General features: G+C 41.4%; 1 protein-coding gene across 2 annotated transcripts; it reads right to left on the bottom strand.

Annotated features, from left to right (window-relative positions):
• Positions 1-23,042: 23,042 nt before the first annotated feature.
• MTCL3 (MTCL family member 3) lies at positions 23,043-57,086 on the bottom strand. Of its 2 annotated transcripts, none has more exons than XM_080666425.1 (7): positions 56,956-57,086; positions 53,866-55,094; positions 53,194-53,418; positions 51,395-51,553; positions 27,214-27,285; positions 24,612-25,787; positions 23,043-23,177 (listed from the first exon to the last, which is right to left on the bottom strand). In XM_080666425.1, the coding sequence occupies exons 2-7, from the start codon at positions 55,003-55,005 to the stop codon at positions 23,067-23,069; spliced, it is 2,883 nt and encodes a 960-aa protein (XP_080522551.1). In that variant the 5' UTR covers positions 55,006-55,094; positions 56,956-57,086; the 3' UTR covers positions 23,043-23,066. The 2 variants fall into 2 exon arrangements, with proteins under 2 accessions (XP_080522551.1, XP_080522550.1); XM_080666424.1 differs by having other exon boundaries at positions 56,909-57,046.
• Positions 57,087-72,089: the final 15,003 nt, after the last annotated feature.

Here is a 72,089-nt window from a genome sequence, read left to right on the forward strand (position 1 = left end):
AGCCTCCCCAGAGAAAACTGGACGTTAGCCAAGCAAAGGAAACAGTGGTAGGGAGCCTGACTCCATTGCTCCTTCTCTCTTCTGAGATTTTCGTTCAGAGTACCTGTTTCTTGCTCTCCTAGTTCCTCTTTCTAAACATGTTACTTTTCGTATCGTGGACGATGTTTTCATTTGTAGGAGGTTACAAATTCCAATAGGAATACCACACACAGTAGGTACCATCAATCTCACAATTCCTAGAATCATTTGCCCTGGAGATGCTCTGCTTCCTCTTAGTTTTGAGGGCTTAGAAATTCCCACATCAATACCCATCAGAGTAATGCACACTTACCTTGAAGATTCTCTAGCCCTATCTCCGGGCCATGATAAATCGCTTGCATCATTTCAACTAATTAACAGACCTTGTTCCTCCCCGATTGTTCACTGGCAAATGCATCTTTCCAAAGACAGCCACGATTTGATTTTGTTACAGGGCAAAGGGGAATAATTGTTCTTGCTGTTTCAACATGTTCCTTGTGTTCCAATAAGGTCAAAGAGATACAACCACATGCAATTCTGAAGAAATCAATTTTGCTTTCTCATTTTATGATCTTTTCTCCTTCCTTGTTTTCTCTCCAGTTATATACTCAAACTACAAAACATCCAAGATATAGATGTACTGATTTTACATCTCTCATAAAATAAAGCTTTGAAAGAAACTGTTGGTTTGGGTGTACAAATACCTAAAATTAACCGTCTTAAACAGAACATGTGGTGGTAAAGTTCCTGCCTAACCACAGATTAATCCCTTATGAATGGCACACTCTTCAACTCAAATTACAGAAGCCCTTATCATGCAGTGAGCAAACCATCGTCTTGGATGAAACTACATTTATTTATTATGTTCCATTGCAATTTTCAAATACCAGCAACCTCAAGGGTTGTGAGCTTTACTGGGCAAATGGTAAAAAAATCTTCACCCTACTGAAAATAGCATGCTAGTAAATAAAGTCAGTGAACTCCATGGTAGGCAAGGTGCTATTCGAAGTACTGAGAGGCAGTGTTTGAAAAACAGTGTCTGAGAGCGGATGGCACTGTCAGTCCAGAGTTGGGAAATCTGCTCACAGCAGCTGCAGCCTCTGTTACCCGGGAGTCAGGAAAATCCGTTATGAACCCCGCCCCACTGTCTTTACGGCCAGACCCAGACACTGAAACAGGCAGATGTGGAAATCAGCCTGCAATTAAACAGTATCCATAGTTTCAAACGTGTCAACAGAGCTTCAAACAGATCCTTTACATTTTGCCAGAATTAGTCACTGGCTTTCAAACTGCCAGAAAGACACATACCTTCTTGCTCTGGGGAGAAATCCTATGGATGTTCGGCCACGGGCCACTCTGGCAGTGGAAGGATAGCTAGCTGTTTTAAAGAGGAAAGTCTCCGCCTGGTGAAGCTTGCTTCTTTGCAAGAAATGGAAAGGCAAAGTAAGTCCAACCATTCAACAGAGCGGTACTGACAAGTCCCTCTGAAACCTTCAGCACTCTCACAAATCAAAAAGCTGCTCGGCTCAGTCTCACAGCAGCAGCCTGGGCTCCTGTGACGTCAGTGACTGGCGGGGGGGGCAGGGGGTGGCCTCTGGGCCACCTCTTCCAACCACAGCTCTGTAACTTTAGAGCAGCTCCTTCTCTGGGTAAACAACTCCAGGTCCAGGACATTTTTAGCTTTTATAATGAAGCTCAGTATTGTCAAACTTGCCGAAAGAGCTGGTGGTAATTTCACATGATGACAATGGCCAATTTTAGATTCCTGTTATTTAGAAGATTCAACTCTTTTTTAATAAGCAAGAATTATCTCTTTGCATGCCTCTCTCTTCCCCCTTTTCGGCTAGCATCAGAATATGGGTGTGGCAGAACATGTGTAGCAGTGATACACACACACACACACACACACAATCTCAAAAGATGTTTGAAAATGTATCAAATTTATATCTTTATTTTTTTTTTTTTTTTTTTCAAATTTTTATTAAGGTATTATATGTGTACATATCTTATCATTGCCCCCGACCCCCACCCCACTCCCATATATGCCCTCACCCCCCAATGTTTTGCATCCGTTGGTTACTCTTATATACATGCATATAAGTCCTTCAGTTGATCTCTTATTTCCCCCACCTCTCCCTAACCTTACCACTGTAATTTGACAGTCTGTTTGATGCTTTACTGCCTCTGTAACTATCTTTTTGTTCATCAGTTTATAATGTTTTTCATTATCCCCAAATGAGTGGGATCATGTGGTATTTTTCTTTCATTGACTGGCTTATTTCACTTAGCATAATGTTCTCTAATTCCATCCAAGTGCCTACAAATGGTAGTAATTCCTTCTTTTTTACGGCAGCATAGTATTCCATTGTGTAGATGTACCATAGTTTTCTGATCCAGTCATCTGCTGATGGGCATTTAGGCTGTTTCCAAATCTTAGCTATTGTAAATTGTGCTGCTATGAACATAGGGGTGCATATATCCTTTCTGATTGGTGTTTCTGGTTTCTTAGGATATATTCCTAGGAGTGGGATTACTGGGTCAAATGGGAGTTCCATTTTCAGTTTTTTGAGGAAACTCCATACTGTTCTCCACAGTGGCTGCACCAGTCTGCATTCCCACCAGCAGTGCACGAGGGTTCCTTTTTCTCCGCATCCTCGCCAACACTTGTCGTTTGTTGATTTGTTGATGATAGCCATTCTGACAGGTGTGAGATGGTATCGCATTGTTGTTTTGATTTGCATCTCTCGGATAATTAGTGACTTTGAGCATGTTTTCATGTGTCTCTTGGCCTTCCTTCTGTCTTCTTTCGAAAAGCTTCTATTTAGGTCCGTTGCCCATTTTTTTATTGGATCATTTATCTTCCTTTTATTAAGTTGTATAAGCTGCCTGTAGATGTTGGAAATTAAACCTTTATCAGTGATACCATTTGCAAATATGTTCTCCCATACAGTGGGGTTTCTTGTTGTTTTGTTGATGGTTTCTTTTGCTGTGCAAAAGCTTTTTATTTTGATGTAGTCCCATTTGTTTATTTTCTGTTTGGCTTCCATTACCCTAGGGGCAGTATCACTGAAAAAGTTCTTTTGGCATATGTCTGAGATTTTGCTGCCTGTGGATTCCTCTAGTATTTTTATGGTTTCCCATCTTATATTTAAGTCCTGTACCCATTTTGAGTTTATTTTTGTGTATGGTGTAAGTTGGTGATCTAGTTTCATTTTTTTGCATGTATCTGTCCAATTTTCCCAACACCATTTATTAAAGAGACTGTCTTGACTCCATTGTATGCTCATGCCTCCTTTGTCAAATATTAAATGCGCATATTGGTTTGGGTCGATATCTGGATTCTCTATTCTGTTCCATTGATCTATATGTCTGTTCTTGTGCCAGTACCAGGCTGTTTTGATGACAGTGGCTTTGTAATACAGCTTGAAATCTGGTATTGAGATCCCTCCTACTTTATTCTTCTTTCTCAGGATTGCTGTGGCTATTCGGGGTCTTTTTTTATTCCAGATGAATTTTTGGAGAGTTCTTTCTAGGTCTGTGAAATACGCCGTTGGTATTTTAATGGGGAGTGCATTGAATCTATAGATTGCTTTGGGTAGTATGGACATTTTAATGATGTTGATTCTACCAATCCATGAACATGGTATGTTCTTCCATCTGTTTACGTCTTCCTCTATCTCTTTTTTCAGTGTCCTGTAGTTTTCCGCATATAGGTCTTTTACCTCCTTGGTTAGGTTTATTCCTAAGTATCTTAATTTTTTTGGTGCGATGGAAAATGGGATTGCTTTTTTAGTCTCTCTTTCTGTAAGTTCATTGTTGGTGTATAGAAATGCCATAGATTTCTTGGTGTTAATTTTGTATCCTGCTACATTGCCGAATTCATTTATTAAGTCTGTTAGTTTTTTGATGGAGTCTTTCGGGTTTTTTATGTACAATATCATGTCATCTGCAAATAAGGACAGCTTTACTTCTTCTTTTCCAATTTGGATGCCTTTTATTTCTTCTTCTTGTCTAATTGCAGTGGCTAATACTTCCAGTACTATGTCAAACAGGAGTGGTGAGAGTGGGCATCCCTGTCTTGTTCCTGTTCTTAGGGGAAATGGTTTTAGTTTTTGCCCATTGAGTATGATGTTAGCTGTGGGTTTATCATATATAGCTTTTATGATGTTGAGGTATGATCCTTCTATTCCCACCTTGTTGAGAGTTTTTATCAAGAAAGGGTGTTGGATTTTGTCAAATGCTTTTTCTGCATCAATTGATATGACTATGTGATTTTTATCTCTCAATTTGTTTATGTGATGTATCACATTTATTGATTTGCGGATATTGAACCATCCTTGCATTCCTGGGATAAATCCTACTTGGTCATGGTGTATGATCTTTCTGATGTACTGCTGGATCCTATTTGCTAGAATTTTATTGAGGATTTTGGCATCTACATTCATGAGGGATATTGGCCTGTAATTCTCCTTCATTGTGTTGTCTTTATCTGGTTTTTGTATTAGGGTGATGCTGGCTTCATAGAAGGAGCTGGGAAGTGTTCCTTCCTCTTGAATTTTTTGGAATAGTCTGAGGAGGATAGGTTTTAGTTCTTCCTTGAATGTTTGGTAGAACTCTCCTGTGAAGCCGTCTGGCCCCGGGCTTTTGTTTGCCGGAAGCTCTTTGATGACTGCTTCAATTTCTTCCATAGTTACTGGCATGTTGAGCTGTTTAGATTCTTCCTGATTGAGTTTTGGAAGGTTATATTTTTCTAGGAATGTGTCCATTTCCTCCAGGTTGTCCAGTTTGTTTGAATAGAGTTGTTCGTAGTATTTTTTAACAATCCTTTGTATTTCGGCGGGATCTGTTGTTATTTCACCTCTTTCATTTCTGATCTTGTTTATTTGGGTCCTCTCCCTTTGCTTCTTGGTGAGCCTGGCTAGAGGTTCATCAATCTTGTTTATCCTTTCAAAGAACCAGCTCTTGGTTTTGTTGATCTTTTGTATTGTTTCTTTGGTCTCTATGTCGTTTATCTGTGCTCTGATCTTTATTATTTCCTTCCTTCTGCTTACACTGGGCTTTTCTTGTTGCTCTTTTTCTAACTCTTTGAGTTGTTGGGTTAGGTAATTTATTACCCCTGTTTCTTGTTTTTTGCAGTAGGCTTGTAGAGCTATGAACTTCCCTCTCAAGACTGCTTTCGCTGTGTCCCATAGATTTTGGATTGTAGTGTTTTCATTGTCATTTGTTGTCATGATGTTTTTTATTTCTTCTTTGATCTCTCTGGTAACCCAGTCATGGTTTAATAGCATGCTGTTTAGTCTCCATGTGTTTGATTTCTTTGGGTTGTTTTTATTGTAGTTGATTTCCAGTTTTATGCCACTGTGGTCTGAGAAGATGCTTGATATGATTTCTATCTTCTTGAATTTGAAGAGACTTTGCCTATGTCCCAACATATGGTCTATCTTTGAAAATGACCCATGTGCGCTTGAGAAGAATGTATATTCTGTGGTTTTGGGGTGAAATGTTCTGAAGATGTCAATTAATTCCATCTGGTCTAGTGAGTCATTTAGGATTGATGTTTCTTTGCTGATGTTTTGTTTAGAGGATTTGTCCAATGGTGATAGTGGGGTATTAAAGTCTCCTACTATGATTGTATTGCTGTCAATGTCTCCCTTAATATCCTCCAGGAGTTTTTTTATGTATTTGGGTGCTCCTGTATTGGGTGCATATATGTTTACCAGAGTTATTTCTTCTTGTTGGATTGCTCCCTTTAGTATTATGAAATGGCCTTCCTTATCTCTTGTTATGTCCTTCAGTTTGAGATCTAATTTGTCAGAAATAAGTATTGCTACCCCAGCTTTTTTTTCAGTTCCATTTGCCTGGAAAACCTTTTTCCATCCCTTCACCCTCAGTCTGTGTGCGTCTTTTTTTCTGAGGTGGGTTTCTTGTAGACAGCAGATATATGGGTCGTGTTTTCTTATCCAATCTGTTACCCTATGTCTTTTGATTGGGGCATTTAATCCATTTACATTTAAAGTTATTATTGATAGGTACTTATTTGTCGGCATTCCTATTCTTTACCCCTGTGTTACTTCTTCGCTTCCTGTTTCTTTCTTTCTTTTTTTTTTTTTTTTACAGTAGACCCTTTAGCATTTCTTGCATTGCTGGTTTGGTGGTAATAAATTCCCTTAGTCCTTTTTTGTCTGTGAAGCTCCTGATTTCACCTTCAATTTTGATTGACAGCCTTGCTGGGTACAGTATTCTTGGATTCAGCCCCTTCCTTTGCATGACTTTGTATATTTCATTCCATTCCCTTCTGGCCTGATGAGTTTCTGTTGAGAAATCAGTTGCTAGTCTGATGGGGGTTCCTTTGTATGTAACTTTCTGTCTCTCTCTTGCTGCTTTTAAGATTCTTACTTTGTCGTTGGTGTTTGCCAATTTAATTATAATGTGCCTTGGCGTCGGTCTTTTGGGGTTCATTTTGCTTGGGACTCTGTGAGCTTCTTGGATTTGTGTGGGTTTTTTCTTCCCTATATCTGGGAAATTTTCTGTCATTATTTCTTCAAAGAGGTTTTCTATTCCTTGCTCAGCTTCCTTTCCTTCTGGAACCCCTATTATGCGGATGTTGTTTTGTTTCGTGTTGTCCCAAAGTTCCCTTAGACTCTCCTCCTGCCTTTTAATTTTTTTTTCTAGAAGTTGCTTTTCTTGGGTATTTTTTTCCATCTTGTCTTCTAGCTCACTGATGCGGTCCTCTGCTTCTTCTAGTCTACTCTTGATGCTTTCTATTGAGTTCTTTACAGCAGCGATGTCATTTTTCATTTCTTCTTGGTTCTTCTTCATTTCCTCTTGGTTCTTGCTCATATTGTCGAATTTGTCTTCCATTCTTTTCAGCCACCTTATGACCATTTCTCTGAATTCTTTTTCTGGAAGGTTGCTTGCCTCCATTTCGTTTACTTCCTTTTCTGGTGATGCCTGCTTTTCTTTCATATGCGGGCTGCTTCTTTGTCTCCCCATGGTCTCTCTTCTCTGGGTGTCTGGTTATGTAGTTCTCTCTCTCCTGGGTTGATTTAAAGGCACAAAATACAGCACTACCAGGTACAACTCACAAGGCACTGAACAGGAATGTATTCACAATATTAATAACCTCCAATAAAGGTGACCACCAGAGAAAGGCAAATTAGGTGATAGGAGAGAAAGAAGAAGAGGAAAAAAGAAAGAAAGAAAGAAAAAAAGAAAAAAGGAGTGTGAAAATGAAATTGGGAAAAGGGAAAGTAAAGAGAAAAAAAAAAGTAAGAGAGACAAGAAAGTGACTAAGAGAGAAAGGGGAACAGACTATATATATTGGGGATAAAACTCCACTAGAACAATCACTAATCCCAGCAAATGCCAGCAACAAGTGCCTGGGGATTAATACAAACTACAACACCAACTAATATGGATTGAGGCAAGGGAAAGCTGAAGCACAAAACAAACAAAAAAATAAACAAAAGAAGAATAAGCAAAACAATCTCACAAAAGCAGCATAAAAATTGGATATAATCTACATTCAAGCAAACAACAACAAAAGGACAGAGAGAAGGACAAGTTTATGGATAGCTCAGACAGCGAAGGGAGAGGTGTATGTGGACTTGGAGCAGGGGATTAGAGATTAGATATGTAAGTAGGGTGAAATTTTAACAAGGGGTAAACAGAAAGAATAGGGAAAATCTAAAGCAGTAAAAGGGTAAGACAAACAGGACACTGAAAAGGGGGAGGTTGGGAAGAGAGTGATGGCCTAAAGGTAGAGTTGAGATAGAGTAAAACGATGCTAAAGGAAAGATAAAAAATAGAATGTAGAACCCTAATCCCAAAATAAAATGAAGAGAAAATAAAATGACACTTAAAAAAAAAAAAAAAAAGATAAAATAGCAGTAGTAATAATACGGATTGAAAATAAAAATGTAATCATTAAAAAGGTAAAATCAAGTGATGAAAAAAGAAAAAAAAGTTTCTTGATTAAAAGATGCAAAAAATGAAAATAAAAAAAAATAAAAAAATAAAAAAATAAAAGGTAAAAATAAAATGTGAAGTAGTGAAGGTCATTCACTTCCTCTGTTTTTCTGTTTGGCACGCCTGTTTCTCAGTCCAGACAGTATTGCAGTTCCCTGCGATCCACTGCTCTTCGGTGTTGTAAGCCAGTCCTGATTTTAAGCAGGCGGTGTGTCTTAATTTCTCGTATTCCTTTATTTTTGATTACGCAAGAGTCAATTTGTGATTCAGCCCCTGGGTGGCAGTGTTTCTGGATTGACTTCCGGGTCTATCTATGGCCTCTCTAGGCAGTGTTAGAGCCTTCTTTCCCTGTGGCACTGCCACCGGCCTGTGGGCGTGGTCTGCCTCAGAGCTGACTCTCTGATGGTCACTCCCCGCTCCGATCCCCAGGTTCCAGAAAAACAACTTTCCCCTGCAGTCTCCCAGGGTGTCTCCAACTGGGTGATCCTATGTATTGGGCTTAGTAATCAGAAGCAAGGATTTGAAGAGGAAAAAGCCCAAGTGTGCGAACTCTAGGACTGCGAGTAAACCCAGGCACAAAGGGAGCGCACGGGCTGCGCGTAAGTCTGGACAGCCTGAAATTCTTAGGGTGTCCCTGCACTTCAGATCAAAATGGGTTGCTTTTTAGAGTGCCCTTCTCTTAGCAGCTCTGAGGACCCCTTTCCACAATCACAGATCACGCCAGCCCCTACAGCCACGGACTTTTCTAGGCACAGACTTCCCTGGTCCTCCAGCTCCCGCAAAACGCGCGTTCCTCTCTCCCGCCGGGACCAGAGACCTCACCTTATCCCAGGCGAAATCTGACCTTTCCGTGGTGGAGTGTAGAGCTCCTCTGAACCCGTGTGCTTGCGCCAGTTGGGGAGCGTTGTTCTGGGGCTGGCAGCTGTTCCTGGGGTGCCGCAGTTGTGGATTCTCAGGCTTCAGATAAGCTCCACTTTCCGGATCAAGATGGCGCAGACTCCGCGTCCAAGCCCGCAGCTCCGGGAGGGGACCCAGCCGCAGTTGGTGCTGCCAGGTCAGGGGAACCCCGTTCAGCAGTCCCCCACCTCCTTCTGGAATTCAGCTGTCTCCCAACCAGCCAACAAACACTCCTTGTGCGTCCCTCAGCTGTTCTTTCTTTCTGCTCCGGGACAAGGCTCGGAACACGTCTGTCTATTCCGCCGCCATTATTCCCTCCCCCTCAAATTTATATCTTTAAATGAAGTAGAAATGGGACACGTTTAAAGACCCAGCTCCTTGTGACTAGGAGAGCGTGCTGCCTGTGTCTACAGCGATAGGGATGGCTTTCTGCTAGAGGAAGTCAGAGCCCCTGGGAAAAGATGATACTTATTCCTGGAGGAAAAGAGCCAATGAGATGCCCACGTGCTGTTTTCAACCGCAGTGTGCTGCAGCCCTGGGCTATGGCGAGGCTCCCTAAACCGGGACCAAGTGGATCTGCCCTGGGAATGTTAGGAAACCTTGCTTCTCCAGCAACATTCCCAGATTGTGTGGGAACTTGTATGTCCACGCATCTGCTCGTATTTGGTTTAATTGACTTAAGGAAGTGTCTAGACCAGTGGTTGGCAAACTCATTAGTCAACAGAGCCAAATATCAACAGTACAATGATTGAAATTTATTTTGAGAGCCACATTTTTTAAACTTAAACTTCTTCTAACGCCACTTCTTCAAAATAGACTCACCCAGGCCATGGTATTTTGTGGAAGAGCCACACTCAAGGGGCCAAAGAGCTGCATGCAGCTCGCGAGCCGCAGTTTGCCGACCATTGGTCTAGACCAATCTGGTGTCCAATTTAGCAAATAAGCTAGATAACGGTTTCAATAATAAGGCCTTATCCTCCAGTCTGTGTGGTTGTTCACCTTCTCATGATTTTTGCCTGCTTCCAGGTAAATATTTCCTGGGGAACTAAAAAGCTTAATAATAGAAACCTGCTCATAGTAGGACTTTGGCATATGGAGAGCAATTGAATGAAATCATACTCTGTGTTTTGAAAGCCTGGTATCATAATCTCAAAAGCAATAATAGCAATAATAGTTCTAATAGTGACTACCCATGGAGAGGCCGCTGTTGGCAAGGCTCTGTGCTAAGTACTTTGAATATATCTTTCTTTCAGGCCATCCTCACAGCAATGGTGTCTGTAGAAACCATTAACCCAATCTTCAGATGAAACCACAGCTCAGAGAGGTACGGAGTCTTGCCTAAATTCATAGAAATATGCTTATGCGAAAGAGTGGGGCTTGGAACCAGTTTCTCCAACAGGAGACCCTGGAATTTTGTCACAGAGATCTTGGTTTCACCACTTATCTGCGTGAAATGTGAGTTTCAGCTTCTTCCATGAAGGGATAATGATGTTTCCTTTATGAGTTTGTTGTAAAAGTATGAGAGATACTTACAGTGTGAGACATACAAGAAATGTCATCTCATTTCTGCCTACATGCTTACGAGCACAGGAGGAAGATCTTGGTGTGTGTGTGTGTGTGTGTGTGTGTGTATGTGTGTGTGTGTGTGTGTGTGTGTGTGTGTGTGTGTCATGCCCCAAAGCAGCATCTATACAGAATTATCTAATAACACCATTCCCCCTTTCCCACTCCAAACCTCTTCATTTCCATGTGTCCTTTGTAAATCAAATTAAGAATATTTTCTGAATCCAACCAGAAAACCTGAAACACTAATTCGAAAGGATATATGCACCCTTATGCTCATTGCAGCATTATTTACAATAGCAGAGATTTAGAAGCAGCCCAAGTGCCCATCAGTAGATGAGTGGATAAAAAAGCTGTGGCACAATTACACAATGGAATACTACTTGGCTGTAAAAAAAAAAAAAAGAAGAAAATCTTACCCTTTGCAACAGCATGGATGGACCTGGAGAGTATTATGCTAAGTGAAATAAGACAGTCAGAGGAAGACAAGTACCATAGGATTAAATGTGGAATCTACTAAATAAAATAAACTAACAAGCAAAAGAGATAGAATCATAGATAGAGAGCAGGCTGACAGCTGTCCAGGGGAGGAGGGATAGAACAAAAAAGAAAAAAAAGAGAGAGGAAACTCATGGATACGGACAACAGTGTGGTGATGGCCAGGGGGAGGTGGGGTGGGAGGAGCTGGGGGAGGAGGGGATAGTGGGGATGAATGATGATGGCTGGAGACTTGACTTGGGGTAGTGAGCACACAATATAGTGTACAGGTGATGTGTTGTAGAATTGAGTACCTGAAACCTGTATAATTTTGTTAACTAATTCACCCCAATAAATTCAATAGAAAGAGAACTTCAGATAAATGTGGTTAAGCTATAGAAGAAATTATGTTTCCTATACACTCCATACTATCACTCAATAGTACCTACGTCAATGCCCCTTTCCGTGGATGTACCAGTAATTATTTATTGCAAGTGCTTCATCTGCTTCTCGTCATGGTCAAGCTGAACTTAAATTATATGTAAAATAAAAAACTAAGGGAAGACTTTGACAACAATTTCACGCCAAGTCCATCACTTCTTATAGTATCAACCAACCCTTTGTTATAACTTTTCATGTGTATTAGCTAAAATCTCCATGCTATGTTTCATACTCAAAAGAAACAAATAACACAGTTAGATGATAGCATACGGAGGCGATACATATTCAGCACAGGTTTCTTTTTAACCTTTCCACTAAAAACTTTGTTTGAAGAAAACCTTGCTGTAAGGAAAAGTTTCTGCTGCTATGTACATGAATTAATGGATTTAAAGACTGATGCTGGTGCACTCAGCCCTGCAGTGATATTCAGACATTCTGAAGTGCTGAACACTTTCAAGCCGGTGACCGAATGAATGGCTGAAAACTGTTTGGGAGAAAAATGCAATTTGCTGTATAATCCAGGCTAACTTTAAACCACTTAAATATTTAAACTTTCAAATATAAAATTGATCCAAATTATTGCTCTAGGTATTGCAGAGAATTTGAAAAAGTCATTCATATCAAATACGTTACACCTATTTCGATTCCTTACAAATATTTAAGAAGTGTGTTTAGTACTTAATGTAAAGTAAATGTAGAAACAGCAGCTGCTGTCAAGACACAAACAAGAAAACCCTAGGAAGGATTTGAAAAGTTTTATCTGAGTAGTGATACAAAGCCACAAACTAGAACAGTTTGGACAGAGTGAAAGAGGAGCACTGAGCGCATCCAGACCGACAGAACTTTACAGCCAGAAAGACCTCTGGGATCATCTCGTCAACCTTCTCGTTTTACAGCCGAGGAAAGAGGCCCTGATGTTGAGTCATTTGCTCAAGGTCACAAAGCCATCTACGAACAATGCCAGGAATAGAATCCAGGTCTTCTCATTCCTGGTGGATGCCTTGACGTTTAAAATCCCAAGGTATTCAAGGGAAGGGAGCAGAAGCCAGGGATAAGAGTTTGGGGTGTGAGAGGTTGATTTCTGGCTTTGTAAGATTTTAAATTCAGCTTTCTTATTAGTCCAAACAAGGAAGATGAGACTCCATCTCCCAAGTGTATGTAACACAGGAGTCATAGAGCAGACCAGTTATCTCAATGACTACTTATTGAATGAGGCTTGTGTCCTTGGATCATATAAATCCTAGGTCAAAACACAAGAACAAAAGGATTTTAACATAGTGGTTGGAAAAAACCTGGGAATAAAAACAAAACAAAACAGTTTTGCCTTTAGCATGCCAGTACACACTTACTTTCTAGGTTTTTGTCTGCAGGATGATCGTGAAGCATCACAAAGCAATTACTTATTTAATCTTTTTATGATGACAACCCTAGCTGGGTATGAGACTGGGTGGCTTCTGACTTCTTGCTTGTGTAGTTGTTCAGTCCCCCTTTCCTATACTTTTTAAACATGTTTAGCAGAAAAAGGGCTATCATATTTCTATTTTCACTAGCCAGGAGATAGAAAAAATGGAAAAGTGACGACTTGGAAAAACTGGACTCATTTTTATGCATATTAAAATGTAGAGGCTGCTATACGTGATGCACCTAAACTAATCCTTCCTTCTAGAATCATGTTGCCCCTTTGCAGTTTTCCAGGTACTTTAGGGTACATGATCTCAGTTGTTTAGAACTCTCTAGAATCTTAAATTATCTTCCATTTCTAAGGAGAGGTCTTTGGCACTGCAATGAACACTTCATTTAATAAACACCTGTGAGCCCCAACTCTGTGCCAGGTGTCGTGTTAGATCCCGAGGACTGGAAGAAGACTGGTCCTGGCCCTCAACAAGAAGACCGGTCCGGGCCCTCAACAAGAAGACCGGTCCTGGCCCTCAACAAGAAGACCGGTCCTGGCCCTCAACAAGAAGACCGGTCCGGGCCCTCAACAAGAAGACCGGTCCGGGCCCTCAACAAGAAGACCGGTCCGGGCCCTCAACAAGAAGACCGGTCCGGGCCCTCAACAAGAAGACCGGTCCGGGCCCTCAACAAGAAGACCGGTCCTGGCCCTCAATAAGCTCAGAAGATCCCTGAGTACAACCTGGAGCATGACTGCCCACATCCTGCATAGCTCACTGTCTGGAAATGAGTCCATAAACTCTCAGGGAGCCTCCCCGGTGGTCCCAGAGCATCCCTCCCAGGGGCCTGCCGTTCAGCATGACTCCCAGCCTCTGCCGCACGCCACGGTCCCTCGGGATTATTTTGAAAGTCCCTGAAGCTGTCACTTTCCCCCTGACTTTCTGAATGAGACCATCCAAGGGTGAGGCCTGGGTTTCTTAGTTTTTATCAAGTTCCACACCTGATTCTGTCCAATTTGGTCCTGTGTCATTTTGAGTTCTAGAATGGCAGAGGGTGGACTCTGCTATAAAAAGTAGTAGAATTTTGATCCTTTTGAGAATCCGGTTTGGGTTATGAAATTCTGAGAGTCACACACAGAGCAGTTGTTACCCATGGAAGCTACATATTTAGATGCTGTTTTTCAGCTAATGTGCTATGGTCCCAGTGCGGGTGCGTTCCCCCTGGAATCATGAGATGCTGGCTGAGGGCTGGTGACACGTCAACAGGTTTTCTTAGTCAAGCCGATCTGCCACGGGGCTATGTTCAGGAATTTCCAGATGACAGAAATATTCAAAAGAAACAGTTTCAAACTGTGTTCTTTTTAAGAACTGATGTGTGTTCTGAAGAAATAAAGCATTTTAGAAATGTGGGTTATTTAAAACTAGAGTTTTTATAAAGGGGTTTCAATTGTGTTTTTAGCATCTCATTATATTATTTCCAGATGCTTGACTTGAGAGATGTGGACAATGTTGACAACAAAATGTAAATAATACGGGGACTGTTCTTCGGCTGCATTTTATTCCAGAAAAGAGCCTTGGGAACGCCTATCCACCACAAGGGGGCCACCCTGAGTCACATCTCTCAGGAAGTTCTAGCAGTAAGCAGGAATAAGAGGCCATTTAGTGAGTATAAATGGAAGGACACAGGAATTAATCCCTATTCTCTTTCACTCCCCATTCCTAGGGAGTTGCTAGCCAACTATATCTTCTACCAGAAATGTTCGATTATGCGCATTAGGCATTATATTTTCAGTAATCGTCTAATGAAATGCCATTGACAGAGGAAGCAGTCACACCGTGGCTCAGAAAAGAACAGCTAGCATACAGAAAGGACTGGGAAAAACATGTCAATATAGGTAAGTTTTCATTAGAGCTCAGGAAAAGAATCTGTTTTATTCACGGGGCATGGAGTGGGGGTAGGGTGGGGACATCAGAATGAGGAATCATATGAGTGGGTGCTGGGTTTTGAGGGTTTACTGTGGCATCACAATGTGAGAGGCTCAGGCAGAAGATCTGGAGATGAGGGTACAGGAGGGAGGGAGGCTCAAAGTCACACCTCCATGTAGCCGGGGACCCACTCTGATCCGAGGACTCAGAGCCCGCCAGACCCATCTCCACAACTAGGGCTCTTAGTGCATCCACACCACGAGACTGCAAACAATAACTTAATGGCTGTCCTGGTCCTTACACTATATTCTTGTTGTTGCTGTCATTGAAATATTTTGAACAGTAAGAGTCCTACAACTTCTTTCTTCCTTCTCCAACAAATTATATTCCCTCTAAAATGAGGAGCATAGCCAGGGACATACATTTCTCCTGGAAGCTTTCTCACTCGATATGGGAGGTCCAAAGCTGGGCATGCCCACTTTTTCGTCAATGATCTTTGGCCACTTCACTTGTGGTTTTTTTCCACATAAGGAGTCTAAGTAGTTAGGGTAACGTTAACAGTCTCCAGACAGTGCCCCTCGGACCTCTGCTGATACACATTTCCTTTCAGGCAAAGGAGCTCAGATTCCTAGGAGTCACCTAAAAATCCAGAATAAATTAATTTTGCTGACATGTTAAACTCTCCATCTGAGGTTCTATATGACTGATGTAGGCTGACACGTAGGATGTTCTACTTAAAAAGTCTAACTCTGGTCCTAACCGGTTTGGCTCAGTGGATAGAGCATTGGCCTGCGGACTGAAGGGTCACAGGTTCAATTCTGGTCAAGGGCATATACCTTGGTCGCGGGCACATCCCCAGTAGGGTGTGTGCAGGAGGCAGCTGATCGATGTTTTTCTCTCATTGATGTTTCTAGCTCTCTATCCCTCTCCTTTCCTTTCTGTAAAAAATCAGTAAAATATATTAAAAAAAAAAAAAGTCTAACTCTGGCCCGGCCAGTGTGACTCAATGGTTAAACGCCGTCCCATGCACCAAGAGGTCCCTGGTTAGGTTCCCGGTCAGGGCACATGCCTGGGTTTCAGGCTCGATCCCCAGTAGGAGGCATGCAAGAGGCAGCCGACCAATGTTCTCTCTCATTGATGTTTCTATCTCTCTCTCCCCTTCTCTTTCTCTAAAAAAATCAATTAAAACATATTTAAAAATAATAAAAAGTTTAACTCTGTTTTATCTGTCCAGGAGTCAATGATACAGAAGGAGTGACATGAATTGTGCCAAAATTGCACATGTTCACAAAAAATAAGAAAGGCACTTCTAAACTAGACACCAAGCTGAGCTTCCTGATTTTAAAAAAGACAAGAATCCATAAGGTATTGTTTTAAGCTCTTAAATTCTCTTCCTTTACTAAGTCATTTGAGGCAAGTGGGAAATGGATGAGTTTCCCTCTGACCCTCATACCCTCTAAAGTTTCAAAGGCCTAGGCTAACACAGGTGCTTTCGACAGGAACTTAAAGAGCCAACTTGCTGACTTTGAAGGTACATGATGTTGGACAACCTCCGAAAGATACGAATGTTGCCAGCCAGCCTTCAAAAATCACTTCTACATTTGTTTGTTAACATAGATTCTATAACAGCCCAACTCCTAACACTCAGAAGAGACTACAGAAAAGAAGTTTGAAAGCAACGTGCTCAGCATCGCTAACCCCCAGAGCTTCGGCAAGGAGTGTGCAGCACAGCAGAGCTCCTGCAGTAGCTGCACCTTCCAGAAGGCTTCAGGCTCGCTTTGACATTTTGGGAATTGAGTCCGTGTTCTAAGCTTTTCTGAAAGGTTCTAGTTTTTTTCAAGTGTGCAGTCCTCCAATTCACTGTTTATCTAACAAACATTTTGGTATAAGAGAAAAACTTTTAATTACTTCATCTATCTAAAGATGTGCTGATAATTTAAAAGAAAGGTAATCAAGAGAAAAGCAAAATAATATAAATTGGGATTGAAACACCTTACACAGGAATTCTGGTGTAGCCAACATTCAAAGAAACATTCTAATACACAAGTCAATAAAGTTACATGAGTATTTTTGGAAAAGGCTAAATAACTGCTAGAAACCACTGATATACAGGGTGTCCCAAAAAATGTATACACACAATTTGAATAATTATAAAGGCAGTGTTTATTAAAATACATTTCATTTTCAAAACTGAACTATCAGCTCTTAAAGTATATGTACATTTTTGGGGATACCCAGTATATTCTTATGCCATAAATTTTATAAATTTATAAAATCATGCAATTTTATTTTCAAATGTTGGATTTTGATGGTACCCTATTGTGATAAATAGCTAATTGTGATTTAAAAAAAAAAACAACAAAAAAAAAAAACAAGGAGAGAGAAACCAAGATGGCGGCATAGGTAAACACCTAAACTGCTGCCTTGCACAACAATTTCAAAACTACAACTAAAAGACAAAACGGACATCATCCAGAACCACAGGAAGGCTGGCTGAGTGGAAATTCTACAACTAGAAGGAAAGAGAAAAGCACACTGAGACTCAGAGGAGCTGCAGGAGGCAGAGGTACTGAGACGCACACATGGAGAGGACTGGCACCTGAGTGCACGGCTGGCTTTCTTAAGTGGGAGGGAGACAAAAGCTCCCGACTGCGCTGAACTCCAGTTCCGGCCGAGACTCTGGGACCCAGACTCATATGGGGTGAAACTGGACTGTCAGGAAAGAGAAAAGCACATTGAGACTCAGAGGAACTGCGGAAGGCAGAGGTACCGAGGCGTGCGCACAGAGAGGGTGGGCAACTGAGTATGCGGCTGGCTTTCTCAAGCGGGAGGGAGACAAAAGCTCCTGACTGCACTGAAGTCCAGTTCCGGGCGAGACTCTGGGGACCCAGACTAATTTGGGGAGAAACTGGACTGTCTGGCTGTGGGTGGAACTCGAGGGCGGCTTTCTCTCAGAGGTGCTTGCAGCGATTACCACGGGACACTGAGACACAGGGGCCTATTAGAGCAGGACTGACAGGAAACCAATGCTGTCTGCTCTGCCCTGAGACTCTGCCCCATTTAAGCTGAGCACAGAGGCTTTTGCAAGTCTTGTCTCATAAGGGTGTCTCCAGAACAGAAGTTCTCCCAGTGTAGACACAGCTGATCCTCACAGCCAATTGGCCTGGAGGTCAATTCCTCCCAGTGATACCAACAACAATCAAGGCTTAACTACAACAAGACTGTGCACACAGCCCACAAAGGGGTGCACCAAGAGTGTCCACCTCAGGTAACTGGAGAGGCTGAGTCACTGGGCCCTATAGGACACCTAGCACACAAAGCCACTCTATCAACTCAGGGAAGCAGCCAAAATGTGGAGACAAAGAAACAGATCACAAATGAAAGAAATGGAGGAAAGCAAACGACTGGATATAGAGTTCAAAACCACGGTTATAAGGTTTTTCAAGAATTTTCTAGAAAAGGCTGATAAATTTAGCGAGACCCTCGAGGATATGAAAAAGGACCAATTAGAAATTAAGCATAAACTGACTGAAATAAAAAATAATATACAGAGACCCAACAGCAGACTAGAGGAACGCAAGAATCAAGTCAAAGATTTGAAATACAAAGAAGCAAAAAACACTCAACTGGAAAAGCAAAAAGAAAAAAGAATCCCAAAATATGAAGATAGTGTAAGGAGCCTCAGGGACAACTTCAAGCATACCAACATACGAATTATGGAGGTGCCAGAAGAAGAGAGAGAGCAAGATATTGAAAAACCTATTTGAAGAAATAATGACCGAAAACTTCCCCCACCTGGTGAAAGAAATACACTTACAAGTCCAGGAAGCGCACAGAACCCCAAACAAAAGGAATCTAAAGAGGACCACACCAAGACACATCATAATTAAAACACCAAGAGCAAAAGACAAAGAGAGAATATTAAAAGCAGCAAGAGAAAAACAGTTAGTTACCTACAAAGGAGCACCCATACGACTATCAGTGGATTTCTCAACAGAAACTATGCAGGCCAGACAGGGAGTGGCAAGAAATTTTCAAAGTGATGAATAGCAAGAACCTACAACCAAGATTACTCTACCCAGCAAAGCTATCATTCAGAATTGAAGGGCAGATAAAGAGCTTCACAGATAAGAAAAAGTTAAAGGAGTTCATCACCACCAAACCAATATTATATGAAATGCTAAAGGTATTCTTTAAGAAGAGAAAGAAGAAGAAAAAGGTAAAGATAAAAATTATGAACAACAAATACATATCTATCAACAAGTGAATCTAAAAATCAGGTAAATAAAAAAATCTGATGAACAGAATAAACTGGTGAATATAATAGAATCAGGGGCATAGAGAGGGAGTGGACTGACAATTCTCGGGGGGGAAGGGGTGTGGGGGTGTGGGAAGAGACTGGACAAAAATCGTACACCTATGGATGAGGACAGTGTGTGGGGGGGGTAAGGGCAGAGGGTGGGGTGGGAACCGGGTGGAGGGGAGCTATGGGGGAAAAAAGAGAAACAATTGTAATAATCTGAACAATAAAGATTTATTAAATTAAAAAAATTTTTAAAAACCAACTCAAACAACTATGAGCTAAAAAACCTTTTCTAATTCTAACAATGAAACTGAATAACCAGAAAATGTCAACACCTTTAAGCTTATTAAACATAAACATCTGAGATATAAATGAGCTCTTTAGGACAACACAGCCTGGTTTACCACTGGAGTGTGACAGGTGGAGATTTCCGAAGTCTCTCATTTTTGAGAGGTGTTACACTTGCTGTCCTATTCTCTGATCAAATGAGGCTTTAAGTACCATACTTGAAAGTTGTTCCTGGTGGTGTTTTAACAACTACCCATCACTTTACGAGGACAGCTGCAGAGTTATTTTAAAACTGAAGTGAATACTTGAGAGTGAGTGAGCAGAGAAGGTGCGGACTGAAATGTATTAAGTTACATGGAAAGGACCGTTAGAGATTCAGTGATTTTGCACACACTTTCAGAATGGCCAACATTTAAAGTAGCTACCTCCACGTCCTCCTCTCTCAACTGATCAACACGAGTATTGAGAAGCACTTAGTTTGCTACCACATTTAATATAGTCACTACAAAGGTTTTCCTGCCAAGTCCAGGCCATAAAGCTTTCTTACTCTATGCGTTTCCCTCTGAAATTCCACAAGGAGGCTGTTCAGAGTACCAGGACCTACTCAGGAAATGTACGGTCCATCCAAATGTGCATGCAATCACTTCACCTTTAAAAGCTCAATCAAAATTACAAACAGAATAAAACTTTCATTAGACCTAACTAGTTTATTACTATGGTTTAAGCAGCAGTGTTTTCACAAATATAGTTTCCGAATTGTCCCAAATACCAGGAGTTTAATAAACAGTCAACTTTTCTCACTTTCTGGTATTTTCCCTCACCACTTTTCTCTTCAATCCTTACACTCAATTAGGGTATCTGACCCATCCCATGACCCTATCAGATAAAAGTGGACTGTGGTTCTGTAAGAACAGAGCGACAAACACTGCATGAGTGTTTGAGGTTAAGGCTGAGCTACCAAACTGACATTCCAAACTTCACTGGCAGCTGATTAAACAACCATATCCCACTCCACCACGCAAACTGAAGTGAAGGTTGGGGAATGCAGGCCAATACACATTCCAGGCTCAGCACTAAATTTCCCTTTGTTTTATGAGTTTGAGTTAGTTATGCTTAAAAATAGTCAACTGAAATTTTTTCTTAAATTAGGCCAAATTACAGACACTCCTTCCTACACCCAAGGAAATTTTCTTCAATACGGTTGGTTTGTTTGAATTTATTTTCAACGTGATGTTTAAATAGCACAGCTTCAAAGTGCAAATAGGGGAAGATTCTTTGTCTAAATCATTCGGGGATTTTGTTCTCTTGATGAACAAAGAAGCCTGGGTGTTCCTTTTTTGGAACTAGCTTTACACAATAAAGATACTGTAATAGAAGTGACAGGATGAAAGGGGAGAGGAAGAAGATACCGGGAATTCTTTCTGCGGTCCTGGGTACTGTCTTTGTAAACTTCTCTTGGCAAGCCTGTAGCCTGTGATGCAGGGAAGAGGCGCTCACTGGACCCCGGATGCCTACAGAACAGCCTTACGTTCCAGGGAGAGTAAGGCAAGGGACAAGGTAACTGCATGCTGCTGGCTGAGTGCTGAGGCCATCTCCTAACAACTAACCCCAGGCAGATGCAGTCCTCTCCGCCAGAAACAGGTCTGAATTCCCTGACGCTGGTGCATCACTCACTGTACACGTCGGTGCGGTAGAGGTGTGTGAACACACAGGCACAGACTGGGAAGCCAGCTATGCAGTGGGTAGGGCAGAGTGGGAAAGGGCTTCCCTGGACTTTGACTACACAGAAAAATTGCTTCACTGACTTCAGACGAGCCGTCAGAGTGACCCCAACCCCCAGAATCTGTGAGCAGTAGCCAAGTGAGTCCTGTTTCTTCTCCCCAACATCTTACTGGGGTTCCCTATATAGACCGCCTGGATAGAGTCTAAGATTCTCATGAAATTCTCCTAGAAAATCAATACCTTAGGAGCACATAGGTAAGATTAATACCCCCACTGCCCGAATGACCAAAAGTCCCCATAAGAGCTCTGAAGAGGAGGCTGGCGTTTCAGTTAGCCTAGACCTCGCTTGGTTAGCCAATCCTTCCTAATTCTGGTCACAAGATACTATTGAGGTATATGCACCACCCCTGCATGTATTTATGGCATCATTCTATCCAAGAATGCCTAAGAATGTTGTTGTGTGGTTTTTGTGGGGTTTTTTTTTTAGGAAAATCTAACATGCTATTAGGAGTCCAATAAACATTATAACCACAAGCCTTTTTTTGCAATTCAATACAGTACATGTTAGAATTAGCTGTTTGCATGTCTGTCCCGCTCTTTCAACCAATTGAAGGCTCTAAAAGAGTGGAAACTGAATCTCACTTTCCTCTGTACTGAATATAGCAGATACTTCAAAATGTTTGTTACACAGACAAAGGACCCATGCTCCATCTTTTGCTCCATCCTCCCATCTCTTGTGTATGCTCTTTATCTAGATTTGGAGGGCAGAGTCAGTTGGCATCCATCATTCCAGGTGGATATGTGAAATATCATATCCTCATTTTTAACAAACAAAAGATGCTTTGTGGCAGAGATGCTATATAATGACAAAGAGGTGCATTGGTAATGTGTGTATGTGTGTATGTGTGTGGGGGGGCATCTTGAGGCTTTCATTCAGTGTGCACGCATGTGACTTTGTACACACACAATATTCATCTTGGTTCTCCTTCTGTCATATATTATTCCTACTTGTCTTCTCTAATTTAGTTGGTTTAATTTGACTACAGAATTTCATATCCACCAACCAATCTGAGAGTATTTCCAAGTACTGGTATGTGTCTTCAACGCGCACCGTGATTTCTGAATAGTCAGTGGTACAGGTGCAGCACACCTTTCCAACTCAGGCCACTGTAGATAGGAGGGGGAGGGGGCTTAGGTTCAACAAAGAAAGTTTATGTCTAGAGAATAATCCCTACTGGAACCAAATACTACTGGTTGTGGTTTGTGATTTAATAAAATTCTAGAGAATGACTATATAGTTCCTATTCAAAACATTTCACATGTTATAATTCTAGCATATTTCCTGCTCTGGAAGCAGTTCTGTGTGACAATCTATTATAGAGGACAGGACTCCAAGCAACAAACTTGATTCGCAACATATAACAAAGTATAACAGTTTGGTTGAAAGATGGCCAAATGCAGTAGGATGAGAATAATTATTTTCTCAATGAACTGAGACCTAATCCACACTCATGCTTCAAAACACATCTTTTTAAACAAAACACCATCAACATTGCAAATAATTACTTAGTTTCTATGAGGGACCTATTTCATTCATTCACCAAAATTTTCATATATTTTATTGGATATCAAAATTACCCTGTTAGTCTGATGTAACTAGCAAAACCTACTTATTTTTGGGAAATGTACCCAACATGTGAGTGAATGTCTAGCTTTTGAATTATCATTAGTCAGCTAATGAGAAATAACTGATTTAGCCAATTTTTATAGTCATTCTGCCAATTATTTGTCGAGAAGAATAGAAATTAAGATGTAAAAGACAGAAGCACAAATTAAAATGATTTATAATAAAAAAAGTCACACTTACTTGCTTACCTGAAATATTTTAGTCCCTGGGCTTCTTACTGAATTTGGTAGTGGTGAGATGGGTCTTTTTAAAGAAATTAAGCAGTCTTCAGTGTTTTTATAGCATTGGTTACTACAGAAATTATACTTCTTTTACTTCTTGTCTTGAAGGATGAACAAAATAAACAAACTGAAAATACTACAATGAATGATAAATGATGAAATATTTACAGTACAAAAAACAGCGTAAAAAGGAAGACAAGTTTAAATATTGTTGTGTAAGAAAGTGATGAAAATAATACAAGAATGAGGATAAGTAAAATGATAGGCTGGAACATCTGGGAAGGTAAATGCAAAGACAAAGAGAAGAATTAATAATAATTTTTAAAACTTAAATTTATATCAACTAATCTAAGCATACATTCAACTTCAGATAAAGCGGAACCCCCCTTATGCCGCTATTGACCAAATCTGAAAGCCTGTTATTATACACAGTGCATTCTCTCATTCTGATGTCTTTTTTGTTCCCAAGGGCACAGATGGAAAACCACATGCTCAAAGTACCCATAAAAAAGCTGCAACGAGGAAACTAGAAACCAATGTTTTGATACAATCAATAGAAGGAATAAGCCTCAACATTTAAAGAATTCAACAAGTTTTATCATAAGACTATTTTTTTCTTTCCAGAGCAAAGCAGAGCGACATGCAAGATCAATAAGCAATAGGGTTGCAATGTTTCTAGTTGTGACTAACAGGCAGTGAAATGAATGTCATGCTTTTGTGTATAAACTGTTTTTTTTTAATTTAAACCCCTGGCATGTCTTAAAAGCCATGCATGCTGTGGTACTTCCACCGGTTCTCCAATGGATACGGGATACCAGGCTTGCCACGGGGTTGGGGGGGCGCTGCCTGTTTTGCTTTCTAAATTATCTCTAAGGTGGTTAACTCTGACAAAATGCATTGGTCTTTGGCCACCATACCTGGCTAGAGCAGCTCAGTCCAATTCATCAAGTGTGCCTCTACAAATTAGGATGAAGGAAAAATGCTGGTTTTCCCTGTTCGGGAATGGTTATTACTATTTTTTTCTGAATTGGTGTTGCCTTAAAGTTAAAAAAAAAATAACACTCCTTCCCCAGTCCTGAGGTTCTCCACTGCAGAGCCAACAGTGATATTTTCTAGAAGTAATGGTTATGTCACTTCAGCTTGTAGTAAAGGAACAGCTTCCATTTATTCCTTTTGGTCGGGCTCCAGACACAGTATCATCTCTTTTCTCTGCTGGCTTCTACATTTAACAGTAGTTATGCATCAACTTAGTGACTTAAAAAATATATTTTTTAAACTCAATTTGAATCTTGGCTTGGAAATTTGCAAATCAACAATTGAAGATTCCTTATTAGGGATCTTCTTGCAGCTCGTTCTATTAGAATCAGTGGAATAATATTGAAAATGTTGACCTTTAATAAAGAATAATAATAATTATTATTATAAATCTAAAAAACCATTTCTTTAATCTTTACACACAAAAAACGGGGCGGGGGGGGGGGTAAAGTTTCCCTTTAAAAATAACAGGGGAAATAGTGCCTGGTAATCCGGTGATGACAACCTCAGGCCTGAAGGACAGGGTGAAAGAACAGGTGCGCCCAGTGGAGCTCTGCGCCGGGACTTCTCTAAAGCGGGGCGTGGAGGTCGGTGCGCGGATCCGCTCCACCCGGGACCGCAGCTCCGCGCACCCGCCTCGCCATCGCCCTGGCTCGCAATAGGCAGAACTGTACCTGACTCACGGATATGGGTTCCTCGGCACCATGGTCGTCCGCGGACTTGGGCACCTCCAGGCGGTCGATGAAGGTCTGCAGCTCCTTGCGGAAGGCCTTCATCTGCGCGTTGATGCGGTAGAGCAGCTCGTGCTCCCGGATGCGGCTGCCGTCGTCCTCCTCGTCCATCAGTCCGAACAGGTCCCCATTGGCCACATAGATGCGCGCCTCGGTGATGATGGTGCTCGTGTCGGCGATGAGCCGGTCGATAGTCTTGCCCAGGCGCTCGGCCTCCGAGCGGATGTCCTTCATCTGCTGCCGGTCGGAGAAGCTCTTGGGCCAGGGCCCAGGCGCGGGGTAGAAGGAGCGGGTGGGCGTGAGGCAGCGGATGTTGCGCACCTCCTCCGAGTCGCTCTCGCCACCGATCGGCCCTTCCCGCTTGCGGTGCGGCGGCCGCGAGTCGTCGTCGCTCTCCTTCTTGCCCGCGTCGCTCTCGGCGTCGCTGTCGCGGGGGCTGCCGCGGATGCCCAGGTGCGAGGCCAGGTCGTAGCGCTGCATGTTGGACATGAGCACGCGGTTCTCGTACTGCAGCTGCATGACCTTGCCGCTCAGCTCGTTGATCTGCAGGCGCGCCGCCTTCAGCTCCTCCTGCAGGGCCTCGGTCTTGGCGCTGTCGTGGTGCCGCGCGCTCTCGTGGCCGCCGGACTTGAACTTGTACTTGTTGAGCTCGGCCGTGATGCGTTTGTTCTGTTCCTCCAGGTCGGCCACGTTCCTCCGCAGCAGCTCGGTCTCGTCTTCCACCAGCTGCAGGTGTTGCCGCAGCTCCGACAGGGATTCGCTCTGCTCCCTCATGAGCGGGTTGGCCGAGCCATTGAAGTCTTCGCCCCTCAGGTCGTCCAGTTCCGCCTTGAGGCCTCTGTTCTCCACTTCCAGCTCCACGATTTTCCTGCCCAGGATGTTGGCTTCTTCCTCCACCAGCCGCAACCGTAGCTTGAGCTCGGCCTCCCTGGTGCTGGGAGGGCCCCCGGCTTCTCCTTTAGGCAAAGGACTGTCCAGATCCCCATAAAAGGATCTGTACTTCTGCAGCTCGTGCTCAAATCGATCCTTTTCTTTATCAATCTTGGCCATTTTCTTCCTCATCAAAGCAGCTTCTTCTTTAACGAACTGCAGCTGGCATTTCAAATCTTCATTGTCCTCCTCATTTGGGAAAAGAGAAAAAGAGGATGGAAGACCATTTTTATGTAAATCAAGAAAACAACCGAAAAAGGACACCTGCATAAACTTTAACATGGGAAATATAAGAAGAGGACTTGAATGAAAAGAAATAAACTGCTGACTAGAGCCCACTTAAGATTTTAGAACAAGCATCTTCCCCCTAAATAAGGTGGTGCCGAAGAGGATTCATGGCGACATGGGGGATGACTCACAGCAAAATACCTAGAGTGAGGTGGCTAAAGTTATGCCAAAGACAGTGAGAAAGCTGTAGCGACAGAGCATATTGAACTTATCAAGGAAACTGAGAAAAATGTACAAAACGGAGTAATGATTTTGGTGTAAGACCCTGGTCTATAAATATTCTTGTGCAAGTACCCAAAGAAAAATTAACCATGAACAGAACAGGTAGAGAAAGGAAAAGCGAAAGTAAACATTTAATATGTATGCTTTTTAAAAATATGATCAACATCAACTTTTTTCAAATTTTATATATTTATTTGTTTTTTAAAAATAAATCTTTATTTTTCAGATTATTACAATTGTTCCTCTTTTTTTCCCCCCATAGCTCCCCTCCACCCGGTTCCCACCCCACCCTCTGCCCTTACCCTTCACCCCCACTAAATATTGCTTTAGTTAGTTTCTACCTAATAAGAAAACCCTTTGAAAGAATTTTTTAAAAAGCACGCTATAGTACTCCATATTCCAACATATGCACTTGAAAGGTCAGTATCTAGCCAGGTGTTCTTGGAGAGCCATTATGTCACTTCTGCCTCCAAATATTTCCTCTTCTGTTTTAAAATCTCCTTCCTTATATCTCTCAGTACCTTCTGCTCACCCTGAAAGCAGAACTAGTCATTACTGTGGCCATGTTTCTAAGGTTCTCAACAAGCCCAGGTTGAATCCATCTTTGAAATTTTATTTTTATTCTTCTGTTGCCTTTTTTTTTTTTTTTTTTTTTTTTTTTTGCTTCCCTAATCACTAGTATAGCGAATTACTTCAGGCTCGGACTCTAAAGCCATCACAAGCCACTCTCCTCTGCCATCCCTTCCTGCCACATTGCTTTCTTTATTCTCCCTGATACCATAGGGACAGCTATTCTACTGACCTTATTAATTATGAGCGAACAAGATTAGCAGCATAGGTACAGTTCTCAAATACTGGAACACAGAAAGTACTAATGACATTTTGCCATGTGTAAATGAGATAATAATAGGGATGTTAGAGCTTGCTTTGTAAGCGAAGATACTGAATGTTTTATACCGCCTGTATCTATAGCTACATAATTGATATGCATAACTTAACTTTGTTTTACTTAACTTTGTCTGGCTGTTATGTCTACTTATAGAAGTAGCTTATATATGCATTTAGAGGTGCTTGATGTACTTGTTGAAATTTTATTTCTACATACCTCTGTGGGAGTCTGTTGAGTCTTTTTTTCAGATTTTGGTAAATCTTTGCTTCCTCTTCTTTTTAAGGAGAGCTGAAACAAAGCATGAATATATTTGTTAGCTAAACTATAGTTTTAATTCCATTTTATATTTTTAGTGAACTAATCTGATATGACAAAACCAAGCCAAATGACAAGTGTTAGATCAAAAATCATAAAGGGGAACAATAACCCAAGCCAGATAGATTTAGACATTTTTTACTCTGGACTGAGATGCACATCACAGCAGAAAAGAAGCCGGCCATGACTTAATTAATTGAAAAATACAGGAAACCTGCTGTGAATATGCAGAAAAATAACTTGCACAAAATGTAGATCGATGACTCAATATGCTAGATATTTCAAATGAAAGCAAATTCTCATTAGCATTCTACATTACTAAAGAAAAACAGGAATAAGTTGGGGTTAGGTTGTTATAAGTCTGTAAAGACAAACTTTCAGTAGATTTATGTAGAATTTGAAGAATGTCTTTCCTGACCACAAAGCCATGCAAACACACACGACACAATATACACATAGGCAGCTGGGTAACAACAGGGAATGGCAGGGGCTGTAGCCACGAGGGCACACTCGGTGTAAAAGAGCAGGGAAAGTGGGAATTGGCTTCAGCGGATTGGTGTAATACAGAAATGTGGGCTCTTTCAAGAGAAGCTGGAAGTCTGGAAAGTTATGTAAATATCTCCCACATGTTACTGGTTGGTCCTAATGAAATTAAAAGACAGTTTGTATGTCAAATAACATGTCTAGCACCAAGTCATTTCATGGACTAACAGTCCATGACCCCTGGAGCTCAGTTCTATTTCTAAGCACCAATATCACAAGGAGGGTCTCTCTGTATAAATAATAATCCATGTGTATGAATATCTAGCATATACCAGACACTGAGCTGGAGACTCAAAAATCAATCAGATAATGCATCTACCATTAGGAGGCCCCCAATTTAGCATGGGAGGCAAGGAAACAAACAATTACTGTATAAGCTGTTATGGGCCATCCTTTAGGTTCTGTGAAGCAAGAACTTTGTCTTATGTGGCATTACCATCACAATACTTGCCACATGATAAACGGTGGAAAAATTTTGTTGAACTAATGAGTGAATATAAAATATGAGTTTCTGAGATCAAAGAGGAGGATGGGAGTAGAAACTGTCTTCTCAGAAGAAGAGTCATGAATTTTCGAAGAACTGCAGATTAAATTGTTCATGTTAATTTCTAACCCATATCCAGTATTAAATGCAGGCATATGTTCAGGCACCGAAGGAACAGAAGCACGTTGCCGCAGTTCTCTCATTTAGTATGAGACGAAAACTACACAACCAAATGAGTGGTCCATGTGCTCATGTCTAGTTCCTACAGAAAAAAGTTTTCTGTGTTGCTTGAAGCAAAAGCTGTGGGGACTGACTCACCAAAACCAAAAGTAATTTAGGAACCAATCAGCAAAAACAGTCCCAGGAAAACCAAGACTAGAGCAAGCTGTGCTAGGGGATCCCGGAACATTCTGTGTAGCGGCTATCTGAATTCATTCTATTATTCATTGAATGCTTTTACTTTGAATTTATTCCATTATATATTTATTTAGTGTTAACTAATGCACTTCATGAAGTACCTGTGGTAAAACAATAAGAAAATGGATGCAGTCTCTGCTTTCCAGGGGGTTCCTACTTTATTTGGCAGTTTAGTCTACAATTTAATAGTGTGATGAAAGCAATGATAAAGAAGAAGCAATATTAACTGACATTGACTGGATACTAATTCATGTCAAACACTAACAACTAATTCTTAAAACACCTCAGTTAACCTCATTTTGCATATGGCAAACTAAAGTTTGAGAGATTAAATAAATTATCTAAGGCAGGAACATCATCAGTGTCACTTGGTAATTCATTATAAATGCACATTTTCAGGACCAATCCCAGACTGCTGAATCAGAAACTCTGAAGATGGGGCCCAGTGGGCTATGGATTAACAAACTCTCTGGGTGATTCTGATGCATAACGTTTGTGAAGCACCGGTCTAAAGTCACTGCTCAGTAAGAAGCAGAATCCTGTCTTGACCCAAGTCTTTCTAATCTTTATTATCTATCAGATCATAAAGGAGAAAGGCTTAATCCCATCCCAGGCTGGAGATGGTACAGGGAATTAAGGGTGATTTCCAGAAAAAAGTAACATATTGAATCTGGTAGATGAGGAGTTAGACAGTAGAAGGTGGAGTGGGGAGGAATGGAACAACACGCATTCCATGTAGAAAGACCGTTTCTGGGACACAAAGAAATTCGGTATGGCTGTAACGAAGTGTGAGGAAGGGAGTGACGTGGGACTTGGCATGAGTCAATCTTAAAGGCCACTGAATAAAGTTTGGGTTTCCTCTCACCAAGGTCAAATTATTGCTCTAAGGTCAATTAGGAGTATGTATTAAAGGGTTTTAAGCAAAAGGTGTCCATATCCAACTGTCCTAGAAGTACAAAGCCACAAAGGTGGCAACTCAAATGGCCCTGAGGTAAAGGGATGGCATGCAAAGAAAATGAAGAAAAGCATGCTCTAGTTCTGAGAACTGTTATTTTTCTTGGTCTTTGTGTTTCATTAATTCCACAGATACTGTTGAGTTCTGCACATATATGTTACTCTATGGCATACAAATATGACTAAGAAATATTTTACTCTCTCCCCAAAAAGCTAATTGTTTATGACAATAAAAAAGGGTGCAGATAAATAGCTAAAACAGAATTAACTAAGGGCATGAAATGAAGAACAAAGAATTGAGAGAGCAAAGAAGCATCTCTAATTCTAGATCGGGGGAAATCACAAAAACCACCCAGGAGAGCTTATTTTTGAAGAGTGTGCAAAATTTCAATAGAAATAAAAACAAGTAAACAGCAGAAGCAAAGACTTGGAGAATGAAAGTCTTACAGATTTACTAACGTCTGAAAAGAAATAATGGAAGTAGAGACACTTTAGAGATGAGGTAGAAGATGACACTGAAAGGATCGAGGTCGGCTTGCAGAGCTGAGAAATGTAGGCTATCCTAAATTAATCTAGGAGAAATGCTGAAACTAGGCCATTCTTTCCTAAGAGGCATTTTTCTATTTCACTTTTATTTAAATTTCACTCAGGTGGGGTGTCAAACTCAGATAAAGCTCTGAAATAAAGTTTATTGCCTTTAAGATGCCTCAAGGACTATAAGTACCTTTAAGTATTACATTTAAATTTTCAATAAATATTTAATCATCTTTTCATATTCCAGTGAGTTTTTATTAAATTTCTGACTCAAATAAAACAAAGATGAAAGATTCATTTGGGTAGAGAAAGTTGGAGAAATAGGCCCTTTCCTGTGAGGATAAAATTTCCTCGCCTCCCTCTTTGTCATCCTGCCCCACCTCCATTCACTGTATAGAAACCTCTATAAGGGGAGCAGTCTGGGATCTAGAACTAAATCTCAGATTTTCATCTTTGTTTGTGAAGTAGGCACTTCAGATGGTTCTCTAGAGAAGTGCTGAAAACATGCCTTGTCCACATCTTAATTCTTTGCATTCCCAGCCTCAACTTGTCCAAAGAGGCTGCTATTCTTTTTATCCACATGAAAGCAAGGAATTAAAGAGTTCTGCCAAAAATTATGTTTGCACAGCAATCATATAAAATGGATTGTTTGTGTGCTAAAAATGTTTTGATTCTTCCTCAGTTGAAATTTGGACCACTTCTTGATAAGCAGCATGTTTACGTTTTCAACAATTAAACAACAGAGAAGAATGTGTCACAAATGCTACTGAAAGACACATTATGCGTATAAAATTCCCTTATGTTTTTGATAAAATTAGAGAGAAATCCCTTTGTATGATGATTAAATCAAGAAGGAAACTATAACTGTATATATCTAGGATTGATCGAGCACTAAATATGTGCCAGGTGCCCGGCAGGCATGGCTCAGTGGTTGAGCTTCGACCTATGAACCAGGAGGTCACGGTTCAATTCCTAATCAGGGCACATGCCTGGCTTGTGGGCTCGATACCTAGTGTAGGGCATGCAGGAGGCAGCCAATCAATGATTCTCTCATCATTGATGTTTCTATCTCTCTCTCCTTCCTTCCTCTCTGAAACCAATAAAAATAATATTTAAAAAAAACTGTGTCATGCACTTGTCTGAGAACCTAATACGTATCCACTCATTTAATCTTACAACAGACTTCTGAGTTTGACAGCATTATCTGAAGCACACAAAGGGTAAGTCACCCAGCTAGTCAGTGTTAGAAACAGGATGTAAGTTATTCAGCTTAAAGCTCTGGCTCTGAACAACTACATTACACTGTTACTCAAAAGGAAGATAAGGGCAAGGCTGTGTTATTTCCAAGTATAAACTTCTCTGCGCTCTTAACCTGGCTGCATGGGTTTGGGGGCACCAATTTACAGCTATTACACAGCGGCAGTGTGTTTCTGTACTTTCAACATAGTGGTCAGCAGAAGTGACATTATTTCTCAGAGTCATCCAATAGTGACTCCGGGCAACATTGGGAGGGAGGCATGGGGATTTCTGACTAAAGGCTGGAGGGAGAAGGAAAGCGGCAGGAACTTTGGCCCAGCTATGGTCCAAATGCTTGTGTCTCCCCAGAATTCATATGTTGAAATTCTAATGGCCAGTGTGATGGTATTAGGAGGTGCGGCATTTGGGAAGTGTTTAGGTCATGAGGGTGAAGCCCTCATAAATGGGAATAGTGCCCTTATAAAAGAGACCCCACAGAGCTCCCTAGTCTCTTCCAGCATGTGAGGACTTCATATAAAACTAGAGGCCCAGTGCACAAAATTCGTGCACAGAGGTGGGGGGGAATAGGTCCCTTAGCCAGGCCTACACCCTCTCACAATCTGGGACCCCCCCTCAGTCGATTTGCATATTAGGGTTTTATTATATAGGATAATGTCTGCCACCTAGATGAGGTCCTCCCCTCGCCATTTTGGCACCCTGATCTGGGACTTCCAGCCCCCCAGAACTGTGAGAAATAAATGTTTGATTTTTATAAGCCACCCAGTCTGTGGTATTTTGTTACACCATTCCAAATAGGCTAAGGCAGGCTCCAACCCATTTTAGAAGGAAACAGAAGGGGCCCTTGTCCCTATAAGACCTCCTCCTTTCCTTCTATTACATCCCTGACACCTACCAGAGAGCTTGGCAGAGGAGGGACAGGTGAGGGCACCTGGAGATCTTGTTCATGACCACATTCTCCCACTTTCCTCTGAAAAGGTGAGGCAATGGCCTAGTCGGTCTTGCTCAGTGGATAGAGCATCGGCCTGCAGACTGAAGGGTCGAGGGTTCAATTCCAGTCAAGGGCACGTACCTGGGTTGCAGGCTCAACCCCCAGCCCCGGTTGGAGTGTGTGTGGGAGGCAACCAATCAATATGTCTCTCTCACACCAAAGTTTTTCTCTTTCTGTCTCTCCCCTTCCCTTCCACTCTTTCTCAAAATCAGTGGAAAAATATCCTGGGGTGAGGATTAACAAAAAAAAATAAAAGGTGAGGCTAAGTCATGATCTTGAGGGTGAAGGAGGCATGCCAGGACAACCAGCTCGTGTCATTCTTCTGCCATTTTCCATTTCACTCAGGGTCAGAGTCCTGCTGTACTAAGGCTCAGGAGACCTCAGCTACATACTGGATCCATCCTGTTAACGTTTTATAAACACTTGAGCAGACCAATTAAAATAGATTCTGGAATTGGGCCCAGGCATGTTGTCCATAGCTCCCAGGGTGAGTATAACAAGCAGCTGGCTCTGAGAACCATCACCCTGCTCTCCGTGGTCAGCCACACCCCACTCCAAACAAGCTCTCAGCCCTCACCTCCCAACATGCTCCCCCTCTGCTTCCTTGCTCTGGTGTCACAAGTATCCTTGTGGTTCCTCAAACATGCCAAGCATGCTCCAGATTTGGGACCGCTCCTCTGCCTGCAACACTCTCCCTATATATTATCAGGACCCACTCCCATAGCTCTTTCAGGGTCCTTAATCAGAGAACTTTCCAGACCGCTTTGTATAAAATAATAAATGTCCCACTCTTTTGCCCCTTGTATTCCTTATCTTCCTAACCCTGTCCACAGCTCCTCCCACCGTTTAGCTCGGCCATTTGTTTCACGCCTGCCTCCTGGTTCCGGAACGGGAGCTCCACCTGCACAGACTCTGCATTGTTCTCTGTTAGAGCTCCGGCTCGTAGATACAGGCCTGACCCAAAGTAGTTGCTCAATGGCAGCTGAACGAGCAAATGGCTATGTTATCCGTATTTCTTACAAAGGTTTGTTTGGGAAGCATCCTAATCCCAAAAAGTTGGTAGCAGGTTAAAACAAATAAAAGTCCATTTTCAAAGTTCCATTCAAAGCTTAGAAAAATAAAAATTTATTCGACCTTTACAACAAAAAGACGGAAGGGCAAAAAAATATATGAGCTGAAAAGTATTTAAAATAGGAATTATTAATATACCTTTATTCTGTTCTACTAGTTCTGTTTTTTTAAAATTAATTAATTAATTAATTAATTAATTAATTTATTTTTTAATCCTCACCTGAGGATATTTTTCCATTGATTTTTTTAGAGAGTGAAAGAGAGAGGGAAAGACAGAAACATTGATGTGAGAGAAACACACCAATAGGTTGCCTCCTGCACACACCTTGACGCGGGCCCGGGCCAGGGAGGAGCCTGCAACCGAGGTACGTGCCCTTGACTGGAATTGAACCTGGGACCCTTTGGTCCACAGGCTGATGCTCTATCCACTGAGCCAAACCGGCTAGGGCTACTACTTGTTTTTTATTTTTCCCAATCTATTTTCCTCAGTGTCATAAATTAAGATTCTGGGTCTCAAAATCATTTGTAACAATACCTGGTACCAACATCCTTTGATGGCCTGTGTGCCTTCATGGCTTTTATTCATCAACTCCTCTCCCACAATTTTTCTTCTGTTTCTAACCCTCCAGGTCACAGTTCTCCAAGTTGCTTTCTAAAGTGCCCTATTCTTTGCCCTCCTTCATGGGAGGGACCAAGTCAATGACTCTCCTGACTTCTTCACTTTCTCTAGCCTTAGAGAAATGTCAGTGTGATAATTCTGATGTCAACTAAGTTACATTCCATGCAATATAATTCAGTAAGGGCTTACAAAAATAATCAGGCACTTATGAGCATAAAAGCACCTACCCTTTTGACGCCAACCAGGGCCTAGTATACAATAGACTTAAGACTTGTATGAGTGATTAAGGCTTCCCAGAGTAAAACAGTTTAGAAAACTGGCTGTATTTTTCCCCTGCCAGTGGACAGTCAATTTGTAATGTGTTCCATTAAGAGGCAGAATCTATTTCTATACCTCTTCAAACTGGGCAGGCCTTGTGACTTGCATTGACCAACAAAATGTGGTGGCAGTAAAATGTGGGAAGAGAGATGACATGCTAGTTCTGACTCTACCCTCAAGAGACTTGCACACGTCTGCTCCCTCTTTTGGAGACATGCTGCCTCATGGGACAAGTCTGGGATAACCTGCCTGCTGGATGAAAGGAGTCACGTGGCTCAGTTGTTCCCATTGTCCCAGCCAATAGCCACCCAACTCCCAGAAACAGAGCCTACCAACTGCCAGCCAAATATATGTGGGGACCCAACTGAGACTAGAAACCTATGTAGAGGACCATAGGATTAGCAAATAAATGACTGTTGTTTTAAGCCACTAAATTTTGGGATGCTTTCTTACATAGCAAAAGCTGTTACATTTAAAACATATCATGGAGATGGTAAAAGACATTAAGCTAATGAACTCAGTTGATACTTGTGACAAAAAATCTGTTATTCAAATTTCAGAAAAGCAAAAACATGTAAAATATCAAGGAAAAAAAAAGAGTTAAAGATCATCAAACATAGAAGAAGTAAAATTAAACTGATTTTACTTTACATGTTTCTATTTTCCTGTTTTTGTCAATATTTTAATTTCATAGAAATTTTAAAATATATCTGAGCTTTAAATAAATTATTATAAAAGCTCATCTTCCAGCCCTGACTGGTTTGGCTCAGTGGATAGAGCATCGGCCTGCGGACTGAAGGGTCCCAGGTTCGATTCCGGTCAAGGGCATGTACCTTGGTTGCAGGCACATCCTCAGTAGGAGGTGTGCAAGAGGCAGCTGATTGATGTTTCTCTCCCATCAATGTTTCTAACTCTCTATCCCTCTCCCTTCCTCTCTGTAAAAAATCAATAAAGTATATTTTTTTTAAAAAAAGCTCATCTTTCAGTTCTAAATTGCACATTCTTGTTTTAATAAAAGTAGGTGTTCAATTAGCACCAAAGGTGTGATATGAGTTAAAAGCTCATAAAGTTCATTCTAACAGTCAAGCTTTTACAGGGTCTGGCTCAGCACATTTTTGAAGTTGTTCTTATCTTTGAACTTAACTTTTATTCTTTGTTTTCAGAAAAAAAAAAACAACTGTACGCATATATATTATAGTGCTCCCTGGATCTGGGTTCCTAATTTTATTTGTCAATTCCACCCTTAGTTTTAGCAAATTTTGTTTGTCCTTCTATTTCGATAGTTTTCCTATGCTAGGGAAGAAAAATGTCTTTAATTTTATAAGATTCCTTACTAAGTCAACTTAGAGTCGAGACATAAAGTCATATTCAAAGGAAGCTACACCCAGAAAATTCTCAATTGTAATTCAAAGATTAGGTTTTCCAAATTTCCACTGATTGACAGTTAAGAAGGCCAGAATTTATTAAAAAATACAATGAGGAGAAAGAAAAAGAAAGTCCTCATTTACTCCAAGAAACAACCTTGAAAGATTCGGGGAAGAAAATTGAGCAACAGTTTAAATCAGGATTTGTTTCCAGAAGCTACTAATAATTGAAACAAAACAACTGTGAACTGCCCAATCTTGGGAAAGATGGTGATCTTCTGGATATCATCATAGAGTTTCATGTCACAAAGGTGAAAAGTGTATCTACCACACAGAAATGTATGTTCCAGAGGTGGAGCCCCACATCTATAATAATAAAAGTGTAATATGCTAATTAGACTGGGCAGCCGAACAGCTGAACGACCGTCTAGATGACCTTCCGAACAAAGCCGGGGCTGCAAGGGCTGAGGCAGCTGCTGTGGCTGTGAGGGCCGAGCCCCTTCCACGAATTTCATGCATCGGGCCTCAAGTCTTCAATAAATAACTCAATAAATAACCTTCTGCCAGAAGGTTATTTCCATTCCTATTTTCTGAGTTATGAGGCTTCCAAACATTTTTTGTATCTCTAGTGAATGCCTAAATAAACACTTTCAAAAGCTGGAAAAGCTCTTTTTCTGCCGTAAAAACCTTGAATCAATGACAGATTAAAATGGTTGGAATTATGTTCTTTGTTGTCCCTTTTTTCAGATAAAAGGATCTAATTAATTTTCTTTTCTTGGATCCTCCATCTTTCTCCCTTTGTGCTGATATTGATATCTACGGCAGAGGCATATGACTTAGTTATATGCATTCTTTATTCCTAAGAAATATTAATGAGTGAGCATTGTAGAACATGATGCCAAACCAGAACATCAATGGAAGAGGACACCTTTGACTCTGTCTGTATGGGAATCAGGGCTGAAAAGCTTTGAATGGCTCTAGAGTTGCATAGTGCCTTTCCCCTTTAAAAGTAACTCCCTAATGCCAATTATTACTTTACAACACTTCTGGTCTTTTCCTAGCATACTGTTTGTTAATAGCTCTTAAAAGTTTTTAGATTGGAACTCACTTTCCGTAATAGTAGAGTGAAGTTGATATAAACCAACAACTTGAAAAATAAAATATTGAACTTAACTCCAAAAATATCTATCTTCCATGGTCTTAAAGACCATGGATTATCAGAGAGAAGAAAAGAAATGGAGGCTTCTCTTGTTAATGGGATGTGGTTGTTATAGAATCAGAAGAAGTAGAATGGGAAGAAAACCAGGATGATATTTAATAATGATATTTAGTAATAGGTGAGGCTTTTAAAATCTTTTATAAAGAACATTCCTTCTAAAAGTCAGATTTGGACACAACTGCCTGCCTTCCATTATGTGGTTCAAATCATATTATCAAAATATCTCTATATCCTTAGGGAGAAGTAGCCTTTGTATTCCTTAAGCTACTCTGGACCCCCAAGGGGCTCAAGGCTACTGGTGAGATAGTTTCCGATACCAGAGACTATTACATCATTGTAGAAACCCACTTTTGGAGCAGAGTATAGGTTGGTAGAGGGTTTTCCAAATTACCAATAATGAACTGATCTCAAAATAAGACCATCTTGCTTTAAAAAAGCAAAGGCAACATGATAATTAAGTGCTTCTCTAATATTCATATTATATATTCCATTTGGATAATACAAAGGCCTTAAAAAGCTCCACACAAACTAAGGTACTTAAGACTGGAAGCTTGCTCAGCTGATATACATAAAATTAGAGAACCTGGTTAGTGACTTTTGAAATAATAAACATTAAAAATTATTTTATGCCTTAGATACTTGACCCTCAGTAAATGTATGCTGACTAAGCTATGAATGTCATCAGCAAATGCGGAGATTTACACTCCCTTCTAATTTGCTCTAGCTAATGAATTGGGTTCTAAGCACCATTGCATTTAGCAATTAAAACACATTTAGGAACGTGTGGCTGAGCACTACTGATAGCCAACATTTATAAGTTGAAATAATTAGTTGTCTAGTGTTTTTTATGTTGAGTCTGAACTACTTTCTGTCTTATTAATGCAGTGACATTAACATTATTGTTGTATCAGGTTCAGAATCTTGTAAGAAATCTGCTAAAAGTGCCATTACAAAATGGCAGGACAATAAGGGGTGGATATTCTAAGATGCTTTAAAATTATTCTTTATATATTATACATTAAGATATTAGTGATAAAGTTTTAATAGGTCAGAGTATTAAATAATTCCCAAAATGCACTGAAAGGGAATAGAAGCAAGTTTTGGGGGCAATTCCTAGATTAGGTTAAAAAGTGATAGCCTACAATTGTGCTTTAAAAATTTTGGAATTAGGTACCAAATTCTAAAATGTAGACAATTTACATTTCAAAAAATCAAGATTTCTAGTCCTTAAAAAATTAGAAGACCTGGTAAAATTGGGTCCTGGTTACAGTATGGACATGTTGGGTTGGAAGTGAACATTGATATATACCATATCCAGTTTGTCCCATCATTCTTAACACAGATAGCTTCAATCACTCATATAACCTGCTTGGCCCCTAGTAAAGTGGAGCGTTCAAACTCTGCCCTGGATAGCTAAGGTTATGTATGTGGAAGGAGCTCAAGAAACCCAAACTTCCCGTTAGTATCTTACAGTAATCATTTCTGTACCACCTAGACTCTGCCTGTTCTTTTCCATGAGCTTGCTTCTATATGAGGTAGGCCACACAACCCCCTTTACAGATAACTTTAATGTATAAAATGTCTTTATTTTTAAAAAATTGATTTGAGAGAGAGAGAGAGAGAGAGAGAGAGAGAGAGAGAGAGAGAGAGAGATGTGAAACAGACATATTGACTGGTTGCCTCCCACACATACCTGACCCAGGGTAAGGATTGAATCTGCAACCCAGGTACAGTGCCCTTGACTGGGAAATGGAATCTGAGTCCCTCAGGGGTGCAGGCCAAAGCTCTAACTACTGAGCACACGAGCCAGGGCGTCATCTGCATTTTTCTTGATTACTACTAGGGAGGATTTTCCCTAGATTCTTCTATTAAAGTATTAACAGATTTTAACTAGCAATACAGTTAAAATAACGTGAAAAATAAATGTCATAAAATGAAAGGTTGAGTTAAATTCTTATTGCAGATTTATGAAAACGAAAAAAGGTTTATGAATAAAGCATGACAAGCACAATCTCTGCAACCTCTATCCATGTACCAAGTAAGAAAAAAGTCATGAATTAAATATAATTATAGAGTGTTTTCTCTGCAATTCTTAAATGCACAAGAAAATATCTTGTTGCCATGGTTTTACTCAATGATAATCCACTATTCCTGGGAAATTGGCCCTTTCTCATTTTGAAAGATAGTGCAAGTAGAGGCACAAATAATTGGCTTAATAAAAAATTCAGAGTATATTTGAAAAGGCAAAGAATTGAATCCAAGCTTTTATAATCAAACAACATATCCATGAGCATATTTGGTTTGTACATGTATGTGCACATTCATGGAACAAATGAGCATGAGTGCATGCCTATATGCAATGTGCATATATTGGAACATGCATATGTAGGCACATATGTATGTGTTTTAGGTCCTAAAAGAAATTTCCACACATCTTAAAAATTCCTTAATGAATTCTAACACACAAGGACAAACAGAATTACTGTAACCTCTATCCATATACCAAAAAGATAATTTGAAATCTATTACAAATATTAGAACACATGCTCACCAGAATACATTATCATTTGATTTTACTTTAAAGGTATCCTGATATTCTTTGAAAGTGTATTATATTTGATCAAATCAATCACATCATTTCGAAGTTATTTGGGAGTAGATGGACAATCACTAAATTTCTAAAACTTTAATTTCAACAAAAACAAGTGCCATACACTGTCTGTTACTGGCCCTGAGCAATCTGTTTGGAGCTCTCAGAGATCCACAGCTCGTGGCTTCCTCTGCTGGGCCTGGGTGTGTGTGTGGAAAGGACCAAGCTGCACATGCAAAGTCTGCTTTTACTAGCCCTGCCCTGGAGCAGGTTAGGAAAAGACTCAAAGCACCCAGAGATCTGCCTCTGCCTACAGGCTGTCTGTTAGTCTTAGTCACTTAATGAGCTTCCAGCTGTAGTCCTCAGCAGGGCTTAAACTCCACAGGGTGGGGTGAAAGGGGTTCCAATGGGTAGGGCTATTGCTTCCCTTCAGGCTAATGCAGCATGGATGCAAAAGCTCTGCATGAGGAAGATGGCTTCTGCAGTACGGGGATGACTCAGCACAGGGTGCATGATTGGGGTTAGGCATGAGAACTGAAGGTGACAACACATGGGGACTAGGTATCTTTTTGGGGTGACAGAAATGTCCTAAAATTTTATTATAGAGATGGTTACACAATGACACATTTACTAAAATCCATTAAATTGTACATTAAAACAAGTGAATTTATGGTATGTACATTATTCTTCAATAAGGCTGTTAAAATTTTTTGGATCAGTATAAAGAAATATTTGGCTAAAGAGAAAGAAAAAAAATAAAAAGTATATGTCTAAACTTATTTACTCTGAAAAACAGAAGGCAGCTTTAGAAAATATTATATTCTTAATAAGGTATAAATATGGCCACTAGTCACTAAAAATAGAATGTCATAGAGGAAATTAAGCTCTGAAGAACAGAGAGCTGTTGGAAATACGAAAACTCACAAAGAACACTAAAATTCAATGCAAGAATTAAATTTTGCACTGGTCTTTAAAGAGCACAACTGACATGGCAAAAAAATTAAATTAATTCAGTGATATTGAGAACAACTTGAGAAATTGTCCAAGGACACAGGTGAAAAGGATAAAAGAAAGGCAAAGGATAAGAAGATAGTAGTAAGGAGTACAAAGTGAAGAAAATCTAAGAAGGAAGAATAGAGCACATATGATTATCAAGCCTATACTACAAAAAAGCTCCTCTGAGATTATTAATTAATAAATGTTAATTTTCAGATTAAAAGGTCTATGTGTTCTGGACATATTATAAACAAAGACATCACCTAGATATGCTTCGGCAAAATATTTAAACTACCTATTCTCCTTTAGCTACCCAAAGGCATTCCTGCCCCTTCTCTGTCATTCTCTATGCTTCAGGAAGCTGACCTCTGTGTACTGTTTTACCCAGCATCCCTCCTCTACTAGTTGCCTCCCAGCTGGGTTTGGCCAGTAGAAGACACTGGCAGAAATGCAGAGGGATAAAAGGTAGGAGAAAAGTTCAGGGTATTTCTCCTCACTTCCTCACTTTTTCACCATATCTTAACAGTAGCTAAGACCCCTCCAGATGACAGCTCCTATTGGCTGGACCTTCCTCCAGACTTCCAGCTTTCAATGGCCCCTATTACACTATTTCCTCAGCAGTGTCTTCATCTCTAGAGATGGTGATGGTTTCCTTGAAAAATAATACTTTCCATACAACAGATCCTTCTAAATTCACACAGATGGCTACCACTTGATAAAGGTCTATGAAAATCTCTTCTTCCATGTGCAAGGAGGCAGTGGGTAAAACCACATACCAACTTAGTAGTAGCTCACCACGCACTTAAATAGAATAACCAGTTATGCTAATTATTTCTACTATTTTTCAAGGTTCTTAGCCAATGTAATGGTAAGAACACTTACTTTGTAAAGGAAAGAAAAATAATGTAGTTAATTTTATTAGCCACTTACCACTATGATTAATTGGTCAGAATAATTGAAAGTAATAGAACTTGCCAGAAGATGAACATAGAATAGTTTGAATTTTTAATTTTAAGCGCTTCTGAGTTGAACCTTGCTGAATACAAATGGTTCCATTAAGTGAAATATATAAGTATGAAATGGAAAATGTCAGGAGAGAAACTAACTGACATCTTTGAGAGCTTGTTTGGAGGTCCTAGCAGGGGAGCGCAGCTACTCGTATACCCTTGACCGAAGACCGGTCCTCTCCTCTGGGGGGAAGGTCATCCTCTTTGACCCAGTGCGCAGCTTCGGGAGGGACGCACATGGATCGGTGAGGGAGGAGGGGGACACCCGCCTAGCCAGCCAGATCAGCCGAATCAACCCTGGCGATCAATGGGGTGACAGATGTCGCAGCCAGATTGTCCTCACATCCTAAAGGATATCTTTAAACGTCATCTTCAAATGTCATTTACAATCTGAGTAAAGATCAGTTTAACTGGCCCTGAAACGTAAAAAATGGAATTTGAATGGAGATATCAAATAAGTGATTGTATTTCCATTAAAATGAAATCAAGTCTAAAATCTTCAAGATACAATTAAATTTTCAATTTGGAAAATACTAAAATTGCATGTTATATTTGCTCAAATGCAACGTAAGTATCAGAAAACAAAGGAACTGAATAAATTCTAATTTAAGGAGCAAAAGATGAACTCCTCTGACAGCAAGCATGGCTTCTTAACTGCTCCTCTTGCCCAAGCATTTATTGATAGTCTTTGTATGTATAACAATCTTTGCATGTGAGTTAAATAGAAATATGGTTCTTAAAGTCAGCAACCACAGACTTTAGATGTGGAGTCAAGCAAAGCTACAGAACGACCTAACGTAGCTTGTGCTTGAATACCATAGCCCTCCTATCGCTGCTAAATGTTTAAGGAGAACATTTACAGAGCAGCAAAGGAAGGAGACACACTTATCCAGCCAGATTGGAGTCCTCAGCCCCATTGATGAATGCAGGAGTAGAGGGTGCAGCTGCATTGTCTGCGCATCCTCCCAAACATATGCAAATGTGAGCCACATGGGGAAACAGTGAGAACTAAGGACATGCCTCAAGGGAGAGGGAACAGGGCAGGTGAAACAAGTTACAATGACTGACTATATAGCCAAGTAAAATGTAAAGGGGGAGCCTTGGAGTAGCTGACACTCATGGGAAGAGACAGCAGTGTTTCAAAGGCCTGTATAGAAGAACTGGAGTCCTAAACAGATAAACTTCCAATCTCATGGACTTAAAAATTCTTTCTAGGAGTGAAGTCTTAGTTAGCTAAACTAGAGCATTGAGGGAATAATAACAACCACAGCAATAACATTTGAAATCTACATTGTACCTTACAGGTTATAAAGCACTTTCACACATACTATTTCGTATTATCTTTGTGAATACACTGGATAAAGAAAATATTTATTTTCCTTTAAGAAGTGATTAAATTGAGAGTCAGATATTAAGTGACCTATCTGAAAAACACAGGGGACAGAGTCAACAGACCTGAAAATATTTTTCTAGTTCTATGTTTCTAGGTTGTTGTTGTTGTTGTTTGTTTGTTTTTTGTTTTTCCCAAAGAGCTGCTTTTTGTGAGATAAAACAGTTTTTTCCTATAGGCACCTTAGCAGTCTCAGAGCATTCCCTGCATGTGTGCTAGAGATACAGAACTTGGAGATTCTCAGAATATTGAGGTCCCTAAAGAGGGCAGGTCAGTTGTGGGTCAGGAAGAATATGGAAGTGGCTGTGGAAGGGGCAGCCCCAGTCCCTGCAGGGAGGTTGTGCAGCACTGGCCAGTGGAGACCATGGGCTTGGAGGCAGACAGATGGTTGTGGAGACAGCCTGCTACTCCTGATATTAACCTTCCTGCGTCTCCGGGGTTCATCTCGAAAATGAAACCATTAACAACATAATTATACATACAGAATCTGGCACAGTGACAGCCTTCTAATTAGCACTTAACACATGGTTATCAAGCAACTGCAGCCCTGGGGTAACTTTTCATATCTCTTCAGCCAAATTAACTGCTGAATTGACTCTCCCAAACATTGAAGATTTAAAGCAAATCCAGTTGAATGTCTTTGGAATGACAGCATCTGCAGTCCTCTCTCGGCTGAACCTGCATTTCACGTGGAAGCTAAATTGCAGAGTGTCAGGGTGTCAGAAGCGTCCCTTGTTCTTAGACTCCTATCCTTCCCCTTCCCAAGAAGTCCACAAGAGCTTGTTGCAGGGAAGACACGTTGCTTCTGGGGAATAACTAGAGTCTGAGAGAAGCAAGGTGGAGGACTGGAAGTTTCTATTGGGAAGAAAGTCTCAGGAGACATCTAATTCTGGAAGCGTGGCGAGTTACTCATTGGCTTCCTTCTCATTTTGTTTGCATTGCACTGAGCACCCTAGAAAGAGGCCTGGTGCTGAGTCATGCTTCTCATTCTCTGCAAAAGATGGTCTGAAACACCTCTCCCAACTTCCATTCATTCTCTCATTCAAAATTAGTTACTGTTTATCAATCTTGTGTCAACAAGTTCTGTTGTTGTGGACACAGTGATGAATAAGATAGATTCAGTCCTTACTCTCAGGGAGTTCAGTGCAGGGCGAAAAATATATGCAAATCAAATAACAGTTTTTACAATTCCTATATAACAAAAGCCTAATATGCTAAGTGTCCGGTCAGAGGGTCAGCCATTCAACCAATCAAAGCGTAATATGCTAACGATATGCTAAGGTCGCTCAACCACTTGCTATGATGTGCACTGACCACCAGGGAGCAGATGCTCCGATGAGTAGGTTAGCTTGCTGTGGGGCGTCCGGCTGATCGGGACTGAGCAAGATGGGCTGGACACGCCCTGGAGCCCTCCGGCAGTCCCTCCCCAGCTGGCCAACCTCACACGTTTCTCCCCGATCATGCACTGGTGGGGTCCCTCAGGCTGGCCTGCGCCCTCTCACAATTCGGGACCCCACAGGGGATGTTGGAGAGCCAGTTTTGGCCCAATCCCACAGGCCAGGCCGAGGGACCCCACTGGTGCATGAATTTGTGCACGGGGCCTCTAGTGTTACAGAAGAATGTATCTAATTACTACATGCCAGCCATGAACTGGTGTTGAGTGATCAAATCAGGTATGGCCCTGTCCTCATATCAAAGTATTCAGTACAGTGATGCAAATGTACAACCTGTACAAAGCTGTCTTATCTATAAAAAAGTAATTAACCCGAGGTCAGGGACTTTTCTCATGGTGACACTTACTGTTATCCCCTTACAAACACTATCTATCATCTATCTATCTATCTATCTATCTATCTATCTACCTACCTATCTATATTCAATAAATGTTTGCTTTAAAAGGTGACTAATATAAAGTCAAAGTTTTTGGTTTTTAGGCTCAACAAAAAGGGTGAGACAGAGAGACAAAGCTATTTGTACTGCTAAGGGGAGGCCCTTCTCTGGCAGCCAAGGGTGGCCAAGGTACAGGGGAGTGGGAGAGAATAGTGTTGTCAACTACTGCCCACCCAAAAGCTGAAAGGCACCATCACAGCCCCACCCTCAGAGTCCCTTGAGGAAGGAACTAGGTTGTTAAATGGGGGTCAGTTCTACAGGAGGTTTTTGTCGCTCACACACACAAAGGCCAGGTAACCCCAGAGAGATTCTTACCCTCTTGTAAAGACTTTCACCTTCAAAAACATCAGGGAAGTCATAGGGGTATAAAAATAAATTAAATTTCAATAGTAACAAAAAACAAATGTTTGGATATTTACTCATAACCAGCAATCCTTCCTCAGGTGCCACACCCACTACAAAGAGCCTGGTAGTGGTCCAGGGGCTGATTTCATCCCAGAGACTACACGGTTTCACCCCAGAGAACTATATAAAGTCACCTCGGAGGCTTTCTGCATGAATCAGCATGTCCAGGTGCCATCCTTCAACACTCTAGTTTATTTACTACTGGGAAAGACGCTGAATTCTTTGGAGGTCTTTGTGCCTCCTGGGGTGAAGCGCTAAGGCTACACCAAAAGTGTAGCTCTGGTTGTTGAGAAAGCTCCACCGATCCTCAGCCTAGCATACCGGGTTTTCAGTTCTGATTTTTTTCACTAAACCAGGCCTTGAATGCTGAGCAGCAGCAACAACCAGAAGCATTGTAGGTCTTTGCTAATTTATCACTCAGCATTTTTTCTTTATTACATGCCCCATCAGAACCAAATATAGTTACAATCAGTTCTTTATTTTATATAAGAAAATAAAAAGGTAATTATAAGTATGCAGGGCAAACGTTTATTAATGTTTTCTGTCTGCAAAGAGAATCTGAGTATATAGACATATATAATTTCTATAGTAAAGACCAAAATCAAAAAACGAAAAGAACAAGACCCAGAGACAGAAATTTATAGCATTAATTATTTTTTGTTCTAGAATGAAAGTTCATGGTAATAGATTGGCTGTATTAATCAAATACACAGAAAATAAATATCCTAAGATAGATGGTGCTATTGTAGTAGGCCAGTTAAGAGCCCTCTAGAGCAAAGACCAGGAAAAATTAAGAGAATCATTTTCTTTTAAGACTCTTACGTGCAAGTGAGGGATGAGACAACACAAAGAGTACAGATTCTGAAATGTGAAAGATCTAATAAACCATTCTCATCATCATCTCAGTTATTTCTTTCTCTTTTCATTTCGAAGGTCCTCTGTTGGCCATTTATTTGCTCAAATGGCTTTTACGCGATGCTTCCCCAAGCACCAGGCCTTAAAGGTGGCCTGAGAAGGCCCTCCTTCCTGAAGAGTAGAGGAGTTTCAAAGCTTTGAAAATAAAGATTCTCTCTACAGCAGCAGGACTTCATGAAGAGCAGTGACCCTCAATAAAATGAAGCAGAGACTCACCCTTCACAGATCCTCACTTTATGCTATCTGTGCCTCAGCCTGTCCTCGAATTCAAAGAGCTGGTCATACTTTCCGTAAAATAACGTCACTATGGTTGTTTGTGATGATAAAAGATAGACCATCACCTTTCCCAGGTTACATAAAGGTGAAGGCACTTTCTACTGCGAGAAAGCATGCTGCTAGTAGCCATCAGTGTTTTATAATCAGAGTGAGAATGCTATGAAGGTTCTAAGGCAGCATCCTAAGAGGTCCCTCTTGTTTGCAATTGGCAGACTATCAGCTATTTCAATACAAGCAACAAACTGCAATAAACATATTTAATTACCTCCATCCAGTCTCTGTTTAACTCTCCTTACTCCCAGGAACCTACTCCATCCTCTCAGGGGGAAGAGATAAGCAGATGGATGTGAGCAGTTGCACCGAACGTTGGGCAACCACCAGCCCTGAGAGCAATTGGTCAACACCCTTGAAGCCAGTTAAACCCTCAGTAAATGGTTTCCAACTCCAACAGATGGGCTGTTGGTCCCAGTTGTGCTATTCAACATCTATATGACTCCATATAAGAAACTAAAATCTGGGAGTTGGAGGATTGCTTCTCTCTAATATATTCTATTTAATATTCTATGATCTTACTCCATAACTAGTATCTTCTCTTCATAATGGAAAGCTTGGCCTGGGTCTATCTTCTCCCCTGGTAGAATGCCACAAAGGAATGACAGTCGTCTGGTTAACACTCACCAAGGATTTGAATATGTTTTCATTGTACAACCAAGGAAGCAGATGATTAAATGAAGTCGTTACAATCAGATAGGGACAAGTTACACTCCTACCCTACAAAGTGAGGCACTTATTACTAAATTCAGTTTTAATATTTATGTTCTTGGAGGGCAACAAAATTACAATTACAAAAATCTTATTTAAATGAAACATTTCTGATTTCTAAACATATTTTTAAACTACTTTTACTAGTTCTGACACTTTTCTGAACATTAAAAAGGTCAACCTCACATGAATTATTATAGAACTTTCTTACCAGGATATTTTTCATTTCCCTTATATTACATTTAGAATCCCTCAAATTTTTATTTCCCATTCTCTTGCCCTTCCTCTCTATTTCTGCCACTCCCACCATCTTCTCTAACTGTAAATGCTATTTCAGAGCCCATCTTTTTTTAAAAAAATATATTTTATTGATTTTTACAGAGAGGAAAGGAGAGGGATAGAGAGTTAGAAACATTGATGAGAGAGAAACATCTATCAGCTGCCTCCTGCACAGCCCCTACTGGGGATGTGCCCGCAACCAAGGTACATGCCCTTGACCAGAATCGAACCTGGGACCCTTCAGTCCGCAGGCCGACACTCTATCCACTGAGCCAAACCAGTTTGGGCAAGAGCCCATCTTTTTAATCAAAGGTTAACTTTAAAATCTGATGTGCTGCATACCTGGGTTTTGTTTTTCTTCTTTAAGGGTCTTCATCTTTATTTGGTTTTATGACATCCATCTTCCATGGAGATAAGCGCTCACTCAAATATTAAATGCACAAAATCATACAACATCACTGTGCATACCTGTTCTTAAAATTCCTTACACTTTTACTGTTGTAGTCTCCAATCAGGGATTGGAATTTTGGCTTTTATAACTCCAAGGAGAAAGCAAATTACCCCTTGGGCAGGAACATATATACCTACACTATTTGGTGCTGCAAGAGTGTTTTCCTAATCCAGAGTTAGAGCCCTGGAAGAGGAAATAGTCATTGGAAAGGGTGTGAGGAACAGAATCAAGGACGCTGATTCTGAATCACCATGATTCTCCTGAGGACATTCCCAGGTTCCAGCCCTTCTTCCCAGTAGCCAGGTTATTTTGGCTTTTATGTTAAGACTAGAGGCCTGGTGCATGAAATTCGTGCACAGGGGAGAAGGGGGGTCCCCTCAGCCCAGCCTGTACCCTCTCCAATCCGGGATCCCTCAGGGGATGTCCGACTGCCTGTTTGGGATGTCCGATCGGCAGTCGGACATCCCTCTCACAATCCTGGACCGCTGGCTCCTAATCACTCACCTGTCTGCCTGCCTGGTCGCCTTTAACTGCCCCCGCTGCTGGCCTGATCGCCCCTCACTGCCTCTGCATGCCAGCTTGATCGCCCCTAATTCCCGCCCCCCCAGCCTGGTCACCCCTTACTGCCCCCCTGCCAGCCTGGTCGCCCCAAACTGCACCCCCACCCCTGCCAGCCTGGTCACCCCTAACTGCCCCCCTGCTGGCCTGGTCACCTTACTGCCCCCCTGCTGGCCTGGTTGCCTCTCATGGCCCCCCTGCTGGCCTAGTCGCCCCACACAGCCTGCTTGTTCAGTCATTTGGTCGTCCCTCACTAACCCCCCTGCCGGCCTGGTTGTAGGCAGCCATCTTGTGAGAGCATGAGGGTTAATTTGCACATTACCTCTTTATTATATAGGATGGGAGTGGTCCTACCTGTCTGGCTAGTAGACAGCCAGTTTATAGGCATTTTCCCTTTTCCTGGACATAGGATGAAAATCAGAAAGCCCTGATACCATCCTTAAAGCCAGCTTTCTAGATATCCACTTGAAAAACATTCACATGATACCAAATCACCAGGTGTTTCTCTTTTATCCTTGGTAATCAAATGAAGTTTGTTTTGACTTGAATGTTTTTAATTGTACAAACAAAGAATATGGGATAAGGCAAGTAAGGTATACCATAGAATGAAGCTAAAATGAAACTAACAGTGAACTTTCTCTTTGCTTGCCCATAAGAAGGTATTTAACAGCTACTGTTCTGGGTTGAATTGTGTCCTCACAATTCATATTTTGAAGTCCTAACCCCAAATACCTCAGCATGTGACCTTATTTGGAGATAGGTTCTTTATAGGGGCAATCAAGCTACAATGAGGTCATCAGGGTGGGCCCTAATCCAATATGATTGGTGTCCTTATAAGAAGGGGAAATTTAGACACAGGCAGCTACAGAGAGAATGCCATGTGAAAGGGGAGACAGTAATCTACAAGCCAAAAGAAGAGGTCTGAAACAGATCCTTCCTTCACAGCCCTCAGAAGGAGTCACCACCCCCTTGATTTTGAATTTATTGCCTCCAGAACTGTGAGAAAATAGATTTCTATTGTTTAAGCCATCCAGTTTGTGATACCTCATAACAGCAGCCCTACCAAACTAACACAACTACCTACTTTATTCTTTTCCTGGAAATTAAACTGTCGATTTTTATAAATTTCAACTGTACATTACTGTTGAAGAAACACATATCTATTCCATTTCACATTTGATCTCTTAACTTTAGAAAAAAAAAAATCTATGCTGCTCTTTAATTATAATGTCCTGGATTTCATGATAAAATCTACGGTAGCCACAGGAGATGTTGAGAATCCTAGAAAATAACATTTCACAGCTGAATAAACAGAAGTCACCCAGTTAGTTACCAGTGAAGATAGTCACCTGGCTCCCAGGCTCCATGATTTTCTACAGTAGCACACAGCCACCTCAGGTATTAGTCAAGAACTGTATGTCATCAAAATGTCATGTTAGAAATGTTTAAAGTCAGGATAGTATAAGACTAAGCAGAGACTTAGATCACAAAAGAGTTTACCCCACTGAAACAGTTTTCTACAATTCCTGACACATATTCTTAATCAGACTATTGATAATTTCACTGTTACACGGAAGATACACTTTTATACCATTTTGAGATAAGCACAGCAAATGGAAAACTGCATATCTCAGTTAGTCCATGGAAAGATTAAGATTTTCATTTCAAATCTGCATATTTAGCCCTGACGGGTTTGGCTCAGTGGATAGAGCGTCAGCCTGCGAACTCAAGGGTCCCAGGTTCGATTCCGGTCAAGGGCATGTACCTTGGTTGCGGGCACATCCCCAGTAGGGGGTGTGCAGGAGGCAGCTGATTGATGTTTCCCTCTCATCAATGTTTTTAACTCTCTCTCCCTCTCCTTTCCTCTCTGTAAAAAAATCAATAAAAGAAAATATTTGAAAAAAAATCTGCATATTTAAGCACAGAAAAATGTTCAGAAGACCATTTATGTAATTTGGTGATTCTCAATGGTTTTCACAAGTCATACTGAATCTCTGAGGCTGTTTTAAAAAATATTATTTTAACTCAAGTTGTTACTTATTACAAAGCTAGTTATTTACTGATAGGCCTTTTCTGGTTGTTTTTTTTCTCTTTCAATTATTTCCTTTGATGTTGAGTTTTTTGAGAAGATTCAGGGACACATGGTAGGAATCTTGAAATAGCTGATGTGGAAGAGAAATCTGACTCTTCTACCAATTAAATAGATTTCAACTCAAACAAAGAAAACCTTTAAACAGAGGTATGCTGTGATAGAATTAGCTGCTGTAGCAGATATTTTAAGGGCCAGTCACTGCTGATGCCTAAGCATTAGACCATTTGGAGACTGTTATAAAAAGAATACAAGCAATGATTAGATCAGATAGATTAGATTGTATTATATTAGATTAAATGGACTGTATGGCCATTTTCATCCTAAAAGTGCATGGTTCTATAAACTCAGTAGTAATATTATAAAACCAGTTCTTCCCCTCCGCTAACACAAGGCTTATTCCTTAATATGCTTGACACCCTTTGTGTTTGGAATAGCTATGTAATTTATTTCATTAACATATGTTTAGATGACACAGGCTGGAACATCAGTCACAGCTCATATATATCAAGTAAGGGGAAGGGCTGAAGTCAAATTCTCATTTATTAGTACAAACTCATCTATCTGCTATTATATTGGGTGAGGGCAACAAACTGTCTTATAATCATGAAAAAATAAAAATATTTTAACAATCATATTAGTCCTTGGAATTCTTTTCTAAAGAGCTAAAAACAATTAGCACAGCATGAAATCATGGAACACTAACCTCCTTCATTTTTTCCAGTTCATTCTGTAACGCTTGCTTTGCAATCTCCACTTCTATAAGCTGTTGCCTCAGTTTCTCGTTTTCATCTTCTGTTGTCGTTCTCTTTTCTTCCACATTTTCCAATTCATGGTGAAGCCTCACAGATACATCCTTTGCAACCTAAATTAAAGTGTGTGTAACAACAAAATATAATTAAAGACAACAAAATGTGTCGGCTAAAGTTATATTCATATTAAAAGTAGTAAGAGCCAATACTTATATGCCATATGCAGGCATTATTCCAGATGCTTTCCATATAAGCCATTCACATACAACAATCCCAAGAATAGGATGATTATAATTCCTGTTTTATAGATGGGGAACTCTAAGTCCTGGATATGTGAAGTAATACACTCAAGGTCATATAGCTAACAAGTGAGCAGGCAGTCTGGCTCTCAACTCTGTTCCCTTAACCTCTACACTACACTATAGTAATAAATGTTCAATTGTATCTATCATGTGTAGGCATTTTTGCCTCCTGTTCTAAAATTATCCTGGAAATTTTAGGGTTTGGGAAAGTGGAGCAGTCTAGTGTAGTGGCTCGGAAGCAGGCTGTGTTTGAGATGGAGTGAGGAGCCAGCCTGGCTAGCTACTAGCTGACTTACAGGGCTAGATGGAGGCTGGGCACCTAACCTGAGAAAAAGGTTCAGGGTAAGTACCTGTTAAATGATATTATTAATAATCCCTACTTTATAGTTTTTTTTTCTTGAGAAATATATGAGATAATAATATAGGGTGTTGCAAAAAATGTATACACACACTTTGAATAATTATAAAGGCAGTGTTTATTAAAATACAGTTCATTTTCAAAATTGAGCTATCCGCTGTTAAAGTGTGTATACATTTTTGGCAGACACACTGTATATATAACAATGCTTGCCACGGTGCCCAGAGCATAGTTAGTACCCAACAAAGGTTAAAATAAAAAAAGAAGAAATAATACACTGACTTTCATAAAATGTTTTCTCTAAAACAAATGTAGGACTTTCCTATCCTGAAGTTAATATAATTAAAATTATATTTTTGGTTATTCAAGGCCATGCAGAAAACAACTGACTTACAGTCAAACTGAACTAAACAGACCACACCTGCCTAAAAACGCATTTCAAAGTTGAAATTTTCTCCACTGGGGGAGATTCTGAAGAAGCGACTTCCCATTAAAAAGAATGTGAAATGTTTCTTTTACTTACTTCACTCTCCCTTTACTTCCAAAAGGGGTCTTAAGTTGGACAGTTTTCTTTTGGGGGAGTATGGAAGTACTGCAAAGGACTCCTGGAAGATAGGGGCGGGGACTTGCAGAGAGAAATCTCAAACTCCTCCCAGTGCTGTTCCTATTCAGGGCTTCAACTACTCTGCTCTTGAGCGCCTGATCCCACCTGGCCTTCACTTGCACAGCAGATTCTGGAGGCCGGCCCAAGGCCTGAGCCTGCGCTCTGCCACACCCTGGTTTCCGCCAGGAAGGGGGGCGCCCTCTTCCCACCGCCTCCATTAGAGCCACGTCACTCCCAGGAAAGAGAGCCCACATTGCTCGCTCTCTATCAGGCCTGACACACGGGGCTCTTCCCATCCACCTGTCTGTTCTTCCCTTCTCCTTCCGGGACTGATACTTGGTGGTCAGAACTGCGAATCTCCGTGTCCTCAAAGCTCTTTGCCAGCCATCACGAAGGCCTTTCAGAGTTCCCACCCGCCCCGGGCCATGGTCCCCACCCGCGCCCCTGCCGCGCGCCCCGAGTCCCCGGGCCGTCCCCCGCGCCGCAGACCTTGAGGTCCTGCTCCAGGCTGCGCAGCAGCTCCCCGTCGATCTCGCCGGTCTGCGCGTAGCGGAGCCTTTTGCGCTCGGCTTTGCGGAGGCGGTACTGCAGGATCCGGCAGTTCTTGTTGGCTCTCTCCAACTCATGGCGCATTTCCTGCAGTTGACAGGCATCCTCCTCGAAGAAACTGTCCCTCATTTCGTCCATCTCGGTCCTCAGCTCGTCGATCTCGTTCTGGGGTGACAGGCCGCGGGTCAAAATTCCCCTCGCTCCCCACCCCTCTGACACACACCGTATGCACCCCATCCCAATTCCAAATTCTCAGCGTTATTGCCCCCTCTCCAGCAGACAGGAATGACAGAGAAACTTAGCAAAACGGGCCCTCTTTAGGCCTTCTCGCGCGTTCCTACTCTATAGAGCCCTCTCCATGAAAAAGTGGGCAAACCATGGTAATTAGGGAAACGAAGGTCCAGATTTGGGTTTACATGAAAACCTAACGCTACCAATCTCTGGCTGTTTAAAAACCGGAAAAGGCCTAGGAACCCTCTCCCCTCGTTTCCTGTTCCCCTCCCTCCTTAAGGCTCCCTAACAGGTTAGCAGCCTCTCACCCTCCCCGGACACGCCCTAATCCTCCGGGGCCCACACCTCCCCTCCCCCACCGACTTCCCCCACCCTCCTCACCTTGAGAGTCTCGTTTTCCTCTCGAAGCTTCTCCATCTCCTCCTGCATTTCTTCCTGCTCCTGGCGCTGCTGCGGGTGCGGGTGCGGGTGCGGCTGCGAGGGAGGGGGCGCCACAGCCTGCAAGCCGCTGCCGCTCGCGCTGCCCTCCGCGCTCTGCTGGGGACCCTCGGCTGCCGCGGCCATTGGAAAGGAGGCAGGGACTGCAGGAGATTCGCCAATGGCAGGGGCGACGGAGACCGGGGAGTTTCGGGGGCTGCCACTGCCACCGTTCTTGGTGTGCATCTGAGCCGCGGCCGCCGCGGCCGCCGCCCGCTCTTTCTTGAGATGGAACTGGATGAGCTCAGACTGCAGACATCCTTCCTTCCAGTAGCTCCCTCCACTGTTGCTTCCCCCCACTAGGCCGCTTCCGGAGTTTCTACTGCCGGGGCCCAAGGTTTTGGCCGTGGAGGAGGATGGCGAAGGGGAGCCCCCCTCCCCGCCGCTGCCGCCCCTCTGCGGAGCTCGTACTCCTTTCCCTCGCCAACCCCTGGGCGGCGGCGGCTGCGGAGCGCCCCCCTCCCTTTCCCCAGAGCCGCCGCCGGCTCCTCCTACTTCCCCACCCCCTCCTCTTTCTTCCCCTAGCGGAGGGGGTTCCCCGAGTTTAGAAGACACGGGCTCTAGGTTCCCGGGCAGCTCCTCCGTGGGGCCAAGCCTCCGGCCGCCCACCGGGGCCAGGGTTGCCGCGGGGGCCACTTCAGCACCAGCCGCGGGCTGGACAGCTCCCGGCACAGCCCCTTTGGGAGCCGGGGGCGCCGCCTTCTCCGCCCCGCCTCCGCTTCCTCGGCTGCCGGCCCCAGGCACCGCGCGGCCCGCGGTCTTGTTGCCCTGCTGCTGCTGCTGCAGTTGCTGCTGCTGCTGCAATTGCTGCTGCTGCTGCAATTGCTGCTGCCGAACAGAATTGAGTTTAGTGCCTGCCCCCACCGGGGACCGGGTAGCTGCTGTGGTCTGTCGGACCGTATTGTCTCTCAGTCTAGCGGGTGATTGAGCACGCGGCTGCTTTCTGCTGCTGCCCTCCGGGTGCAGGCGAGCCTCGGTGGCGGTGGTGGCAGCGGAAGCTGCGGCTGTGGCAGGGGCAGCGCCCCCGGTCGGTGGCTGACTCATGGCTGTCTAGAATCTACTGGATGTAATTTAGAATGGTCCATCACCAGATCACTCTTCCCTCTTCACCACCACCAAACTTCCTTTCTAATCTGGAACAGAAACAAAAGAAGGAAAACATACAAGCTGTCTGCATTGTTATAGAGCAATGCAAGAAAAGTCCTAGAAAACGAGGTTTGGAAGGTGCTTAATAGAGGCCTTGACTTGAGGAGTTAAGATGCAGAATTGTCCATTCTCGTTTTGCCAAGGGCGGCGCTATCTCCAACCCATTCTATTAAAATGATGACGATGTGAAAGCAGCTGAGCCTTACATTCTCAAAGTAGCATGTTTTGGCAAGGGTGAGACATGGAGCCAGAAAAAGAATGGAGGGCAAGGAAGATTTTTTTAAAGAAGAGGATCAAGTCCAGAAGAAGTTTCAGAGGAAAAGGAGAGGTCTACTAGAGTTGTAAATACCCTAATTTTTCAACTATGGTTTTTCTCACCTCAAATCTGCAATTTATAGCATAATTTAGTGGAGAGAGTTCTGTTTAATTAATATTCCCAGTGTCAATTGCAGGAAAAAGGTTATGAAGGAGGTTCCTGAAGAAAATTTGCTATGGATAAATGATACTTTTCTCAATGTTCTTCTTAGTTGGAAAAATGTACCCAACTTCCTTTTTATTAGACCTAATATATATATTTTAAAAATCCATTTCATTTTCAAGAAAAATAATGGCACTAGAAATCATCTATATAGTTTAGTCATTAGCAGCTTTAAAAGGATTTTCCCTTTTAAGCGTTGGGAAATAATTTTTTTAAAACTTTTAGAAAAGTTTATTGACAGCTGTGCACAATTTCTTTAAAATACAGGTGATGGCCTTTTCTACACTTATCCAAATTTCATAGTTTTTTGAATTTTTTAGTTTTAAGTGTAATTGCTAGATAGAAAACATTTTTATTCTTAAGCATCTTCTCAGATGATATATCATAGGCAGAGTACTATTTTTCACGAGCCCAGTCCCTCCTATGGAGCCAAATTATGAGACAGGATGACCCTGCAACCAATAAGGCTGCTGCATCCTCGCTCTACATCCAGAAGGCTGCTGCATCCTAACTCATGGTGATAAGACCTATTTCTATTGTGTATTTTTTTCCAAAGAAGAAGCCATCCATGGTATTTAAAATCTGGAAAATAGCAAACCATTGCCTCCTGGGTTCTCCCTAGTGATCCAGCTAGCTAGTCAGCTAGTCAATTAGGTGCCTTTTCCTCTAAAGCACTGACAAGGGCATGACTAGGCAGAAAGTTCTGCTTTAGAAAAATCTTTCTGTTAGGAGATGAGATACTTGCTAGTTACTTCACTAGCATTTTACCTATTATTGTCTATTTTCAGTAGCATAACTTAGTCAACATGCAGTAAATCCTCATTTTATAAAGAAATATTACTGGAGGGCCTTCTCCAATTCCCTTTCTCTTCTCGGGTTCTCCTTCCAACTCAGTTTGGAAAATAATAGTGAACAAAGAAGACTTGGGGAGGGGGATAGAAGTTGTCCATCAACTTACTTTCTACTGTTCTCTTTGAGCTACATATTACCAGAATATGTGGCCTGGTTCATCTGTGCGGGTCACACTAATGTGGATCGCTCAAACAAGTTATTTTGCCAATGCAAATTTATTTTTGTTTTGAATTGGGCAGAATCACTCTGGAGCTGAGAGCCACCGGAGAACACTTAAACTCGGTCCCCAGACAGGCCTGGCCCAGGAGAAAGCTGGGCTGCCACAAGCAAAGGTAGCTGACTGCTGTCACGTGGTTCTCCCAAAGTGACAAGATGCTGTGTCTCTTCCCCGCAGAAATTACCAACCAAGCAACCCCAGAACAGCCCAAAGGAACAGTTTTAATCTCCAGGTTTATCTGCCCATTAACCTACCCTGTCTTTCATCCCCATCCCTTTAGAAATCCAGAAGAACCGCTCACTTCTCAGCAGAGGCGATGGTTGGAAGTTGATGCAAATCAGCAGCGCTTTCCTTCTGATCTTCCAGTGACCTCAGGGTTTATTGTTTTGTCCAGAGACGAGGAACGTTCAACTTCGGAGTATCATATTCGGTCTTCTGGGTAAGCAGGACTTTGGGCCCACTGGCCCCAGTTCCACACCCACTGGATTTCTCCAAACAATGGCGTTAACCTGTGGACTCGGCGGCCCCCAGAGCCGGTTACTTCCAGGCGGTCGGCGGCCGGGCTGGAGTAGCGGCTCGGAGCCCGGGACCGCGGAGGTACCAAGCCGTGCCAGACGCTCCCCAGGAAGTGCACTGATATTCATGAGCTGACCTCACCGGCTAGGCAAGGGAGGGGCGGGATTGCAGGGAAGGACACAGTAGAAGGAACCAAAGAGAGGCTACTTTCAAGAGGAAAGAGAAGAAGGCGGGGACGGAAAAGGGGTGGGGGTGGCAAGAAGACAAAAAGGCCAAGCCACGCCCGAGATGGAAGATGTGCAGCCAGGCTCAAAGTTCTTGCTGCGCTCCCGTATCCCGTACTGGGCAGATGATTCCAAAACAGCTCGAAATCGGACGCGCTGTTTTCCTGCAAAGCTTTGTCCTGGGCTCGCTCAATCTCCATCAGTTATTCACTGGGCTCTTTTCGCAGGCAGACGGACGTGAACAACCTTCCGGGCGGGCGTGACTGTCTCCCGATGCAGCTGCGAGGCGCTGGCGGGCGGCTGCTGGGAGTTCTCTTTGTTCGCTCACTTTAATGCTCAGTCGAGCTCTCCACGCGGTGCACGTCCCCACCCCCAGCCCGGGCGGAGTCAGCAGACGTCGTTTTTATGAGTAGACATGGTTGCCAGACCCCCCATCCCACAGACAAAGGGTTCCTGTGATGCCACGACTCGTTTAGTGCAAACAGAATAAATATCGGTTTACAGAGGGCGTTTATAGACGAGTTTGCCCTCGGCACATTTTCTTCTCGGTTAAGCTCTAGTTTCCGCTGTGAACACAGGACCAATTGCTAGGATCCATACTCTTCATAATAGTGCATGTGTGTAACAGGCATCCTCAGGAGTGTATTTATACGATAGGAGCTTAAGGAATTGGGTTGGTGGGCGATTCAGAACTGATGCCTGTAAGATGTACACTGGTCCATACTGTTCCACAATAATAACATTTTTAAAAATCTAACTGGAAAATTCTCTTTTCCCACCCAGGTGTTTTTTTTTTGGGGGGGGCAGGGGGGCAGAGGGGTGGAAAACGTGAAGGTCTCCTCCTACCTCTAAGAATCCTTAGTGATTTAAAGGTGAGAATAAAATAAACACTGCTTTAGAAAGGGTGTTTTTAAAAATTATTTTTTTTAATTAAAAGGGTATTTTTTAAAAATTAAAATTTTCTTACATTTAATATTGTGGTGTTGTATCTAAAAGGAGGTCAATGCCTTGAAGTAATCATTTTTTATACTAACATGAATTTTAGTGTAATATTTTATTTACCAAGTGTAACATCTCTCATTAAAATGAAGTTGAAACAATTTAGTAGTAGTTTGCATACAAGCAATATCATTATAGCAAAATAAAAAAGATGTTCAAACCGTGGTGATTCAAATCTCCAGCTATATATCAGATAAGTATATTATCATGGCAAAGTCATTCATGTATCATCTGCTCCAAAATAGATAACTGCTTATTTTATGCCTGGCACTGTCCAAGGTGCTGGTTATGGAAAGATTAAATTAAGAAATAATCCCTGTTCTGAGGATGCTTAAACCTATTGGCTAAGGATTAGAACAATTTCCATATAATCCTTTGGAGACTTTGGACAGTGGAATTTGATATCTGTGACACCTATAATAAATAGCTCAGACCTTGACAAGCATGTGGAAATAGAAGAATAAAATAAAGTAAAATGTAATCTCCATTTATTTAGAATTTATATTCTGCAATTTTTTATTATGTACCCAAATTTGAGTTGTGACTTCCTAAAGAAATGCCAAGATCCATAGGTATCATTCAACCAAAATGGATAAAAATGAATAAAATATATGTTACCTCATTAATTTTTAAAAATTATATTATAAACATAGTCTAAGAATACAAAACATACCTGGCCCTGCTTCTCCAAGAACTTAAATACTATTCAGGCATCTATGTTTCAAATTTTTCCTAAGATAGCATTTATTTTAATGCAATTTGTAACTTTAGAAATAACAAAATCAAGAATTTATTATCATGCAATCAATGTACTTAAATGTGTATATTAATAATATAGTATGCAATCTTAAGGTTGAAAATGAAAAAAACTGAGTATAAGTGATATTTAAGATGTTTCTTTATTAAAGTAAATATGCTACAAGAACTTTTGAACTGGGAATTTATCTTCATTATTTCTTTATTTGCCAGTTAAAGATATATATCTTCAAATTAAGCCAGCTTCAGAGAAGATCATTCAGTGATTTGTCTGGATTTAGAAAGGAATTATTTTTACCATGTTTTAGAAGTAGATTAGGGCCAAGGACCTTTTAAATGACTGTAATAATGAAACATCTTCTCTGTAACACAGTAAGATGTGGATCTTCAATCAAGAAAAGAAGGCTAATGTCTCAAATTCAAAGCCCTTAAGGAAACATAGCTTTAAATTTACTATTGTCTGTGTCCTTAGGTTATGCATATCCTATATAATAAAAGCCTAAAATGCAAATCACCCAAACAGCGGAATGACTGGTAGCTATGACACGCACTGACCACCAGGGGGCAGACACTCAATGCAGTAGCTGCCCCAGCCTGCAGGCCCCAGGGCAGCCAAGGCTGACAGGCCCCCCGGCACCCGCCCTGCATCGCCCCACTGGTCGCCCTGCAGAGGGAAGTGACCGGCAGCAGCAGCAGGGAACGAGGCCGGCGAGCAGGTGGTGCCAGGTCAGCCATGGCGGGTGCCATCGGGGGGGCCCCCAATCACCCCACCAGTTGCCCTGCAGATAGGCCCTGATGACCAGCCAGGCCTAGGGACTCTACCTGTGCTTGAATTTCTTGCACCAGGCCTCTAAATGTGCATATAAGTTCTATGGTTAATCTCTTTCTTTCCCCACCCCCTTCCCTCTGAGATTCATTAGTCCAGTCTCTTCCATGCTTCTATATCTCTGAATCTATTTTGTTCATCTGTTTATGTTGTTCATTAGAGTTCACAGATGAGTGAGATCATATGACATTTGTCTCTCTGACTGGCTTATTTTGCTTAGCATAATACTCTCAAAGAGTAAGAGAGCCTTTTTTTACAGCATAGTATCCAGAGACATAGAAGAATGGAAGAGACTGATGAATCTCAGAGGGAAGCGGGGGGAAAGAGTTTAACCAGAGAATTTATATGCGTAACCTATGGACATAGACAATAGTGTGGTAAAGGCCCGGGCAGGGGGGAGGAGGGGAGTTGGATGCAGGGTGGAGGGGGCCAATGGGGGAAAAACAATGGGAACATCTGTAATACTTTCCACAATATGATAAATTTTGAAAAATCTACTGTTCATTCTCATGACTTTAACCATGTAACTCCACCTTTATCTACATTGCTTTACAGTTTGCAAAGCCCTTCCACTTTGTATGCTGAAAATATGTGAAGTAGATACTTCTTCTCTGCTTAAAACATGGAGTAGCTAGCTATGTTTCAGAGGTGTTAAATGATTTACTCAAGTTTAATTTCACAATCTGAATTTGAAATGGGTCCTCTCTTTCATTAAATCTGTTTTGTATATTCTTCCTAAGTGCCTCTTTTTCATGCCCTGACTTTAAAATCTGTATTTCTAAACCTGATATCCTATCTTATCCTAGTCTGCTCTTCTTATGCATAGAAATATGGAAATTTGGAAATAAAACTACCACCTCAAACTTCATATGAAATTTTTCTCTTTCCTTTAACTGATATCAATCTCTTATATTTTTTCTTTTAATGAAGTTAAACAATATATTCTATGTCTATTTTTCTTTTAGTGATACCATCATTTGATATACTTTCCCACTAAATATTGGTTCCTCCATTCTTTAATCTTTTCCCTTCTCTTCTATAGCTACTTTTTCAAAATATTTTCTACATTTATCTTTTCTATTTCCTGTGCAATGGCTACGAAAATATACACACTCAGAATTCTATTTTTAGACTACTCTAAATTCTTTCTATATTAGATAAATTCTTCCTGCCAAATCCACATTATCTAATGCTACCAGTTTACACTTACATTAAACCAAAAATTCATGTCACTGCTTATAGTTACTACATTATTTTCAAACTTTTCCTAGACTTCAAGAAACTGCACTGTTTACCAAAATGTACTCCCTAATACTTCACCACACATACTCCCGGTCCTAGTTAGACTTATTGTTTCTTTCCCCATAAGCAAGTGGATCTCATTCTGCTTATATACTTTCCTCTTGCTGTTTTTTTTGTTTGTTTTGTTTTGTTTTTTGTTTGTTTGTTTTGTTTTGTTTTGTTTTGTATTTGGCATGCCCTTCTTTTCATGTCCAAAAGCTACTTATACTCTAAGCCTTATCCTAAGTTTCTAATCCTTCTACCATATAAATTTAGGCAAATTTTTAAACATTTTGAGCCACAGTTTTTTTGTCTCACTCATTTATTTCTTTATATATTTAACATATATTGTTGAATTCTGTTTATTTATAGTACCTAATTTATGTAATTATTATTATAAAATGGTGAAGGTAATTCTATGGTGCATGAGACATGCACTCATCATAACAAGTAATGTGATAATTACTATGTGCCTGGCATTATAAGCTGTCAATAAATGTTAGCTATTATTGTAATGATTCATATATTAGGAATAGTATTACATTAGCTTGCACCCAATTCTACCATTCCTGAATTTCTATAGAACTAATAAATATTGTTACACTATTTGAAACACTTGGTTAGAGGGAACCAAGATGGTGGCATAGGTAAATGCCTGTAATCGCCACCTCCCACAGCCACATCAAAATTACAACTAAAATACAGAACAACCATCATCCAGAACTGCCAGAAAGCTGGCTGAATGGGAGTCTTACAACTAGAGAAGTAAAGAAGAAAGCACACGGAGACTGGTAGGAGGTGTGGAGGAGCAGAACAGGCTGGTCTGGCACCCAAGTGGGCCACTTTTTTAATCAAGGGGGAGATCGTCTCTGCGGAGACCACCTGGAGGAGAAGAGGTCCCAGCCCCATCCCAGATTCCCAGCCCAGGGTCCCAGAGCTGGGAAAAGAAGTCCTCATAACTACGGGCTGTAAAAACCAGTGCGGATTAGAGCTCAGTGACACAGAGGCTGCTGGAGACCCAGCTGTTCCTCTTAAAAGGCCAGCATAATGAACTGTACTTACAAGGTCCTGCTTCCTCTGAGTTCCAGCACCAGGGTGAGGCTCTGGAGGACACATTTGTCTGGCATCAGAGCAGGAACTTGGGGGTGGCTTTCTCCGAGAGGAGGTACTGGCAGGGATTATTGTTCCCATGCTGGGACCTCCCCAGTCTCAGGGCTAACAGCCATTTCTGTTTGCTCACCCTGGTGATTCCCTAAGACACCACCTCATCCAATTTGTAACTCCATCCAAGCTGCCTGCAGCAGCTTTTTCATATGAATGGCCTGTCCTTGAAAATCTCAAACAAGCTGAGAATTGGTCAGATAAAGAGCTTCACAGACAAGAAAAAGCTAAAGGAGTTCATCACCAACAAACCAATATTATATGAAATGTTGAAGGGCATTCTTTAAGAAGAGGAAGAAGAAAAAGGGAAAGATAAAGAATATGAACAACAAAATGGCCACAAATACATACCTATTAACAGTTGAATCTAAAAATAAATGAGTAAGAAATCTAATGAACAGAATAAACTGGTGAATAAAATAGAATCAGAGGCATGGAAATGGAACAGACTGAGGATTCTCAGAGGGAAGGAGGGTGGGGGGCAGGAAGAGATTAAACAAAGATCTTGTATGCATATATGCATTACCCTTGGACACAGACAATAGGGTGGCAAAGGCCTGAGGTGGAGTGGGAACCAGGTGGAGGGAGGCAATGGGGGGAGGGGAGGAAAGGGACACATGTAATAATCTCAATAAAGATTAAAAAACAAAAACAAACAAACAGAAAAGAAACACTTGGTTAGTCTTGGATTATTTTGTAATTGTTCACCCAGATGGTAAATATCTTTAAGTAATACTCCTATTTTCCTCATTATCTCCAGGAGGGAGTTAGGCACATAGAGGCTGGTCAGTGTAGGGATTGGATTGATGGGTAGACTTTTAGTGACAGAGAAAAGCTAATGTTTTTAGAAGAACAAACTTAAATGACCCCATAAGTATAAAAAATATACTCAACCTTATTAGTAAAAAGAAAAAAGGAAATGTAATTAAACATACTTGGACTACCATATCATACCCACCTTATTTTTAAAATATTAGAAGTTTAATAAAAATTACATATTGAAATGGATATGGAGCAACAGAAAGTCTTGCCTGTGGCTGGTAGGATTATAAACTGGTACAATCATTTTGAGAAACAGTGTAATGTTATGCAGAAATGTTGAAGGGATGCAGTTTCTACAACATGGGGAAGAAGTTGAAGTCCTTGAGTGGTCGAAAATCTTAGGTGGAGAAACAGAAACCAGTGACACTTAGCATTCTGTGGAGCAGCAAAAATATCATAAGGTCACCTGTAAAGGAACATGTAGAATAGAAAGGTTTACTATGGGCTACTTACTTATCCTATTTACATGAATGTAATGGAAATGGAGAAAAAGTAACCAGTTCAAATGGGACAAAAAGTGAATTGGTTGAATTAAGTATCATTGGTGAAGGCAACTGACATTTCAAATACTGTGATCTTAGAGAACTGGACACTATTGGGTCACTCCTATAAAGGCTAAAGGTGAGAAGTTAAGCTTGTTTAGAAAAGATGGGGGAAGGGCTATGGTTTGTTGATAGTTTCTTTTGTTCATTATTGCAATGATGGAGAGAAGGATGAATGAAAATGAAATATTTATAGTTATAAAAGGCTTTTTCAAACCATGTTTTACTTTTTGTATTTTATATTGTTCCTTCACATATCAAACAGCTATAATTTGACCTGTATAGTAATCAGCAGAAGAGTGATTCTTGACAGCTCTGTACTCATTTAGGGTATATTCCTGCTGGGTTTAAAATAGTCACAGAAGTAGTAGACAAGTGACCAAGTTTTCTCTGACCCTAACTCCCTAGCAGTGTCCCCATTTTAGGATTCTGCTTTCATAGCACATTGACATATGGATTTCAAGATCCTACATTATCCCACTGAGACAGAGAGATAGTGAGAGGAAAAGGGAGAGAGAAAAGGAAAGGGAGGGAGGGGAGAGAGAGTGGGAGATTCAAATTGGTTTATTGCTTTGAGGTTTATCACTAGAACCCTAGTATTTTCTGCTATTTCCTTTATGCTGAATTTCTGAGAATATTAAGTACCAGAGAAATACATGTTTATCCCATTAGTTTACGAAGAAGGAATCAAGACCACTATATGTTAATGAAATAAAGTCATACCACTCACCTACCCTCCAAAACCATTGAAATCCCCAGTAGCAGAATGTTTGAGAGGGTTGAGCCATCCAGAATAACAATACTGAAGTGATGGTTGTAAGAGATAACATCCATTTGCAAAGTGCTTGGCATTTCTAGGGAGTTGTGTCCCTTCAAGATACTACCCATGTTTTCCCAAAAATAAAACATCCTCCGAAAATAAGACCTACTTACAGGTTTCCTTCTGAGTGAAATATAAGGCATCCCCCGAAAATAAGGCCCCCAGGCTCTGTCTCAGAATGAAAATTAATTTACCGTAAACTGGTCGCTAGGGCCACCCCGACTGGCGTCTAGCAACCAGTGACGTTACGCGGAGTCCTGAAGTCACTGCTGTGTGGAGGCGGAGCGGAGGTCGGAGTGAGCGGTGAGCGCGGGGTGGGAGAGAGGAGGAGACTTTCGCAGATGAGTGTAGAAGAACAGGAGGATTAGAGCGGACGGGACGCGGCAAAGGTGGTGAGTGCTGGTCTGTCTCTGGTGACACTACCTGATGCTCGCGGCCGCCTTCATGATGACTGAAGGTTCTCAGTCAGTGGCAGACCCTGCTCCAGCACAGATCCAGGCCCCAGCAAGCCCAGTGACAGTCCCCAGCCAGGCCCCAGGGGGTAAATTTCTGATAAAGGGGTAGGGGGGATGTCTGGTGAAGGTGTTCAGTGGCACAGGGGTGGGGGGAGGGGATCACTTAAAATGACACAGGAGGATCAGAGGGGGCAATCAAAATGACACAGGAGGATCAGAGGGGACAATCAAAATGACACAGGAGGGTCAGAGGGGACAATCAAAATGACACAGGAGGATCAAAAGGGGTTACTAAAATGGTAATCCCCCCTCTGATTCTCCTGTGCCATTTTGATTTCCCCCTCTGATCCCCCCTGTATCATTTTGAGTGATCCCCCTCCCCCTACCTTGATACCCCAATTCCTTTTTTTTACCCCTAGAAATGAGTGCAAAAAGAAAAAGCTACTCTGTGGAGTACAAGAAAGGAATCGTGGAAGACTCTTGGGGCCAAAATCTTACTGCTTTCTGCAAAGAGAAGATGTTGAGTATCCGATTGGTCCGAAAATGGTGAGCAGAGTATGGTAACCTCATTGAACAAGTGGACAAGGGAAATGCTAAAAAGTGCAAGTGAGGATCAGGTCGGCAACCATTATTTTCCGAGCTGAAAGACGTGATCTGTGAATGGGTTGTTGACAGGAGAGCAAAGGCTTTGGTTGTGAATAGGGCTCAGATTCAAGAATTTGCCCTTGCAATGGCACCACAGTTTGACATAGCCCCCGAAGACTTCAAAGCATCACAACACTGGCTGGATAATTTCCTTCAGCGAAGTGAACTGTCTTTAAGAAGATCTACAACATTGTTTAGGTTGGAAGATACTCAAGTTATTAAGCGAGCACTTGCATTCAAGTCCTTTATGGATGATGCTGACTTCTCTAAATACAATATTTCCAACATGATTGCTATGGATCAAACTGCAGGGTTTATGGGCCAATCATCTCAAACAACAATTGAACAGCGGGGTGCCTCCTTAGCGTACATTCCCTCCACTGCTTATGAAAGTGCATGTGTTTCCTATATTTTGGCAATTCGTCTGGATGGCACTAAAATCCCACCTTTAATCATTTCTAAGGGCAAGAAGGAAAAGATTGAACGTGTTTTGGGCGTTTTTATTCTTGAAACTGAAAAAGCCTGGGCCACACAAGCAGTTATAAGGAAGTGCGTCAATTTAATGCTGCCGCTTGTTATGCGAGGGAGCCAAAGAGGTCTGCTAGTCTGGGATGCAGCCAGCACTCACCGCGCTAAAGACATGAAGACATTTCTTCATGAAAGAAAAATAGATCAGATAATGATTCCCGCAGGAATGACGGCCTATCTCCAGACTCTTGATATTGCAATAAACAAGCCATTCAAAGACAATTTGCGCATGGAAATTAATGACTACATTGAAAAAAGAATGGAGAGAAATCAGTGTGGAAACTTTGTGAAACCTAAACTGCAAGAAGTTGTGACTTGGGTGAAGAATTCATGGGAGAAAATCACTGACAGTTGCATTGCAAATGCACTGCAAGCAGGCTACCTTGACAAGAAGTACTCATTTAAAGACAGTGCTATTGCTAAACATGAGAGGTTTGGTCCACTGATTCTGAAAGAAATGGAGTCACAAGAAATTCACCAGGAAATTCAGGAATTGGATTGTTATGATGATGTTCCAGAAGATGATGACATGATTGTCATTGAATAAATGAGTAAATTCTTGATACTGTAGGATTCACAGTTTGTCTGGTTTGTGTTGACAACTCCCGTACTACCGTACCGTATACAAGTAATAAATTTCCTTTATTTTCATTTAACAATAAATGTGTACCGTATTCTTCTTCATGGAAAAATAAAATATCCCCTGAAAATAAGACCTAGTGCACCTTTGGGAGCAAAAATTAATATAAGACACTGTCTTATTTTCGGGGAAACACGGTACTAGTCCTTAGTCCTAATGGGTCAGAAGCATTGAATTCTCCTAATTGGAAATTCCCCCAATTTTTGCCTTTGGCTCTCTTTGCATTTTTTTTTCTCTTTCAGAATTTTTAATACAATGGGAGTTACACTTGAGATTATGGGGTGAAGACTTAAACTGCTGGGCTATACTTTTAAAAAATCCTCTCCTGAAGATATATTTATTGATTTTAGAGAGAGGAAGGGAGAGAGAGAGAGAGAGGAGGGGAAAAAAATGATTGGTTTGCCTCTCTTATGCACCCCAACTGGGGATTGAACCCACAACCTAGGTATGTGTTCTAATCAGGAATCTAACCTATGACCTTTCAGTGGAAAGGATGATGCTCCAACGTGTGGGAAGCCGCCTATTGTCTTCACTAGCAGAGAGGTATGGACAAGGATCCTGGAATGCTGGTGACCCTTGAGCCCTGGCAAAGGTCAGAGCTATGCACCCACTGCTTAGTCAAGACAATGGTAGCTGAAGCAACTTCTCCACCAGACAGTCATGTAAATCCTTACTGATAAGATAGTCTGCCTGTTATTGGAAATTGCTGGCCTAAGGGCTATAGGTGTATCCCAAACGGAATAAAAGGATGGCAAGGCCTGAGCACAAGTGGAATCCTTCCTCTTGAGTTGGGCTCCCGCCTGGACCCCTAATATTTCCAAATTATTATTTCTTATCTTGCCTCTTTCATTTGCGTGCAGTCCCTCTTCCAGAGCCCGAACCCTGAACCACACGGGATGTGGGACCATCACACCAATGAACTGAGCCACATCAAACAGACCTGGGTTACACTTTTGAATGGATAGGATGAATGACCACTTGGATTAGTTCCTTTGGTTAAAGGGTTAGAAACCTGAATCAAACTAGCTGGGGCAAAAAAAAAGGTATTTATTGGAGCATACTTTGTTGTCAAATGTGATTAAAGTAGTATGACTGATCAACCTCTGGGAGGACAGAGCTGACACAGGCTCCAGAAATAGCTGGAACTGAGGACACTGTCAGTCTCTAGGTTGGCCTTTTATCTCTGCTCGGCTTTTGTTTTTTAAATTTATCTTTATTGTTGAGAGTATTACAGAGATCCCCTTTTTATTCCCCATTGACATCTTCTAGTCTGCCCACCCATTGCCCCAGGCCTTCACCACACTACTGTCTGTGTCCATGGGTTGTGTATATGTGCAAATAAGTTCTTTGGTTGTTTCTCCCCCTGAGCCCCACTGCCCCACCCTTGTCTTCTCTCTGAGATTCGTCAATCTGTTCCATGTTTCTATGTCTCTAGATCTATTTTGTTCATCAGTTTACTTTGTTCTTTAGATTCCACATATGAGTGAGATCATGTGATACATGTCTTTTTCTGATTGGCTTATTTCACTTAGCATGATACTTTCCAGGTCCCTCCAGGTTATCTCCAGGAGTAAGAGGTTTTTATCCACTCATCTACTTATGGGCATGGGCTGTTTCCAGATTCCACCCGAGGAGGCCAGCTTCCTGTCCTACGTGCCCAGCACCTGCAGCCCACTCCTTGCTGCTCCCACTACCAGAGAGGCATGGCTGACCTCTTCTAATTTTAGTTGAAAAAGTAAAATGAAGAAAGGGTTCTGAATCAGTCTCTCCAGGACAGAGGCTCACCCTTGGTGTGTTCAACCAAGGCCAAGAGGCCATGGCATGATATCCTGCATGAGGACCAAGAGTCTTCTCATTTCACGGATGTGGAAATGGAGGCACAGGGAGGATAACTAACTTGTCCAAGGTCACTCATCCAGTACAATACATTGTGATTGGTGTTTATAGAAGCCATTAAATAAAATCTTACCTAATAAAAGAGAAGCATGCAAATTAACCATCACTCTGCTACACCCACAGCCAATCAGAGTGAGTATGCAAATTAACCCAACAAAGATAGAAGTTATTTTGCATATGCAGGTGCGGATCGGAGTGAAGCCTGCTATGAGGGGAAGGGGGGCGGAGGAGGGAGCTACTGTAGTGGTGCTTCAGACAGAAGTGAGGACTTGCCGGATCCTGGGCAGCCAGGGAGCAGAGACTTGCCCACTGCCGGGCCGCCCAGGAGTGGGGACTTGCTGGCTCCTGGGCGGCTGGGAGTGAAGCCACGGGAAGGAAGGCCTATTCTTGCACGAATATTGTGCAATGGGCCTCTAGTTAGTTATAATTAAACGTGTAATCATTTAAAAACACCTGGGAAGATCTTGAAACAGAAAGCACCAAAAACAAAAGGGATAGAATATATTTGATAGGTTTTATAGTACCATCTAGTGGTGATCTAAAGGATTTCATCTTTACTCTTATTTCACTGTAATAACCGAGGAAATTTTACTTTGTTTAATGTAGTCTTTAAAAAGGGATCCTAGGGAGATATATTTATAACAAATTTACATGGTTTATGGGCCCAGTAAGAGAAAACCACACATTTAAAGAATCATTCCAATTAATATTCAAGAAAGGGGCTGATATTGACAATAATTTTGAAATTTAAAAAATTTGTGATATATTCTTTTGCAGAAAATAGCCAATTATTCTCAAATGCAGTATAAAATGAGCCAAATTTCAAGGTTTGCAACAGACAGTCTGGTAAGACATGTGGTCTTTCTGGGGGAACAAAGAGTTGCTACTATCAATGAGGTGAAAGTTACATAAGCGCTAGAGGCCTTTCCTGAGGATGTGCATCCTTAACCCAGAGGCCTGCACTGCAGCTGCTGGGCTGGAGAGGGAGCCACAGGGTGCAGAGCTGGCCCATCAGCCTGCGTCTGAATCCACATGCCCACTCCGGTCTACCAGCCATTAGGACACAATGCAGCCAGCCACACTGTTCTCTTTTATAAATGTGTGATTTAAGCCCTAACCGGTTTGGCTCAGTGGATAGAGCGTCGGCCTGCGGACTGAAGGGTCCCAGGTTCGATTCCGGTCAGGGGCATGTACCTTGGTTGCGGGCACATCCCCAGTAGGGGGTGTGCAGGAGGCAGCTGATCGATGTCTCTCTCTCATTGATGTTTCTAACTCTCTATCCCTCTCCCTTCCTCTCTGTAAAAAATCAATAAAATATATTTAAAAAAAAATGTGTGATTTAAAATAATATGATCCAAACACTTATTATTCCTCTACTACAGCACAATTTTAAGGTAAGGGAAACCTGGTATCCTTATATAAAAACATTGACCTCTTGACTGAATGCTTTTAAGATTGTGTTTAGTTCAACATCATTTAATGAATTTTAGTATACATTTACATTTCTATTCCAGAAGAGATATTTCATAGTGCATGCGATCAATAAATGTATCCCTGGAGCACTAGAGGTGTAACAAGAGATTTACATATCTATAGAGAATTTACTATGCCAAATAACTCCAGTTTTTGATGAGGTCATTTAAATCTTGATATGATCCATCATTTAAATCTTGATATGATTTCACGAGAAAGTAGGTAACTTGAACGTGATATTTTTTTCCCTTGAGGTAACAGGATTTCATGATGTGTGAAAATATTATTCTACTCTTCTCCCATGTTAAAAAAAAAAAAGAGCTGCTTTTCCAGCTGGTTAATTCATTTAATTTTTAATTTTTGCATTAGTTGCCAGCATGGGAACAATTTTTGGTAAACTAAGGGCTGATGAATGCAATGGATTGAATATTGAGATTTAAAATTAGATACATTTTGAATGTAAATCTTATTAGTGTGGAAGCAAAGGTGTTTTTTTAAAACAGAGTTTTAAAATATAAAATGCAAAACTGTAGTTGTGTGTGTGTGTGTGTGTGTGTGTGTGTAATATATTTTACTAAGTATATCTGGAATATTATTGAAACCATCTGGCTTCCTAGTAGTCATTTAAAAATGTATCATGTTAACCACGATTTTAAAAATGTTTCACAAGGGATATAGAAAGCAGTAGCGCCTGCAATATCACCCCCCTCCCCCCTCTACATCATCCTTCCTTGTAGAGAAACGCTTGATGAACCTGGGATTCATCGAGAATCAAGCAACAACTACGCAACCAGGGCTCAAAATCTTGGAGATCCTGAAAGAGTGGCATTTGGTTATATTCTTCTGATTGTGGAAAGTGTGCTGGTGAGTCCTTCTGTATCCCAGCAAGACAGGATTCCTGGCCATCTTTTAAGCGACGAACACTATTATTCATCAATTCTTCATGGCATGACATAACTTAGCCTGCTTGGCCAGAAACAGTTTTGCAAATTATTTAGTGACACTAAGAGACAAGTCGGCTCAGGTGTGGCTAGAAAGGAGTTAAGCAGGTGTGTTTAAGGGCTAAGGCATATCTGCTACCTTCACCACGATGACGATGACCGCGTCCTCCTCTAAGCTCTAGCGGAGTGGAGCTGTGGGTGCCTGGCTTTGCCTCTCAACTGAGCTGAAGGTTTAAAAGCACAAATACTTGGGGTACGTTGATCTACAGTTGAGTTTCTGTATATTCTTTATTTCAGACAGTGTATGCTTAATTTCTGACTGGTCCTTTTCCAATTTTTTTGGCATTCTCATTAAGATCCTTAAAGGTCTCACTAAGTTCCTCAGCGGTTTTTAGAAGATTCTTGAGTAACCTTATAAATGTGGTTCTGAACTCTATGTCGTCCAGTAGTTTGCTTTCCTCCATTTCTTTCATTCGTGATATGTTTCCTTGTCTCCGCATTTTGCTGCTTCCTTGTGTTGATGGAGTGGCTTTGTGTGGTAGGTGACCTATAGGGGCCAGTAGCTCAGCCTCCCCAATCACCTGAGGTGGACGCCTTTGGTACACCCCTTTGTGGGCTGAGTGCAAAGTCTTGGTGTAGTTAAGCCTTGATGCAGGCCAGAAGGGAGTGGCAAGAAATATTCAAAGTGATGAACAGCAAGAACCTACAACCAAGATTACTCTACCCAGCAAAGCTATCATTCAGAGTTGAAGGTCAGATAAAGAGCTTCACAGACAAGAAAAAGCTAAAGGAGTTCATCACCACCAAACCAGGATTACATGAAATGCTGAAGGGTATTCTTTAAGAAGAGGAAGAAGAAGAAAAAGGTAAAGATAAAAATTATGAACAACAAAATGACATCAAATACATA

This window comes from Plecotus auritus, assembly GCF_963455305.1.
Source record: "Plecotus auritus genome assembly, chromosome: 4".
Taxonomy (NCBI): Eukaryota; Metazoa; Chordata; class Mammalia; order Chiroptera; family Vespertilionidae; genus Plecotus; species Plecotus auritus.

Bases quoted from the DNA above. Each gene is read 5' to 3' on its own strand.
- MTCL3 (XM_080666425.1), bottom strand. From the start codon at position 55,005: ATGAGTCAGCCACCGACCGGGGGCGCTGCCCCTGCCACAGCCGCAGCT. The intron at 27,286-51,394 runs GTTAGTGTTCCA...GCTTTGTTTCAG, and splicing joins AACTGGAAAAAATGAAGGAG to CTCTCCTTAAAAAGAAGAGG. The intron at 25,788-27,213 runs GTATGTAGAAAT...TTCCCAAATGAG, and splicing joins CTCAACAGACTCCCACAGAG to GAGGACAATGAAGATTTGAA.